Source organism: Rhinolophus sinicus, chromosome 18, assembly GCF_057876585.1.
Source record: "Rhinolophus sinicus isolate RSI-liver-muscle chromosome 18, RSI-T2T, whole genome shotgun sequence".
Taxonomy (NCBI): Eukaryota; Metazoa; Chordata; class Mammalia; order Chiroptera; family Rhinolophidae; genus Rhinolophus; species Rhinolophus sinicus.
In genome coordinates, this window is record NC_142518.1 from 116,673,382 (window position 1) to 116,744,431 (window position 71,050).

General features: G+C 45.0%; 3 protein-coding genes and 2 pseudogenes across 4 annotated transcripts; 2 read left to right on the forward strand and 3 right to left on the reverse strand.

Moving 5' to 3' along the window:
• Positions 1–1,503: 1,503 nt before the first annotated feature.
• On the reverse strand, positions 1,504–5,686 carry LOC148754707 (PC4 and SFRS1-interacting protein pseudogene; annotated as a pseudogene).
• Positions 5,687–11,256: 5,570 nt separating this feature from the next.
• On the forward strand, positions 11,257–16,778 carry DMRTC1B (DMRT like family C1B). Its single transcript, XM_088794772.1, has 6 exons — positions 11,257–11,435; positions 13,171–13,398; positions 13,482–13,639; positions 14,323–14,459; positions 15,564–15,711; positions 16,666–16,778. Exons 1-6 carry the CDS (start codon positions 11,257–11,259, stop codon positions 16,776–16,778), a joined length of 963 nt encoding a protein of 320 aa, XP_088650898.1.
• A 6,753-nt stretch (positions 16,779–23,531) lies between these two features.
• Positions 23,532–29,048, reverse strand: LOC148754709 (uncharacterized). The gene is made up of 7 exons (XM_088794773.1): positions 28,870–29,048; positions 26,907–27,134; positions 26,666–26,823; positions 25,846–25,982; positions 24,594–24,741; positions 24,318–24,421; positions 23,532–23,639 (listed from the first exon to the last, which is right to left on the reverse strand). Exons 1-7 carry the CDS (start codon positions 29,046–29,048, stop codon positions 23,532–23,534), a joined length of 1,062 nt encoding a protein of 353 aa, XP_088650899.1.
• A 5,570-nt stretch (positions 29,049–34,618) lies between these two features.
• On the forward strand, positions 34,619–38,801 carry LOC141569596 (PC4 and SFRS1-interacting protein pseudogene; annotated as a pseudogene).
• A 20,131-nt stretch (positions 38,802–58,932) lies between these two features.
• On the reverse strand, positions 58,933–62,000 carry LOC141569651 (polyadenylate-binding protein 1-like 2). Of its 2 annotated transcripts, XM_088794830.1 has the most exons (3): positions 60,665–62,000; positions 59,970–60,092; positions 58,933–59,779 (listed from the first exon to the last, which is right to left on the reverse strand). In XM_088794830.1, exon 1 carries the CDS (start codon positions 61,380–61,382, stop codon positions 60,780–60,782), a length of 603 nt encoding a protein of 200 aa, XP_088650956.1. In that variant the 5' UTR covers positions 61,383–62,000; the 3' UTR covers positions 58,933–59,779; positions 59,970–60,092; positions 60,665–60,779. The 2 variants fall into 2 exon arrangements, with proteins under 2 accessions (XP_088650956.1, XP_088650955.1); XM_088794829.1 differs by having other exon boundaries at positions 58,933–60,092.
• Positions 62,001–71,050: the final 9,050 nt, after the last annotated feature.

Genomic DNA, 71,050 nt, shown 5'->3' on the forward strand with positions numbered 1-71,050 from the left:
GCTACACTTTCCCCGAAAAGAAGACCTAGCCGGACAATCAGTTCTAGTGCATCTTCTGGAGCAAAAATTAATATAAGACCCGGTCTTATCTTATATTGCATTATATTGTATAAGACCCAGTGTTTATTATATTATATTATTATATATTATATTATTATATTATATTACATTATATTACAGACCCGGTCTCACATTATAGTAAAATAAGCCCGGGTCTTATGTTAAGTTTTGCTCGAAAAGACGCATTAGAGCTGGTTGTCCGGCTAGGTCTTATTTTCAGGGAAACACGGTTTTAAAACCACCAACTGAGCTGATCCAAATATCTTAGAGATGCTCTCTAAGTGGCTCTGTTAAGTGGCCCTTAAATTTTGTGTGCTGACCTTGGTTCACCCTGATTTAGTCCTATACATGGATATACAGACTGCCAAAAAGTACTCCTTTACGTTGTCTGCTGCCTCACAGCAACCAGTGTTCCCACGTTTTGCAACCCTGTCACGTGCGTGACACAGAAATAAAAACTCCCTTGTGATACAGCTGTGTTTTCGCATAGGCGAGCAGCTTCCTTACATAGCATTTACTTTTCTTTACTGCATGGGCATCATGGTTGTTCTCCAATGTATAAGACACTACTTTGTGACCTCCCTAGTGAGCGTGGCTTTTTAAAGCATTCAGAAGTGTCTCAAAAATAAACTGTCATTGTTTAGTTTTCAGTTTCAGCTACTAGTGCCTGTAAAGGTCTTAGATGCCTGAACCCTAAAGCCAGACTCATTCCTATGGGCACCCCTTCTGCTCTCTGCAGGAAAGTCATGTGACTTCACTGAATGCCCAGCCACAAAGTTAAATTACCTTCAAAAGTTCACATGAGTTTTGTACCTTGGAGAATTGTCGGTTCAATGTCGGTTGGGTTTCTAGTTGTCATACAAAATGGCTGGCAGACCACACAAAACCCACAAACAGTCCAAAGATGGTCTGGTAAATCCACGATTTGTGAAAACCTATGCACAAAACCCACGGTATTTGGGAAAAGAGGAAAGGTTTATACTCGAACGAGTAGCAGTGTTAGAAATGTAACTTGTTTCTTCTGTCGATTATGCATGAACACACACACACACACACACACACAAACACACACTAACTGAAAGTATACTACAACCAATGTCTGGAACAGCGGTTCAACGTTTCCTAAATGGAGTTTCCCTCACACTCACTGTGTAACGTAGCTGTTAATACTGCACAAGTACAATTAAGCAATGTTTAATTACTTTTAAACAAAGATAAAGGGACTTGCTCCCTCAAAACAAGTTTTAAACATCAAAACCTATGCTTGTAAAAATTTAAAACTTTCAGACGTCTAAATAGCTCAAATCAAAACCATTAGAAACTTCTCAAGCACTCTTTTTTTTTTTGATTGGGTTGACAATGGTTGGTAAAGTTACATAGGTTTCAGGTGTACAATTCTGTAATCCATCATCTATATCTCACATTGTGGGCTCACCACCCAGAGTCAGTTCTCCTTCCATCACCATATGTCTACATCCCAGGCATGTCAACCTAGTTATCTAGCGGAGAGCTCCTTCAGAGACACTTCAGTCTCTCTCCTCACGGCTGGCTTTTCCTTACTGCCGGCCTCGCCTTCCCTTTCTTCAGTGCTGTCTCATTACGTTGTGGCTGATTGCCCTCTTGAGCGTCCAAGCCCCCATTTAGAGTCTTTGAACCTGTTTGTTCCCTTTCCAGCTTCTTGTCTGGCCCTTTCCTCCCTTGATCTTTGGTTTTATTTGCTTCCCCGCGCTGCCTTTGTTCTGCAAGAGATTTATTCAGCACTTGTGTGGTTACAGAATCTCCTTCACCAACCCAAAACGCGTTCTTAGACCCGTTATACACACATCATTGCAGACTTTCCCATAATAATCAGAGTCACGTTGAGTCGCTGTCATTTTTTTCCAGTGTTGTAATCATTTCTGAGCTTGTTGCATTGTGACCTGAAGTGAAACAAGTTCATCCAAGGCCTCGATACATCTCTTCACATCAAGGTTGTCAATTTAGATTGAAGTCTTTATTTCGCCGTGTATCCTTGGAAGTCGAGAATCCATTGATGTTTCTTGTTTCTTCTTCCACTTCCTTAACTTCTGGCTTCTTTCCTGCATCTTGATTCTGCCGCTCAGTTTCCATTTGTTCCTCTTGTTTGCGTTTTCTATCTGCTGCTTGTTTCTCATGTTGGCCTTTCAGCATATTCCTTCTGGGAGCAGTCTGAAAGTTTCTTCCACCTTTTCTCTTCTTTCCGCCTTCTCAACCATCTCCTTTCTCTTGATAGTTACATCCGCTTCAGTGAAAATTTCCCTTTCTGACTCAACTTCTTTCTTCCCCTCTTTTTTGTCGGGCTCGTCTCTTGGCTTATTCTTCCTTTCCCTTACGTTCTTAAGGAAGCAGTTAGTTTTTTTGTTTTTTTTTTTAAATCATGAATGGATGTTTTATATTATCCAATGTCTTTTCTGTCATACATTGTGATGATTGTCATTGTTTTTCTTGCCTTCCCTTAATATGGCAAAATACATCGATGCATTTTTTTTTTAACGTTAAAACGGCCTTGCATTCCTAGGGTGAACTCTGCTTGGTTGCACATGATAATTTTCATGCATCATTGGATTCAGATTTCTAAAATTCCACTAGGGAGTTTTACATCTATAGTCACCAGGGATATTGGCCTGTAGGGCTTTTTTCCTCCTTGTAGTGCCTTTTTCTACTTTTTTGTGTAAACGTAATGTTGCCCTCATAAAATGATCGGCAAGAGTTCCTCCTGTATTTTCTGGAAAAGTTCTGTAGGACTGTTACTGTTTTTCGTTTTTGTTTTTCCTTTTAAATGTCTGATACCGTTCACCAGTGAAGCCAGTGAGGCCATTTAGGACTAAAGTTTTCTTTACGTGAAAAATTTGAATTACAAACTGAAGTTTTTAAAAATCGTATAGTACCCCCTTTTTAAACAAGATCTTTAGAGATGGCTAACAATTAACTATGTGTAGTTATTAGACCATTAGACAATTCTAAGCATACGCTATCATTGCTAAATCCCTAACTATACTCCTAATAAAAATTTTGCCTTTGATACATAGCAAATTTCTTGACAGGGTAAGGCAATTTTCCGTGGAACTGAGTCAGTCTTCCTTCCTTCCTAGAAGTAGAATTGTTGGATCCTACGGTAATTCCATTCCTAATTTGGGAGGGGAATCACCATACAGACCCAACTAGTTGGTCGAAGTTGTTTATATACCCCTTTTAATCCTTTTTATTTTTGTAAATTGGCAGTACTATCCGCCTCATTCCTTCTGATTTCGGGCTACCCCCATTCCCCCCCCCAACCCCAAGTAAATCTAGCTAAAAGTTTTGTCAATTCTGTAACTCTTTTCAAAGAAACAGCACTTGGTTTCATGGATTTTCTCTAACGCTTTTCTATTCTCTATTTTATTTATGTCTGCATGGTCATTATTTTTCATTCCTTATGAGAGCTTTAGGTCTGGTTTATTATTCTCATCCTAGTTCCTTGTGGCGTAAAATTAGGTTGTTGAATTCAGACCTATCTTCATTTGTAATGCAAGTGTTTATGGCTATAAATTTCCCTCTTAGGACTGCTTTCGCTGCATCCCTTAAGTTTTGGTAAGTTGTGTTCTAATTTTCATTTTTTTCAAGAAAGCTTCTAATTTCCCACGTGCTGTCTTCTTTGAGCCACCGCTTGTTTAGGTGTACGTTGCTTAATTTCCACATATCTGTGTATTTCCCAGCTTTCCTTCTGCTACCGATTTCAAGTTTCACTCCATCGTGATTGTAAAAGATACTTGGCATGATTTCCATCTCTTCAAATTTATTCATACTTGTTTTGTGGACTAACGTGTCATCTGGAGAACGACCCAGGTGAACTAGAGAAAGTGTGCATTATTTTGTTTTGGGGTGCAGTGCTCTGTATGTGTTTGTTAGGTTCAATTGTTCTGTAGGGTTGTTCAAGTCCTATATTTCCTCATTGGTCTTCTGTCTGGTTGTTCTACCCATTATTGGAAGTGGAGTATTGAAGTCTCCTATTATGGTAGAGCTGACTATGTCTTCCTTCAAGTCTGTCGATGTTTTCCTCATCTATTTTGGAGCTCTGATATTTGGTGCAGATATGTTCATAATTATTATATCTTTCTGGTTCATCGCCCCTTTTATCGTTATACAATGTACTTCTTTGTCTCTTTTAACAGTTTTTATTTAAATTCTATTTTGTGTGATATTAGTATAGCCATCCCTGCTCTCTTTTAGCTACTATTTGCACGAAAAATCTTTTTCCGTCCTTTCACTTTCACCCCGTGTGTACCCTTAGACCTCAAGTGAGGCTCCGGTAGAGAGCATATAGTAGGATCATTTCTTTTAACAATCCATTCTGCCAATCTGTGTCTGTTGACTGGGGAGTTTCATGCATTTACATTTAAAGTACTTACTGGTAGGGAAACACTTACTTATTCCATTTTATGACTTGTTTTCTGTATTTCTTATAGTTTGTTTGTCCCTCAGGTTCTCCATCACTGCCTTCCTTGTGTTTAGTGGTGTTTTTGTAGTTATGCATTTAGATTCTCTTCTTGTTTTTCTGTGTGTATACTCGATAGCTATTTTCTTTGTGCTCACCATGGGGATTGCATACAACATCTTAAAGTATGCCAGTCTATCTTAAATTGATAACAGCTTAACTGCAGCTGCGTAAAAAAAGAAAACATCTCTAGGCCTTTACACTTTTGCCTCCCTCTCTGTGTTAGTGATTTCACAAATTGTATATTTCCATATTGTGTACCCATTAACATAGGTTTATTATCAAATTTTATGCATTTGTCCTTTATATTCTGTAGAAAATAAAAATAGAGTTAGGAACAAAAATTACAATAACATAGGTTTTTATTTGTCCATATATTTACCTTTACTGGAGAACTTTATCTTATCATATGCCTTTGAATTACTGTCTAGAGTCCTTCAGTTTCAACTTGACAGGCTCCCTTTAGCCTACCTTGGACAACAGGGCTAGCGGTACTGAGCTCCGTCAGCTCTTGTCTTTCTCAGAGTGTTTTGACTTTCTCTGTCATTTTGAAGGACAGTATTGTTTGGTATAGCATTCTCAATTGACCGAATTTTTCTTCCAGCTCTTAAATGTATCATCTCACTACCTTCTGGGCTGCAAGGTTTCTGCTGAGAAATTTGCTAATAGTCTCCTTAGGGATCCCTTATACATGATGAATGACTTTTCTCTGTCTGTTTTCAAGAATCTCTCTGTGTGTTGGCTTTTCACAGGTTGATTCCAACGTGTCTTGGGGATGGGTCTCTTTGTGTTTATCTTACTTGGAGTGCTTCAGGTTTTTGGATTTGTATATTTATGTCTTTATTCAATTTGGAAGTTTTCAGCCATTATCTCTTCAAATAATCTCTCTGCATACCTTCCCCCTCTGTCTCACCCTCCCAGGATTCCTGTAATGGGTATGTCGTATCACTTGATGACGTCCTATAAGTCCCTCAGTCTCTCTTCACTTTTCTTCATTCTTTTCCCTTTTGCTCCTCAGAATATGATCATTTCGAATGATCTCTGTTCAAGTTCACTGACTGTTTCTTCGGCCTCTTCAAGTCCGCTGTTGAACACCTTTTGTGAATGTCTCATTTCAGTTATTGCATTTACCATCTCTGGAATTTTTTGTTTGGTACCTTAAAAAATTTTTTTTCTCCTTGTTCATATTCTGATTATGTTCATATATCATCTTCACAATGTCCTTTAGTTCTTTGTCTGTGTTTTCCGTTAGCTCTTTGAGCATCTTTAACAGAGTTCTTTGAAAGTCTTGATCTCGTAATTCTGATGCCTGTGTTTCTTCAGGGACAGTTTCTGGAGGTATATATTTTTTCCCCTTTGAATGCACCTTGCTTTCCTTGTATTTACCTTGCTCTTCTTCTTTATTATGTTTTTTAGCTTTTTAAAGTGGAACCTTACATCACTGACTTGAGGTCTTTCTTCGTGTGTAATATAAGCATTTAAAAGCAATAACTTTTCCTTTAAGCACTGCTTTAGCTGCATCCCTCAGATTTTGTTATGTTGTGCTTTCATCTTCATTCAATTAAAAACATTTTCTAATTTCTTTTGTGCTTTCCTCTTTGGGTTATGAAAATGCTTTCCTTTTCAATTTCCAAGTAATTTGGTTTCTTTCTGATATGTTGATGTTATTAGTTATTCACTTACTGTTGTCACGGTCATAAAACCTGCTCTGTATGATTTCAGTCCTCTTAAATTTCTTGAGACTAGTTTTAAGACCCAACACGGGGTCTGTGTTCATGAAATATCCACCTTTGCCTCTGGTTATACTCTGTGCTATGAAGTGTCTGATAATCTCATATCCACCCAGCTATCTGTCGCTTAGTATTTTCATGGTGTATCTTTTCCCACCTATTTATTTTTAACCTATGTGTCTCTGTACATAAAGTACGCTTATGCAAAGAGCATATAGCGTGGTCTGCAATTTCTTCCAGTCTGGCAACCTTTGTCTCTTTCTTTGCCTCTTTCTGCTCCCTCTGGCGGCTTCCAGGCCTCTGGTTTTCACCGTGATGCAGGCTGTTAGTGTTTCAGGCTACCCCGGAATTGGATAGAGGGGCAAGGGCATAGGGCTAGTTGAAATGCCACGTAGCTCATCCTTCCTCCTGAGATCCGGCTGTTTCTCTAGAATAGACATACCTGAGGTCATTGCAGACTTTTGTCGAAGCTCCAGAGTCCTGAAAACACTGGGTCTGAACATTTCTGCCAGTTTCCTTGTTGCTCTCAGGGATGAAAGAACTTTCAGAGGTCCTTCTTCTGCCATTTTGGATGACCTCAGTGTACAATCGTTCACTGTGCTTGTCTATCAGGGCATCTGTTGCTATGCAGCACACTGTGCTTGGTACTAGTGTACATGTCGCTCAAAACATACGTTTGCTGGTCACTGATCATGTGAAAGGTACCACAACAGGGGTTCTGGAAGCAAAACTGTATAAGAGTTGTGACTCTCAAATAGATTCAATTCAACTGGAACTTTTGAAGCATAATTATTACCAAGCCTGCATCTGGTCAGGAAACTCCATCTTAATTCAGTTCAGTGCGGGGTGGGGTGGGGTGGGGGGCTCTTTTTGGCCACCGTTTCTTAAACATAGGCAGGTTTTCACCTGGATATTTGGCAGCAAGCCTGACTGCTATCTCTGGTCACAAGAAATTTCACCCCTAATCACTTCAGGAAGCTGAGAGCCTCAAGTAAGTAGGAGTGCAGACGAAGGGCTGCAGAGTTCTCACACGTGAAGGGTTAGAAGCGCGGATTCATTCAAACGACCAGTCTCGGTTTCCATAATGCCATAGCACTAAGTTAGTATTTTCCACTGGAATGGCTTGTTTTTATATTGATGCAGCCCACCACCCTGCTGGTTATTGGTAGATTTTTTGGGTAAAAATGTAGAGGGGGCCCAAGAGACCACTCTCCTCACACCACGGTATGGAAATGTAGCCCCACCCTTCTCCTTTTGAACCAATCGCTGCTTATTCAACAAATGTCACTTGGTCATTGACCAAAGATCCCCAGTGGTAACCTAAAAGCTGACTTTACAGACAAAAATCTGTATCTGTGAGACCCTTTGAACTGCAGGAGATGCCTGCTAACTTACTCGCAATCGGTGTGTTTGGGGCTTGATTTCTCAAGGTATTCTGGTGCCTTGGATAAATATGTCGATAAAGTTGTCAAGAGCCTCCAAATGACAACATAATATATAGGAGGGAGAAATTTTAATTTGAAACTTGGCTCTACCACTTCTTAGCTGTGTGGCTTGGGCTTGGGGTAAATTTCTTAGTCTCTGTCACCTCAGATTCCCAATTTGCAAAACTGAGGATAATAACAAGGGCTTTTTAGGGATTAGATGGGACAATGTTTGCAAAGCATTTAGTTTACTGTCTGGGAAATAGCCGATGCCCCCAAAACATTAGCTCCAATCACTATTGATCAACCTCAGAAAAGCCATCAACACGAAACATCTATTAGAGTGACCCAAACGAAGAGAATCAGAAGCCACGTGCCTCATTTGGGCAACAATGAGCTCCCCCTCCGTGCACTTGCACGGAGGGACAGTGGCTAGGACAGAGAGAGCCCCTTTGTTCAGGATTCTCCCTGTTATGCTTTGTGATGCCGGATGACAACAAAATCAACTCTCCTAAAGTTAGTGCATTTACCAAATGACCAACTAGCCACATTTACCGACTCTCCCGATTGTCACTTTCACAGCTGTTACAGGAATACTCTTTCTTGGTTATTGAAGATGAAGTATACGCGTATATTTCTGAATGTCAACTTAGTGAAGTGGGCGTACCTTAGAAGTTGGGAAAAACACCCAAAATTAGGGACTGAAAAGATTTCCCCATGAAATTATTATTCCAACCTAAAATTTGGGTTTTACCTATGATGCAATTGTTTTAATTATTCTCGATTTCTATGGGAATCTTTTGAATATTATTTTCTATCTTTTCAAACCACATGCTCCTTTTTGCGTATTTTTCAAATGGTTTCTCAGATAGAATTGCTTATTTCTTGCGTTACAATTTCTAATCGAAGAAAAATGTAGTAAGTTCAAAAGCCATATTTAATTTTAATTTTAAATCCAATTATCTTAAGTTGGATTATAGTTGAACTTAAATTTAATTTTACATTGAAACACATGCTAAACATCAGACCTCGTAATTAAATTCATATGGAAACTTCTGCTTCTGGGAAGATAGACTGGATGGACCCTTCCCTGTGCTTCCCACTAAGCACAACTTCAAACCCTGGGCACAACATCTGAAATAAACAGGAGACTCTGCAAAGTGGAACGGAGAAGGCAGAGCAACTAAGGGTCTCAGAAGCGGAGGGAGGACACATGGTGAGTTCCCTGGGTTTCTTTCTGTGTCATATACCCCAGACTTGGAGCTGAAGAGGCTGGCTATGGGGACGTGCCATAGGACACAAGCAAAAAAAACCCCAACACCAACAATAGCAACAACAAGCAGCCACAACAAAAGCCTGCTCTCTCTAGCATAAGGAGCAGAAAAGGGGAGGCAGAGCAGGACAGAAAACCTTTGGACAATAACTGCTCTACTGCAGCCAAACAACACAGGAAAGGCCCAGTGGGGAGCCTAGCATTTCACAATTGACTGGCGGAAACGGGGGCCACCCTACTCCTCCCATGTCAGTGGAAATCAATCACATGGAGATTCTGCAATTATACCTCCACTGGGCAGTAAGGAGGCCACCTTCCGATCCCCACTGGGATGATTTCGGGGCTTTCACCACCACCCAGTGGTCAGCAGGCCACTCAGTCCACGGCCTAAAGAAAAACTTTTCCAGCACGTCAAGAAATGCGTTGAACTGAATGGAAATGATCGTAAAATGCATCAAAATTTGTGGGATGAAGCTACAGCACTGCTGAAAGGGAGATTTATATGATCGAGGACTTGCATTAAGTAAAAGGGAAAGTATCAAGTCAATAAGTTCTCACCTCAGGAGACTAGAAGGAGAAGAGCAAAATAAACTCAAAGCAAGCAGAAGGAATGGGGTACTAAAGATAAGCCTGGTGATCGATGGAATTGAAAAACAGGAAAACAAGAGAGAGAAAAAAATCAAGCAAACAAAAATCTGGTTCTTTGAAAAGACCCATAATAGTTACAAACCTCCGGCGAGACTGACAAAATAAACCTACAGTGATTCACTGCATTTGGATGTATTTACTGAATGACTTTAATAACTATAATCGTGATACATTTCACATACTCTACGTTACAAACCTAAGTACCTATGTTCTTAATGTGTATCATACAGTGGAAAGAAGAATAAGAGAAACATAGGACACTTGATTTAAAATAACAATGATATTTGATTTCTGATGTAATAGCTAGATCGCTGTCTTTCATGACAGAAGCTATTTGTTTTGTAATATTTCCACAATTCTCTCAAATTCTTGTCTAAAGTGATACAAATGATTCCACATCATCTGTGCCACAGTTCCGATATTTAGGCTACAACACTGTCTTTGCAAGTTGGAAAGTCCGTGGAGACAAAATGTACCCAAAGTATTACATTGGCCGGGGTCTCATGTCTCGTGACTCGTGTAACGGTAAAAATAAGGTATTTGAAATTTTTTCAAATTTTGAATCAATTACTCTTTCATATTGTTGGAAAGGTCTTGCATTATACAGAGTTTGTTGAAAGTCTGCTTTTTATCAAATGTTACAGATGGTCTCACAATTCTCTAACATACATTGTATTACTGAAATAACGATCTTTTTATTTTTATTTGTTTACCATGTCTCCATCTAAAATTGTGTGTGTGAGAGAGGAGAAAGAGAAAGAGAGAGAGAGAGAGAGAGAGAGAGAGAGAGAGAGAGAGAGAGAGAGAGAGAACAGAGAGAAAGAAAGAGAAAGTGAAGTACAGCAAACTCATTTTAATGTGGAAATGTTGGCAGCTTCTATTTAATATTACAAACAACTGAAAAATACCCACTTTTGCCATCTCTATTCCACCTGTGCTGGCTGCCCTAGCCAGCACAGGAAGGAACCTGTGAGTTGATTATTATGCTTCTGTTACTCACAGTTTCACAGGAAACCACCGAACACATGTAGACAAATCATTAGGTATCACCGAATTTAGCATGGTGGCTGACATTAAGATCAATTTACTTTTTAAAGAGTCAAACGGATTGCTACAAATTAGATACAAATAGAAAAACGTCATTTTAGACAGTTATCGTGTACAAGAGCAACAACACTGTAGAGTATGTTAGGATAAACTGAGTAAAAGATGTACGAGTTCTGCACGTACAGAGGCTATAAGTAGATACTAACCTGAAAGATTAAAAAGATAATAGACAAATGATTGCAAGAGAACGGCGAGCTCAGAAACAGAGACGCACAAATATGGGCCAAAATGGCTCGAGACACTGCCAGAAGTTCCCTGGGGGTGCACAATCGCCCCTGATTGAGAATCCCTGACATAGGAATAGGGGTCGATCTTAAAACCTTCACTGAATTTTGTGAAAGTAAACAACAGAATACCAAGGACAGGAGTTAAAAACGCATGCGCATCCAGAGAGAGAACAGTCTGGGAAACAAGGCTTGGGGAACACAAAGTTGCACTTCACTTCACGACTTCACGTGTTACTGGCCAGCCTAGTAAAGTGAGCCTGAGGAGAAGTGGGAGGGAAGGAGGGAAGTGGGAGGGATGAGCTCTGGTGGAACTCCACGCTCATTGGTCGCTGGCCACAGCGCCGAGAGCCGGAAACGGGAGGCAGCGCTGGAAGCTCATTGGCCTTTGCGGGAAGGGCGGGAAAGGGAGCGAGAACTACGTTCGTCTCAGATCCCTTGTCCCAGTCCACCGATTACGACTTGCTGCAGGCTGAGGTAACCACAGGCTGGTATCAGGAATACCACCCTCGATCGATCGATCGATCGTCATTCTCCAGGCCTCTCCCTCCCTCCCTCCTGCTCTGGGCCCCGACCCCTTCTTTTCTCTTCCACCTCAGCAGGGTACTTCCCGGGGGGAGAGGGGATTCACTGCTGATATCCCACTCTGCCCCTCACCCCTCCTCAGCGGGACCCCTGTGGGAGGATCCCTGGGGCAGGGCTCGTGCCCCTGCGTTTGATTCTGAGGTGGCGGCAGCGAATGACCGAATGATGGGGTGCCTGAGAGGAGGTGGGGCACTCCAGTGAGTGGGGGTGGGGGAAGGTGTGCTCGAGCATAATTGTCTGAGGCGTGGGGAGGAGCACCGAAGATTGTTGGCAGGCTGTGCAGGAAACACATGGGTGTGCTGAAAGCAGACACGGGTGTGTTGGTGCAAGGGGGCAATTGGTGCCATGAAGAGATAGCTGTCCACGAGATCAGGGTCTGGCATTTGATACGGGGCTCAACAAACATCTGTTCAATGAATAACTGGGGGGGGGGGTGAACGAAAATAATTATTGAAAGAGGGCCTTGCGATCCAGCAAAATAATGAGATTTCATGGGATGCCAAGGTGTGTCAGCTTAAAAGGTGACCAAGGAAATGATGAAGATTAAGGTGGGCTGCACGAGAAATGTCAGAATGGAGTGTGTGAGAGAAACTCAATGTGGGCCATACATGAGACTAGTAATAGAACTGAGTGTGGGCAGCATGCATTCATGAGTGGGGAGTGAATGACTGCAGAAGATTACGAAGACACCTGTGGAGTTGGACACCAGGAGTAATACTTGGGTAGAACAGAGTACAGGATGGATGACACATGAAAAGGACGAGTAGTAATTGCTGAAGGGCATGAGACTGCATGTGTGTGCCTGAAAATAGGGTCTACTGGGTCTGACAATTAAGTTCGTGAACTTGTCGCAACACTGTTGCTAACCTTTTTTTGATATCAGAGGGATTACTTATTATGAATTTATACCAACCGGACAAACAGTTAACCAAGTTTACTATTTGCAAGTGCTGAAAAGGCTACATGAGAAAGTTAGATGAAAATGACCTGAACTTTTCGCCCACAATTCAAGGCTCTTGCATCACGGCAAGGCACCAGCTCACACGGCACTGTCTGTGAGGGAGTTTTTAGCCAGCGAACAAATAACTGTATTGGAGCACCCTCCCTACTCACATGATCTGGCCCCCAATGACTTCTTTCTTTACCCAAAGGAAGGAAGACATTTGGAGGACATTCAGGACATCAAGGGTAATACGTCGCCAGCTCTGATGGCCATTCCAGAAAAAAAGAGTCCCAAAATTGCTTTGAAGGGTAGACTAGGCGCTGGCCTCAGCGCACAGCTTCCCAAGGGGCATCCTTCGAAGGTGACCATAGTGATATTCAGCAGTGAAGTATGTAGCACTTTTTCTAGGATGAGTTCGCAAACTTAATTGTCCGACCTGACCTCCTATGTGGCGTGAAGGTAGACAAGGAGCATAGTAACTGCAGTGAAAGTATACAGGACCCAAGCCAAGGCTTTCTTGGAACAAGGTGACGCGTGAGTGGGACTTCCTGGGAAGGAGGCTACATGAGCAAGAAGGGAGGGTGGGTGCAGTCTGACAAGAATGCAGGAGTTTACCAAGGTCAGAGGAAGTATGTTGGGGGCAGGGGATCATGCAGCCATGCTGACCTCTGCTCCTGGCCCTAGAACCATGGACCCCAAAGGGAAGAAGACCACTGTGGCCCGCTCTCGCTCCCGCTCCCGCTCCAGCCCTAGATATGACAGCAAAGTGCCATGGCGTATGGAACTTCGCCCCAGAAGAGCTGTAAGTCGCTGTGTCCGCTGCCACAACCACGGCTTCACTGACCAAATCAAGAACCACATGCACTTCTGTTTCTTCCAGACCTGCAAGTGTCACAAGTGCACCTTCTTCTCGTGAGTGGGGTATCTGACAAGGGGATGGGAAGGCGGGTCTCCTCTAAGTGTGACTGACTTTAGACCTGCACTCCCCACTTTAGGGAACACGGCAGAGTCTTGTCTGCTGAGACTGCCTTGCAGAGGGCGCAGGGGGCCCGCCTAGAGAGGCGCCTGACTCGAGCACTGGTAAGGAGTGGGGCCGCACCTCCCAAGGATCACAGCCCTGTCAAGAAGTTGGCTGTTCAAGCAGGAGTCTTCAGTGAGTGTCTCTGGCCAGGGAGGGAACCTGGGTTTGGGTGTAGGGAGCATGAGTAGTTCTGTCACCATTCCTACCACCCAACTTCAATGTGGCCTTGGGCAAGTTACCCCTTGGGCCTTAGCTTCCCCAACTGTAAAACACCATCAACATTATCTGCCACGTGTTGCTGGGAAGGAGAGATCTGGGGGTGGGGTGGGGTGGGTCAAAAAGGTCCACAGTGAGATGAGACCTCAGGTTGGGGGTGAGGTAGAGCGGGGTGGGGTAACGGGGAAAGGCTCGCCTAAGCTGTCCCCAGTCTCCCACAGCTGGGAAGGAGAGCATCATGCCCCCAGCTTAAGGCCCACCCCTGTGCAACCCCCAGGGAGGTAAGGAGAGTCTGGGGCCAGCGGGGGAGGCTCCCACCTCAGCCACTTCCCAGACCCATTCCTCTGTGTCTTGAGGACCTGGGTTGCATCCCTATCCCTACTGCAACTTGCCATATGACCTTGGGGGAAAAGATGCTTCTCCTCTCTGGGCCTCAATTTCCCCAGTTGCAAAATGAACAGTAGGACTGGCTGGCTGGTCTTCAAGGTCTTCTCAGCTCTGACATTCTGGGCTCCTATTCTCATCCCAAAACACGCCCACGTCTCCTCTGCATGGCCTGCCTGGTACCGGACTCCAACCTGTGCTCTCTGCTCCTGCAGGCGATCTCCCAACGGGTTCCGCTGATTGGTCAGGCCCCAGGATCTTTGTCTCTGTCCTGGACTCCAGCAGCCTTGATGAAGCAACGGACAATTTCTCTTTCCAGGGATTTGCACAGGACCCCTGCCCTGCCCAGCACGTGAGTAGAGTGAGAAGGACCACGGAGTTAGTTGTGTATTGAGATACTTGGTGCCTGTCCCTGTGCTTGATGCCATGGGAGGTGGAAGGAGGAGGTGGAGGCAGAGGAGGGGGACAAATAGGGGGAGGAGAAGGAGAAGCGGCATCTCAGGCTAGCGGGCAAGGACAGGGCCCTCCCAGCTTCGCCATTTCCTATTTGTGAGAGACTTTGGGCAAGTGAGTTTACGTTTCCGAGCCCCTCTTTCTTCGTCAGTGCACTGAGAGGGGACAATATTCTGGACCCATAGCACTGATAAGAGGACTAGCATAAGACCTGCCATATAGCAGGCCTTCACCAAACAGAGGCTGTTATTCCACATGAAACAGATTGATGGGATAGAAGGTCCTGCTGAAAATGGGGAGGGGCATGATGGTGAGGGCCACAGAGGCCCAGGCGAGAGTCTGGAGGCCATCAGAGAAACCTTCCTGGAAATGAGCCAAGCTGGTTCTTAAGTCCCATGGGGATTGGGGACTATGGAAGCAAGAACCAGTCCCTGGACAGGGACAGGAATCGCATCTCTCCAGGTGCTTTGCAGATTAAAACACAAGACACCTGTGATTTCCTGTAATCTTCACGGTTGCCCCGGCAAGTTTTGAAAAAGCTGGCAGGAATTAGTGTCTCGGGAAAGACATAGAGAAAAGAGATAGAAAAGAAAAGAGGCCAAGCAGGGGAAGGGACTTGCCCAAGCCACAGAGCCTAATGGTCAGCAGGCATTCAGACTCCCACATTCAGAGACTGCAAAATCTTACCCCTTTCTGATGACTGGCAGTAGGTGTCTTCCAGAGGGTTTAATCCCCCAGCCTCTCCTTTCCTTGTTTCTGGACAGTCAACTCCAATCCTCCAGCCCTACGCCACTCTTGACAATCTTCTACTGCAGCCACAGATCCTGGGAAAATGGTGGGGCCCAGAACCCTGGCAGGGGCCAAGCTTAGTGAATGGGGAGAGCAGAACGCTTCGGGGTGGGTGGAGCCTTCAGTGGAACTGGGGACTGAAAGGGCACTTGTCGCATGAGGCAGGGAGGTGTGAGTTCCCAGCTCCCATTCTTTCACACCCTTTCCTTTGCAGGCTCCCACAGCTTCTGGCCAGGCCTTGGTTTCTGCTGCCTCAGAGTGGCAGCAGATGCTGGAGGCGGCCGAGGCTCTGCTGATTCTGAAACAATCTTCCCAGGCTCCTTCAGGCTCCATCTCCCCGCTCCAACTCTGCGTTGCACCAGGTAGCCTGGTCCTAGAAAGGAGAACATGGGATGGGGCTAGTTGGGAAATGGGAGGACCTTGAGGTAAGCGGGGAGTAACTGGAAACTCGGGGTTGGTGGGTTGAACCTCCTTGGGCCCAGGTACCTGAGCTCCTCAGTCTGACGCCTGAGATGGCAGTTGATGGTTGTTCAGCAAAGCATCAGTTTAACGAGCTTTGTATTCAACAGCAAATGTCCAGTGCCATGATGTCAAGAAACACGGAAACGGGCCCTGAGAGTGGCAGGGGCTTGCCTAGGGTATGCAGCATATTAAGTGGAAGATCCAGGTCTCCTGACTCTCAGCCCAGAGCGTTCTACCCAGACGCTTGCCACCTGCTGTGGTCTGGGGAGGACATACATAGGTGATGTGAGCCTAGTCTGGAAGCAGATCTGGTCCCTGCCTTGAGGGACCTTCCAGTCTGGATGTGGAGCCTGGATGCCTTCACAAGTTGTGTTTTGCCACTAAATCTCAATGATGAGCCTGGAGTGGAGTGACTGGAGGAGGTCTGCAGAGGGATGGACACCTGGGGAGGCCTAGAGGGAAGGCTGGGCACTCCCAGGCCCAAATGGTGGATGGGGTATATGGTGTGTGAGTGAAGCAGGAACCCTGGAGGAACATAAGGGGATGAGGCTGCAGAGGCTACCAATCACAGATGTCTGGCATGCCAGGCTTAGGAGGCGATACCAGCGACTGGGTGGTGAGGAGCCAGGAACTGTGTGAGCTAAGGGGGAGCATGCTCAAAGACCCTGGGCTTGGCAAAAATAAATGTGATGGAGGGACTGGAGGAGGCAAGAGTTGACATGGGCAACTCAGCGAGGAAGAGTTCTGTGCAAGGGTCCACGTGGCAAATCCTCAATTGGGTGGAACACAAAAGGGGCGAGCTGGGAAGGGAAATGGGTGTGAGCTGGCCCTAACCCCTTCCTTTCTGTCTACAGCTCCTGCTGGAGATAGAGGGCTCCAGCCTCCTACCCCCTGTCTCCCACCCAGGCTGGCCAGCTCTGTTTCTCAGCCTCTTGGACATCCAGCGTGCATCTCACTCTTGAGCTAGAAGTTCAGAGGAGGAGGCCTCACTAGAGTACTGCCTACTTATGCATTTGCAAAATGTTTAATGTTCAAGACGTTCAACGTTTACATATATATATATAAAGCCTCCAGAGGGGGAGGCCTCACTAGAGTACTGCCTACTTATGCATTTGCAAAATGTTTAATGTTCAAGACGTTATATATATATATATATATGAAGCCTCCAGAGGGGGAGGACTCACTAGAGTACTGCCTACTTATGCATTTGCAAAATGTTTAATGCTCAAGACGTTCAACGTTTATAAAAAAAGCCTTCAGAGGAGGAGGCCTCACTAGTACTGCCTACTTATGCATTTGCAAAATGTTTAAAACTCAAGATGCTTAACATTTTTAAAAAAGCCTTCAGGTACTTCTATAAGCTTTCAGACCCTTTTTATTGTACAGGGCAATTCCTTGGCTGAGGGCAGAATTCTTGTACCTCCATCCTTTACTCCCTTGGATCCTGGGGCCTTTTTATGTCTCTTATTACTAAAAGACGGTTGTGTAATCTAAGCTGATCAGTCTCGAAATAGGGTTCTGTGTGAGTTCATATGTTTATATGCCAGAGTTTTTGTTTGACTCATGATTGCAAACATACCAGTGTGTTCATGTACATATCCATGTATGTGAAAATATGAAGATAGTTTTTCAGTTTTTGCCTAGGTGTGTGTGTGTGTGAACAAATAATAAACCCTTATTGTTGTAAGGCACTGAGATATAGGTGTTGTTTCTTGCCACAGTCTAACCTAGACTCTCCTGACTCTAATAGACTTGTTCAAATCACCTGTCAAAGTGAATATCGCCCCAATCAATAACCAGGATTTCTTAGTATGGCCAGATAAGAAAATGGTAGAGGGATTTCCGGTCAAGATGGTGGAGTAGGGCGGGTGGCTGGATGGCTCAGTTGGTTAGAGCGCAAGCTCTTAACAACAAGATTGCCGGTTCGATTCCCACATGGGATGGTGAGCTGTGCCCTCCACAACTAGATTGAAAACAACGACTTGACATGGAGCTGATGGGTCCTGGGAAAACACACTTTTCCCCAATAAAAAAACAAAACAAAACAAAAACAATTCCTTTAAAGAAAAAGAAAAAGTGGAGGTAAACGCTGTGATGGCCTCCTCTCACAACCACATCAAAATTACAATCAAACTGCAGAACAACCATCATTGAGAACCATCTGAAGTCTAGCTGAACAGAAGTCCTATAACTAAGGACATACAGAAGATGCCACCGTGAGACTGTTAAGAGGGGTGGAGATGTGGTAACGCACTGGTCCCACACCCGCATGTGACCATTAAAAATTGGGATGGATATCTTGGCTGTGGAGGTTCCCCCCTGGAGGAGCAAGGGGTCCCAGCCCCACACCAGGCTCCCCAGCCCAGGGTTCCAGTGCCGGAGAGAGAAGTCCCCATAATTGCAGCCTGTGAAAACCAGCAGAGATGGTGGCTGGGTGAGATGGAGGATGGCTGCATTCCCAGACCCTCCTCTTAAAGGACCCACGCATGGTCTTATTTGATGACGGACTCGATCGCTTTGAGCTCCAGCACTGGGGCAGCAGCTCAAAAGGCACCAGGGAGATACAGGGAGGAAATGAGTTGTCTGGCCTCAGGATGAGGGTTGGAGGGGCAGCTTTCTCCCGGGCAGAGGAGCTGGCAAAAGCCATTGATTCTTTGTTGAGCCCTTCCCCTCCCTGCGTGCAGATGCAGGCGGCCGCCATATCTGAATCTCCATCAACCTGGCTAACACAATTCGCCGCACCCTGGTGGTTCCTTAAGACGCTGCCCTACCCAAGTTTCGGGCCCACCCAAGCCACTTCCAGTGGCTTTCCCATACAAACGGCCTGTCTTGGCTCAGGCTGCAGACTTTCCTGAAATCCCTCAAAGGTCCACAAAACTCAAACAAGCAAGCAGCATCTGGCTTTGGCATGTCCCGTACCTCTGGCTGAGCAGCCCTAAGCCCAGCACTAACAGCAGCCAGACTCGGTTCGCAGATTGGCCTCTCGAGGCACCTCTAAACCCACTGTGGGCAGTGGCCATCTGTTGATTGCTTTGTGGCTCACGAGCCAGGTGGCCCTGGGCAGGGCACAGGCTGTGGCTGAACTTGGCCTGTGGCAGGGCCCCTCCCAGGAGGCCCCGGGGCTGGCATGCCTAGATGCCAGCTTCAGACCACACCAGAGCACCACCCAATCACCTCCACAGACGATACACCCAAAGGGGGGACGGGGCAGGCACCAGAGCCCTGCTAAAGCGAATCCTGCTCTGTACACAATAGCTCCTCCACTGTAGTCACGGCCAGTCCTCACAACCAATCAGCCCGAGGGTGAATCCATCCCACTGACACAAACAGCCACCAAGGCTCAACTACAACAGGAGGGCACACACAATCCACACAAGGGACACACCTGCAGGACCCAGCTCAGGTGACCAGAGAGACTGTGTCACTGGGACCCACAGGACACCTACTACATAAGGCCACTCTACTAAGACCAGGAGGCATAGCAGCCTTACTTAACACATAGAAACAAACACAGGGAGGCAGACAAGATGGGGAGACAAAGAAGCACTTCCCAAATGAAAGAACAGAACAAAGCTCCAGAAGAAGAACTAAACAAAAGGTTGGGGGAAATGCCCCGTGTTGTAGTATTTGCCAATTTCAAGCTACCAAAGTGATGTCAATTAATGCAGAATTGGGAAGAGACACATTTCCATTATTCAGATACAATAAATGTACATAACCTCAAGAGCATAGATAATAGGAAAATAACTAGGGATTGATGAGATGTGAGTATGTGTTATGTTTGTTTTCAATATAAGGCATGTAATGGGATTGTTACTTTACATCTAGTTTTTAATAACAACTGTTTTTAACAAGTGGCTTGTGAAGTTTCTGAAAATTTAACAGTCGGTGCTTATGTTCCAGCAAGAGTCCCCTCCAGCACTCCACTCTTTTCAACCGTTGCCCAGAAAGGTACCTCTTCTAAAGTAGGTCACACTGCAGGACCGTAAAGGGCTGCTACCACTGGTTTCTGACCAAAAATAGCCTAAAGTGTGGGGAAAGTACTAATTATTAATTTAAAAAATGGAATGATATGGAACAAATTTTGAACAGAATTAATTGTCAAAAGTGTTTATGGGTGAACGTGCATTCTCAGAGACAGCGAACATTGGGTGAAGGTGAGAGGTGGGGACACCACAATAAGAACAAGTCGTGCAGAAGTGTATTCAACAGATTTCTTAAAGGCTAAAGGAAGGGGGCAACTGGTGTTACCTGGCCATCGGATCTGTATCTCTCATCAGAGAGACAGACATTCATCACAATCCCTTTTCCTTCTTAGAAAAATGCTGCATAATCTACATAAACTTCTCCACCTTGCCTTTTGAAACTTAAAAATACATACTTCATTGTTAAGTAGAGGCACTATGTTATACAGCAGATCTCTAGAACATACTCATCTTGTATAACTAGGACTTTATATTCATTAAACAAAAACTCTACATATCCCTCTTCCCTTATCCCCTGGCAACCACCATTCTATTATCTGCTCTATAAGTTTGACCAGTTTAGATGCTTAGTGTAAGAGGAACTGTGCACTTAAAAGTGCGTTAAGGGGCTGGCCGGTGGCTCAGGCATTCAAAATTTTTAAATTAATAATTAGTACTTTCCCCACACTTTAGGCTATTTTTGGTCAGAAACCAGTGGTAGCAGCCCTTTACGGTCCTGCAGTGTGACCTACTTTAGAAGAGGTACCTTTCTGGGCAACGGTTGAAAAGAGTGGAGTGCTGGAGGGGACTCTTGCTGGAACATAAGCACCGACTGTTAAATTTTCAGAAACTTCACAAGCCACTTGTTAAAAACAGTTGTTATTAAAAACTAGATGTAAAGTAACAATCCCATTACATGCCTTATATTGAAAACAAACATAACACATACTCACATCTCATCAATCCCTAGTTATTTTCCTATTATCTATGCTCTTGAGGTTATGTACATTTATTGTATCTGAATAATGGAAATGTGTCTCTTCCCAATTCTGCATTAATTGACATCACTTTGGTAGCTTGAAATTGGCAAATACTACAACACGGGGCATTTCCCCCAACCTTTTGTTTAGTTCTTCTTCTGGAGCTTTGTTCTGTTCTTTCATTTGGGAAGTGCTTCTTTGTCTCCCCATCTTGTCTGCCTCCCTGTGTTTGTTTCTATGTGTTAAGTAAGGCTGCTATGCCTCCTGGTCTTAGTAGAGTGGCCTTATGTAGTAGGTGTCCTGTGGGTCCCAGTGACACAGTCTCTCTGGTCACCTGAGCTGGGTCCTGCAGGTGTGTCCCTTGTGTGGATTGTGTGTGCCCTCCTGTTGTAGTTGAGCCTTGGTGGCTGTTTGTGTCAGTGGGATGGATTCACCCTCGGGCTGATTGGTTGTGAGGACTGGCCGTGACTACAGTGGAGGAGCTATTGTGTACAGAGCAGGATTCGCTTTAGCAGGGCTCTGGTGCCTGCCCCGTCCCCCCTTTGGGTGTATCGTCTGTGGAGGTGATTGGGTGGTGCTCTGGTGTGGTCTGAAGCTGGCATCTAGGCATGCCAGCCCCGGGGCCTCCTGGGAGGGGCCCTGCCACAGGCCAAGTTCAGCCACAGCCTGTGCCCTGCCCAGGGCCACCTGGCTCGTGAGCCACAAAGCAATCAACAGATGGCCACTGCCCACAGTGGGTTTAGAGGTGCCTCGAGAGGCCAATCTGCGAACCGAGTCTGGCTGCTGTTAGTGCTGGGCTTAGGGCTGCTCAGCCAGAGGTACGGGACATGCCAAAGCCAGATGCTGCTTGCTTGTTTGAGTTTTGTGGACCTTTGAGGGATTTCAGGAAAGTCTGCAGCCTGAGCCAAGACAGGCCGTTTGTATGGGAAAGCCACTGGAAGTGGCTTGGGTGGGCCCGAAACTTGGGTAGGGCAGCGTCTTAAGGAACCACCAGGGTGCGGCGAATTGTGTTAGCCAGGTTGATGGAGATTCAGATATGGCGGCCGCCTGCATCTGCACGCAGGGAGGGGAAGGGCTCAACAAAGAATCAATGGCTTTTGCCAGCTCCTCTGCCCGGGAGAAAGCTGCCCCTCCAACCCTCATCCTGAGGCCAGACAACTCATTTCCTCCCTGTATCTCCCTGGTGCCTTTTGAGCTGCTGCCCCAGTGCTGGAGCTCAAAGCGATCGAGTCCGTCATCAAATAAGACCATGCGTGGGTCCTTTAAGAGGAGGGTCTGGGAATGCAGCCATCCTCCATCTCACCCAGCCACCATCTCTGCTGGTTTTCACAGGCTGCAATTATGGGGACTTCTCTCTCCGGCACTGGAACCCTGGGCTGGGGAGCCTGGTGTGGGGCTGGGACCCCTTGCTCCTCCAGGGGGGAACCTCCACAGCCAAGATATCCATCCCAATTTTTAATGGTCACATGCGGGTGTGGGACCAGTGCGTTACCACATCTCCACCCCTCTTAACAGTCTCACGGTGGCATCTTCTGTATGTCCTTAGTTATAGGACTTCTGTTCAGCTAGACTTCAGATGGTTCTCAATGATGGTTGTTCTGCAGTTTGATTGTAATTTTGATGTGGTTGTGAGAGGAGGCCATCACAGCGTTTACCTCCACTTTTTCTTTTTCTTTAAAGGAATTGTTTTTGTTTTGTTTTGTTTTTTTATTGGGGAAAAGTGTGTTTTCCCAGGACCCATCAGCTCCATGTCAAGTCGTTGTTTTCAATCTAGTTGTGGAGGGCACAGCTCACCATCCCATGTGGGAATCGAACCGGCAATCTTGTTGTTAAGAGCTTGCGCTCTAACCAACTGAGCCATCCAGCCACCCGCCCTACTCCACCATCTTGACCGGAAATCCCTCTACCATTTTCTTATCTGGCCATACTAAGAAATCCTGGTTATTGATTGGGGCGATATTCACTTTGACAGGTGATTTGAACAAGTCTATTAGAGTCAGGAGAGTCTAGGTTAGACTGTGGCAAGAAACAACACCTATATCTCAGTGCCTTACAACAATAAGGGTTTATTATTTGTTCACACACACACACACCTAGGCAAAAACTGAAAAACTATCTTCATATTTTCACATACATGGATATGTACATGAACACACTGGTATGTTTGCAATCATGAGTCAAACAAAAACTCTGGCATATAAACATATGAACTCACACAGAACCCTATTTCGAGACTGATCAGCTTAGATTACACAACCGTCTTTTAGTAATAAGAGACATAAAAAGGCCCCAGGATCCAAGGGAGTAAAGGATGGAGGTACAAGAATTCTGCCCTCAGCCAAGGAATTGCCCTGTACAATAAAAAGGGTCTGAAAGCTTATAGAAGTACCTGAAGGCTTTTTTAAAAATGTTAAGCATCTTGAGTTTTAAACATTTTGCAAATGCATAAGTAGGCAGTACTAGTGAGGCCTCCTCCTCTGAAGGCTTTTTTTATAAACGTTGAACGTCTTGAGCATTAAACATTTTGCAAATGCATAAGTAGGCAGTACTCTAGTGAGTCCTCCCCCTCTGGAGGCTTCATATATATATATATATATAACGTCTTGAACATTAAACATTTTGCAAATGCATAAGTAGGCAGTACTCTAGTGAGGCCTCCCCCTCTGGAGGCTTTATATATATATATGTAAACGTTGAACGTCTTGAACATTAAACATTTTGCAAATGCATAAGTAGGCAGTACTCTAGTGAGGCCTCCTCCTCTGAACTTCTAGCTCAAGAGTGAGATGCACGCTGGATGTCCAAGAGGCTGAGAAACAGAGCTGGCCAGCCTGGGTGGGAGACAGGGGGTAGGAGGCTGGAGCCCTCTATCTCCAGCAGGAGCTGTAGACAGAAAGGAAGGGGTTAGGGCCAGCTCACACCCATTTCCCTTCCCAGCTCGCCCCTTTTGTGTTCCACCCAATTGAGGATTTGCCACGTGGACCCTTGCACAGAACTCTTCCTCGCTGAGTTGCCCATGTCAACTCTTGCCTCCTCCAGTCCCTCCATCACATTTATTTTTGCCAAGCCCAGGGTCTTTGAGCATGCTCCCCCTTAGCTCACACAGTTCCTGGCTCCTCACCACCCAGTCGCTGGTATCGCCTCCTAAGCCTGGCATGCCAGACATCTGTGATTGGTAGCCTCTGCAGCCTCATCCCCTTATGTTCCTCCAGGGTTCCTGCTTCACTCACACACCATATACCCCATCCACCATTTGGGCCTGGGAGTGCCCAGCCTTCCCTCTAGGCCTCCCCAGGTGTCCATCCCTCTGCAGACCTCCTCCAGTCACTCCACTCCAGGCTCATCATTGAGATTTAGTGGCAAAACACAACTTGTGAAGGCATCCAGGCTCCACATCCAGACTGGAAGGTCCCTCAAGGCAGGGACCAGATCTGCTTCCAGACTAGGCTCACATCACCTATGTATGTCCTCCCCAGACCACAGCAGGTGGCAAGCGTCTGGGTAGAACGCTCTGGGCTGAGAGTCAGGAGACCTGGATCTTCCACTTAATATGCTGCATACCCTAGGCAAGCCCCTGCCACTCTCAGGGCCCGTTTCCGTGTTTCTTGACATCATGGCACTGGACATTTGCTGTTGAATACAAAGCTCGTTAAACTGATGCTTTGCTGAACAACCATCAACTGCCATCTCAGGCGTCAGACTGAGGAGCTCAGGTACCTGGGCCCAAGGAGGTTCAACCCACCAACCCCGAGTTTCCAGTTACTCCCCGCTTACCTCAAGGTCCTCCCATTTCCCAACTAGCCCCATCCCATGTTCTCCTTTCTAGGACCAGGCTACCTGGTGCAACGCAGAGTTGGAGCGGGGAGATGGAGCCTGAAGGAGCCTGGGAAGATTGTTTCAGAATCAGCAGAGCCTCGGCCGCCTCCAGCATCTGCTGCCACTCTGAGGCAGCAGAAACCAAGGCCTGGCCAGAAGCTGTGGGAGCCTGCAAAGGAAAGGGTGTGAAAGAATGGGAGCTGGGAACTCACACCTCCCTGCCTCATGCGACAAGTGCCCTTTCAGTCCCCAGTTCCACTGAAGGCTCCACCCACCCCGAAGCGTTCTGCTCTCCCCATTCACTAAGCTTGGCCCCTGCCAGGGTTCTGGGCCCCACCATTTTCCCAGGATCTGTGGCTGCAGTAGAAGATTGTCAAGAGTGGCGTAGGGCTGGAGGATTGGAGTTGACTGTCCAGAAACAAGGAAAGGAGAGGCTGGGGGATTAAACCCTCTGGAAGACACCTACTGCCAGTCATCAGAAAGGGGTAAGATTTTGCAGTCTCTGAATGTGGGAGTCTGAATGCCTGCTGACCATTAGGCTCTGTGGCTTGGGCAAGTCCCTTCCCCTGCTTGGCCTCTTTTCTTTTCTATCTCTTTTCTCTATGTCTTTCCCGAGACACTAATTCCTGCCAGCTTTTTCAAAACTTGCCGGGGCAACCGTGAAGATTACAGGAAATCACAGGTGTCTTGTGTTTTAATCTGCAAAGCACCTGGAGAGATGCGATTCCTGTCCCTGTCCAGGGACTGGTTCTTGCTTCCATAGTCCCCAATCCCCATGGGACTTAAGAACCAGCTTGGCTCATTTCCAGGAAGGTTTCTCTGATGGCCTCCAGACTCTCGCCTGGGCCTCTGTGGCCCTCACCATCATGCCCCTCCCCATTTTCAGCAGGACCTTCTATCCCATCAATCTGTTTCATGTGGAATAACAGCCTCTGTTTGGTGAAGGCCTGCTATATGGCAGGTCTTATGCTAGTCCTCTTATCAGTGCTATGGGTCCAGAATATTGTCCCCTCTCAGTGCACTGACGAAGAAAGAGGGGCTCGGAAACGTAAACTCACTTGCCCAAAGTCTCTCACAAATAGGAAATGGCGAAGCTGGGAGGGCCCTGTCCTTGCCCGCTAGCCTGAGATGCCGCTTCTCCTTCTCCTCCCCCTATTTGTCCCCCTCCTCTGCCTCCACCTCCTCCTTCCACCTCCCATGGCATCAAGCACAGGGACAGGCACCAAGTATCTCAATACACAACTAACTCCGTGGTCCTTCTCACTCTACTCACGTGCTGGGCAGGGCAGGGGTCCTGTGCAAATCCCTGGAAAGAGAAATTGTCCGTTGCTTCATCAAGGCTGCTGGAGTCCAGGACAGAGACAAAGATCCTGGGGCCTGACCAATCAGCGGAACCCGTTGGGAGATCGCCTGCAGGAGCAGAGAGCACAGGTTGGAGTCCGGTACCAGGCAGGCCATGCAGAGGAGACGTGGGCGTGTTTTGGGATGAGAATAGGAGCCCAGAATGTCAGAGCTGAGAAGACCTTGAAGACCAGCCAGCCAGTCCTACTGTTCATTTTGCAACTGGGGAAATTGAGGCCCAGAGAGGAGAAGCATCTTTTCCCCCAAGGTCATATGGCAAGTTGCAGTAGGGATAGGGATGCAACCCAGGTCCTCAAGACACAGAGGAATGGGTCTGGGAAGTGGCTGAGGTGGGAGCCTCCCCCGCTGGCCCCAGACTCTCCTTACCTCCCTGGGGGTTGCACAGGGGTGGGCCTTAAGCTGGGGGCATGATGCTCTCCTTCCCAGCTGTGGGAGACTGGGGACAGCTTAGGCGAGCCTTTCCCCGTTACCCCACCCCGCTCTACCTCACCCCCAACCTGAGGTCTCATCTCACTGTGGACCTTTTTGACCCACCCCACCCCACCCCCAGATCTCTCCTTCCCAGCAACACGTGGCAGATAATGTTGATGGTGTTTTACAGTTGGGGAAGCTAAGGCCCAAGGGGTAACTTGCCCAAGGCCACATTGAAGTTGGGTGGTAGGAATGGTGACAGAACTACTCATGCTCCCTACACCCAAACCCAGGTTCCCTCCCTGGCCAGAGACACTCACTGAAGACTCCTGCTTGAACAGCCAACTTCTTGACAGGGCTGTGATCCTTGGGAGGTGCGGCCCCACTCCTTACCAGTGCTCGAGTCAGGCGCCTCTCTAGGCGGGCCCCCTGCGCCCTCTGCAAGGCAGTCTCAGCAGACAAGACTCTGCCGTGTTCCCTAAAGTGGGGAGTGCAGGTCTAAAGTCAGTCACACTTAGAGGAGACCCGCCTTCCCATCCCCTTGTCAGATACCCCACTCACGAGAAGAAGGTGCACTTGTGACACTTGCAGGTCTGGAAGAAACAGAAGTGCATGTGGTTCTTGATTTGGTCAGTGAAGCCGTGGTTGTGGCAGCGGACACAGCGACTTACAGCTCTTCTGGGGCGAAGTTCCATACGCCATGGCACTTTGCTGTCATATCTAGGGCTGGAGCGGGAGCGGGAGCGAGAGCGGGCCACAGTGGTCTTCTTCCCTTTGGGGTCCATGGTTCTAGGGCCAGGAGCAGAGGTCAGCATGGCTGCATGATCCCCTGCCCCCAACATACTTCCTCTGACCTTGGTAAACTCCTGCATTCTTGTCAGACTGCACCCACCCTCCCTTCTTGCTCATGTAGCCTCCTTCCCAGGAAGTCCCACTCACGCGTCACCTTGTTCCAAGAAAGCCTTGGCTTGGGTCCTGTATACTTTCACTGCAGTTACTATGCTCCTTGTCTACCTTCACGCCACATAGGAGGTCAGGTCGGACAATTAAGTTTGCGAACTCATCCTAGAAAAAGTGCTACATACTTCACTGCTGAATATCACTATGGTCACCTTCGAAGGATGCCCCTTGGGAAGCTGTGCGCTGAGGCCAGCGCCTAGTCTACCCTTCAAAGCAATTTTGGGACTCTTTTTTTCTGGAATGGCCATCAGAGCTGGCGACGTATTACCCTTGATGTCCTGAATGTCCTCCAAATGTCTTCCTTCCTTTGGGTAAAGAAAGAAGTCATTGGGGGCCAGATCATGTGAGTAGGGAGGGTGCTCCAATACAGTTATTTGTTCGCTGGCTAAAAACTCCCTCACAGACAGTGCCGTGTGAGCTGGTGCCTTGCCGTGATGCAAGAGCCTTGAATTGTGGGCGAAAAGTTCAGGTCATTTTCATCTAACTTTCTCATGTAGCCTTTTCAGCACTTGCAAATAGTAAACTTGGTTAACTGTTTGTCCGGTTGGTATAAATTCATAATAAGTAATCCCTCTGATATCAAAAAAAGGTTAGCAACAGTGTTGCGACAAGTTCACGAACTTAATTGTCAGACCCAGTAGACCCTATTTTCAGGCACACACATGCAGTCTCATGCCCTTCAGCAATTACTACTCGTCCTTTTCATGTGTCATCCATCCTGTACTCTGTTCTACCCAAGTATTACTCCTGGTGTCCAACTCCACAGGTGTCTTCGTAATCTTCTGCAGTCATTCACTCCCCACTCATGAATGCATGCTGCCCACACTCAGTTCTATTACTAGTCTCATGTATGGCCCACATTGAGTTTCTCTCACACACTCCATTCTGACATTTCTCGTGCAGCCCACCTTAATCTTCATCATTTCCTTGGTCACCTTTTAAGCTGACACACCTTGGCATCCCATGAAATCTCATTATTTTGCTGGATCGCAAGGCCCTCTTTCAATAATTATTTTCGTTCACCCCCCCCCCCAGTTATTCATTGAACAGATGTTTGTTGAGCCCCGTATCAAATGCCAGACCCTGATCTCGTGGACAGCTATCTCTTCATGGCACCAATTGCCCCCTTGCACCAACACACCCGTGTCTGCTTTCAGCACACCCATGTGTTTCCTGCACAGCCTGCCAACAATCTTCGGTGCTCCTCCCCACGCCTCAGACAATTATGCTCGAGCACACCTTCCCCCACCCCCACTCACTGGAGTGCCCCACCTCCTCTCAGGCACCCCATCATTCGGTCATTCGCTGCCGCCACCTCAGAATCAAACGCAGGGGCACGAGCCCTGCCCCAGGGATCCTCCCACAGGGGTCCCGCTGAGGAGGGGTGAGGGGCAGAGTGGGATATCAGCAGTGAATCCCCTCTCCCCCCGGGAAGTACCCTGCTGAGGTGGAAGAGAAAAGAAGGGGTCGGGGCCCAGAGCAGGAGGGAGGGAGGGAGAGGCCTGGAGAATGACGATCGATCGATCGATCGAGGGTGGTATTCCTGATACCAGCCTGTGGTTACCTCAGCCTGCAGCAAGTCGTAATCGGTGGACTGGGACAAGGGATCTGAGACGAACGTAGTTCTCGCTCCCTTTCCCGCCCTTCCCGCAAAGGCCAATGAGCTTCCAGCGCTGCCTCCCGTTTCCGGCTCTCGGCGCTGTGGCCAGCGACCAATGAGCGTGGAGTTCCACCAGAGCTCATCCCTCCCACTTCCCTCCTTCCCTCCCACTTCTCCTCAGGCTCACTTTACTAGGCTGGCCAGTAACACGTGAAGTCGTGAAGTGAAGTGCAACTTTGTGTTCCCCAAGCCTTGTTTCCCAGACTGTTCTCTCTCTGGATGCGCATGCGTTTTTAACTCCTGTCCTTGGTATTCTGTTGTTTACTTTCACAAAATTCAGTGAAGGTTTTAAGATCGACCCCTATTCCTATGTCAGGGATTCTCAATCAGGGGCGATTGTGCACCCCCAGGGAACTTCTGGCAGTGTCTCGAGCCATTTTGGCCCATATTTGTGCGTCTCTGTTTCTGAGCTCGCCGTTCTCTTGCAATCATTTGTCTATTATCTTTTTAATCTTTCAGGTTAGTATCTACTTATAGCCTCTGTACGTGCAGAACTCGTACATCTTTTACTCAGTTTATCCTAACATACTCTACAGTGTTGTTGCTCTTGTACACGATAACTGTCTAAAATGACGTTTTTCTATTTGTATCTAATTTGTAGCAATCCGTTTGACTCTTTAAAAAGTAAATTGATCTTAATGTCAGCCACCATGCTAAATTCGGTGATACCTAATGATTTGTCTACATGTGTTCGGTGGTTTCCTGTGAAACTGTGAGTAACAGAAGCATAATAATCAACTCACAGGTTCCTTCCTGTGCTGGCTAGGGCAGCCAGCACAGGTGGAATAGAGATGGCAAAAGTGGGTATTTTTCAGTTGTTTGTAATATTAAATAGAAGCTGCCAACATTTCCACATTAAAATGAGTTTGCTGTACTTCACTTTCTCTTTCTTTCTCTCTGTTCTCTCTCTCTCTCTCTCTCTCTCTCTCTCTCTCTCTCTCTCTCTCTCTCTCTTTCTCTTTCTCCTCTCTCACACACACAATTTTAGATGGAGACATGGTAAACAAATAAAAATAAAAAGATCGTTATTTCAGTAATACAATGTATGTTAGAGAATTGTGAGACCATCTGTAACATTTGATAAAAAGCAGACTTTCAACAAACTCTGTATAATGCAAGACCTTTCCAACAATATGAAAGAGTAATTGATTCAAAATTTGAAAAAATTTCAAATACCTTATTTTTACCGTTACACGAGTCACGAGACATGAGACCCCGGCCAATGTAATACTTTGGGTACATTTTGTCTCCACGGACTTTCCAACTTGCAAAGACAGTGTTGTAGCCTAAATATCGGAACTGTGGCACAGATGATGTGGAATCATTTGTATCACTTTAGACAAGAATTTGAGAGAATTGTGGAAATATTACAAAACAAATAGCTTCTGTCATGAAAGACAGCGATCTAGCTATTACATCAGAAATCAAATATCATTGTTATTTTAAATCAAGTGTCCTATGTTTCTCTTATTCTTCTTTCCACTGTATGATACACATTAAGAACATAGGTACTTAGGTTTGTAACGTAGAGTATGTGAAATGTATCACGATTATAGTTATTAAAGTCATTCAGTAAATACATCCAAATGCAGTGAATCACTGTAGGTTTATTTTGTCAGTCTCGCCGGAGGTTTGTAACTATTATGGGTCTTTTCAAAGAACCAGATTTTTGTTTGCTTGATTTTTTTCTCTCTCTTGTTTTCCTGTTTTTCAATTCCATCGATCACCAGGCTTATCTTTAGTACCCCATTCCTTCTGCTTGCTTTGAGTTTATTTTGCTCTTCTCCTTCTAGTCTCCTGAGGTGAGAACTTATTGACTTGATACTTTCCCTTTTACTTAATGCAAGTCCTCGATCATATAAATCTCCCTTTCAGCAGTGCTGTAGCTTCATCCCACAAATTTTGATGCATTTTACGATCATTTCCATTCAGTTCAACGCATTTCTTGACGTGCTGGAAAAGTTTTTCTTTAGGCCGTGGACTGAGTGGCCTGCTGACCACTGGGTGGTGGTGAAAGCCCCGAAATCATCCCAGTGGGGATCGGAAGGTGGCCTCCTTACTGCCCAGTGGAGGTATAATTGCAGAATCTCCATGTGATTGATTTCCACTGACATGGGAGGAGTAGGGTGGCCCCCGTTTCCGCCAGTCAATTGTGAAATGCTAGGCTCCCCACTGGGCCTTTCCTGTGTTGTTTGGCTGCAGTAGAGCAGTTATTGTCCAAAGGTTTTCTGTCCTGCTCTGCCTCCCCTTTTCTGCTCCTTATGCTAGAGAGAGCAGGCTTTTGTTGTGGCTGCTTGTTGTTGCTATTGTTGGTGTTGGGGTTTTTTTTGCTTGTGTCCTATGGCACGTCCCCATAGCCAGCCTCTTCAGCTCCAAGTCTGGGGTATATGACACAGAAAGAAACCCAGGGAACTCACCATGTGTCCTCCCTCCGCTTCTGAGACCCTTAGTTGCTCTGCCTTCTCCGTTCCACTTTGCAGAGTCTCCTGTTTATTTCAGATGTTGTGCCCAGGGTTTGAAGTTGTGCTTAGTGGGAAGCACAGGGAAGGGTCCATCCAGTCTATCTTCCCAGAAGCAGAAGTTTCCATATGAATTTAATTACGAGGTCTGATGTTTAGCATGTGTTTCAATGTAAAATTAAATTTAAGTTCAACTATAATCCAACTTAAGATAATTGGATTTAAAATTAAAATTAAATATGGCTTTTGAACTTACTACATTTTTCTTCGATTAGAAATTGTAACGCAAGAAATAAGCAATTCTATCTGAGAAACCATTTGAAAAATACGCAAAAAGGAGCATGTGGTTTGAAAAGATAGAAAATAATATTCAAAAGATTCCCATAGAAATCGAGAATAATTAAAACAATTGCATCATAGGTAAAACCCAAATTTTAGGTTGGAATAATAATTTCATGGGGAAATCTTTTCAGTCCCTAATTTTGGGTGTTTTTCCCAACTTCTAAGGTACGCCCACTTCACTAAGTTGACATTCAGAAATATACGCGTATACTTCATCTTCAATAACCAAGAAAGAGTATTCCTGTAACAGCTGTGAAAGTGACAATCGGGAGAGTCGGTAAATGTGGCTAGTTGGTCATTTGGTAAATGCACTAACTTTAGGAGAGTTGATTTTGTTGTCATCCGGCATCACAAAGCATAACAGGGAGAATCCTGAACAAAGGGGCTCTCTCTGTCCTAGCCACTGTCCCTCCGTGCAAGTGCACGGAGGGGGAGCTCATTGTTGCCCAAATGAGGCACGTGGCTTCTGATTCTCTTCGTTTGGGTCACTCTAATAGATGTTTCGTGTTGATGGCTTTTCTGAGGTTGATCAATAGTGATTGGAGCTAATGTTTTGGGGGCATCGGCTATTTCCCAGACAGTAAACTAAATGCTTTGCAAACATTGTCCCATCTAATCCCTAAAAAGCCCTTGTTATTATCCTCAGTTTTGCAAATTGGGAATCTGAGGTGACAGAGACTAAGAAATTTACCCCAAGCCCAAGCCACACAGCTAAGAAGTGGTAGAGCCAAGTTTCAAATTAAAATTTCTCCCTCCTATATATTATGTTGTCATTTGGAGGCTCTTGACAACTTTATCGACATATTTATCCAAGGCACCAGAATACCTTGAGAAATCAAGCCCCAAACACACCGATTGCGAGTAAGTTAGCAGGCATCTCCTGCAGTTCAAAGGGTCTCACAGATACAGATTTTTGTCTGTAAAGTCAGCTTTTAGGTTACCACTGGGGATCTTTGGTCAATGACCAAGTGACATTTGTTGAATAAGCAGCGATTGGTTCAAAAGGAGAAGGGTGGGGCTACATTTCCATACCGTGGTGTGAGGAGAGTGGTCTCTTGGGCCCCCTCTACATTTTTACCCAAAAAATCTACCAATAACCAGCAGGGTGGTGGGCTGCATCAATATAAAAACAAGCCATTCCAGTGGAAAATACTAACTTAGTGCTATGGCATTATGGAAACCGAGACTGGTCGTTTGAATGAATCCGCGCTTCTAACCCTTCACGTGTGAGAACTCTGCAGCCCTTCGTCTGCACTCCTACTTACTTGAGGCTCTCAGCTTCCTGAAGTGATTAGGGGTGAAATTTCTTGTGACCAGAGATAGCAGTCAGGCTTGCTGCCAAATATCCAGGTGAAAACCTGCCTATGTTTAAGAAACGGTGGCCAAAAAGAGCCCCCCACCCCACCCCACCCCGCACTGAACTGAATTAAGATGGAGTTTCCTGACCAGATGCAGGCTTGGTAATAATTATGCTTCAAAAGTTCCAGTTGAATTGAATCTATTTGAGAGTCACAACTCTTATACAGTTTTGCTTCCAGAACCCCTGTTGTGGTACCTTTCACATGATCAGTGACCAGCAAACGTATGTTTTGAGCGACATGTACACTAGTACCAAGCACAGTGTGCTGCATAGCAACAGATGCCCTGATAGACAAGCACAGTGAACGATTGTACACTGAGGTCATCCAAAATGGCAGAAGAAGGACCTCTGAAAGTTCTTTCATCCCTGAGAGCAACAAGGAAACTGGCAGAAATGTTCAGACCCAGTGTTTTCAGGACTCTGGAGCTTCGACAAAAGTCTGCAATGACCTCAGGTATGTCTATTCTAGAGAAACAGCCGGATCTCAGGAGGAAGGATGAGCTACGTGGCATTTCAACTAGCCCTATGCCCTTGCCCCTCTATCCAATTCCGGGGTAGCCTGAAACACTAACAGCCTGCATCACGGTGAAAACCAGAGGCCTGGAAGCCGCCAGAGGGAGCAGAAAGAGGCAAAGAAAGAGACAAAGGTTGCCAGACTGGAAGAAATTGCAGACCACGCTATATGCTCTTTGCATAAGCGTACTTTATGTACAGAGACACATAGGTTAAAAATAAATAGGTGGGAAAAGATACACCATGAAAATACTAAGCGACAGATAGCTGGGTGGATATGAGATTATCAGACACTTCATAGCACAGAGTATAACCAGAGGCAAAGGTGGATATTTCATGAACACAGACCCCGTGTTGGGTCTTAAAACTAGTCTCAAGAAATTTAAGAGGACTGAAATCATACAGAGCAGGTTTTATGACCGTGACAACAGTAAGTGAATAACTAATAACATCAACATATCAGAAAGAAACCAAATTACTTGGAAATTGAAAAGGAAAGCATTTTCATAACCCAAAGAGGAAAGCACAAAAGAAATTAGAAAATGTTTTTAATTGAATGAAGATGAAAGCACAACATAACAAAATCTGAGGGATGCAGCTAAAGCAGTGCTTAAAGGAAAAGTTATTGCTTTTAAATGCTTATATTACACACGAAGAAAGACCTCAAGTCAGTGATGTAAGGTTCCACTTTAAAAAGCTAAAAAACATAATAAAGAAGAAGAGCAAGGTAAATACAAGGAAAGCAAGGTGCATTCAAAGGGGAAAAAATATATACCTCCAGAAACTGTCCCTGAAGAAACACAGGCATCAGAATTACGAGATCAAGACTTTCAAAGAACTCTGTTAAAGATGCTCAAAGAGCTAACGGAAAACACAGACAAAGAACTAAAGGACATTGTGAAGATGATATATGAACATAATCAGAATATGAACAAGGAGAAAAAAAATTTTTTAAGGTACCAAACAAAAAATTCCAGAGATGGTAAATGCAATAACTGAAATGAGACATTCACAAAAGGTGTTCAACAGCGGACTTGAAGAGGCCGAAGAAACAGTCAGTGAACTTGAACAGAGATCATTCGAAATGATCATATTCTGAGGAGCAAAAGGGAAAAGAATGAAGAAAAGTGAAGAGAGACTGAGGGACTTATAGGACGTCATCAAGTGATACGACATACCCATTACAGGAATCCTGGGAGGGTGAGACAGAGGGGGAAGGTATGCAGAGAGATTATTTGAAGAGATAATGGCTGAAAACTTCCAAATTGAATAAAGACATAAATATACAAATCCAAAAACCTGAAGCACTCCAAGTAAGATAAACACAAAGAGACCCATCCCCAAGACACGTTGGAATCAACCTGTGAAAAGCCAACACACAGAGAGATTCTTGAAAACAGACAGAGAAAAGTCATTCATCATGTATAAGGGATCCCTAAGGAGACTATTAGCAAATTTCTCAGCAGAAACCTTGCAGCCCAGAAGGTAGTGAGATGATACATTTAAGAGCTGGAAGAAAAATTCGGTCAATTGAGAATGCTATACCAAACAATACTGTCCTTCAAAATGACAGAGAAAGTCAAAACACTCTGAGAAAGACAAGAGCTGACGGAGCTCAGTACCGCTAGCCCTGTTGTCCAAGGTAGGCTAAAGGGAGCCTGTCAAGTTGAAACTGAAGGACTCTAGACAGTAATTCAAAGGCATATGATAAGATAAAGTTCTCCAGTAAAGGTAAATATATGGACAAATAAAAACCTATGTTATTGTAATTTTTGTTCCTAACTCTATTTTTATTTTCTACAGAATATAAAGGACAAATGCATAAAATTTGATAATAAACCTATGTTAATGGGTACACAATATGGAAATATACAATTTGTGAAATCACTAACACAGAGAGGGAGGCAAAAGTGTAAAGGCCTAGAGATGTTTTCTTTTTTTACGCAGCTGCAGTTAAGCTGTTATCAATTTAAGATAGACTGGCATACTTTAAGATGTTGTATGCAATCCCCATGGTGAGCACAAAGAAAATAGCTATCGAGTATACACACAGAAAAACAAGAAGAGAATCTAAATGCATAACTACAAAAACACCACTAAACACAAGGAAGGCAGTGATGGAGAACCTGAGGGACAAACAAACTATAAGAAATACAGAAAACAAGTCATAAAATGGAATAAGTAAGTGTTTCCCTACCAGTAAGTACTTTAAATGTAAATGCATGAAACTCCCCAGTCAACAGACACAGATTGGCAGAATGGATTGTTAAAAGAAATGATCCTACTATATGCTCTCTACCGGAGCCTCACTTGAGGTCTAAGGGTACACACGGGGTGAAAGTGAAAGGACGGAAAAAGATTTTTCGTGCAAATAGTAGCTAAAAGAGAGCAGGGATGGCTATACTAATATCACACAAAATAGAATTTAAATAAAAACTGTTAAAAGAGACAAAGAAGTACATTGTATAACGATAAAAGGGGCGATGAACCAGAAAGATATAATAATTATGAACATATCTGCACCAAATATCAGAGCTCCAAAATAGATGAGGAAAACATCGACAGACTTGAAGGAAGACATAGTCAGCTCTACCATAATAGGAGACTTCAATACTCCACTTCCAATAATGGGTAGAACAACCAGACAGAAGACCAATGAGGAAATATAGGACTTGAACAACCCTACAGAACAATTGAACCTAACAAACACATACAGAGCACTGCACCCCAAAACAAAATAATGCACACTTTCTCTAGTTCACCTGGGTCGTTCTCCAGATGACACGTTAGTCCACAAAACAAGTATGAATAAATTTGAAGAGATGGAAATCATGCCAAGTATCTTTTACAATCACGATGGAGTGAAACTTGAAATCGGTAGCAGAAGGAAAGCTGGGAAATACACAGATATGTGGAAATTAAGCAACGTACACCTAAACAAGCGGTGGCTCAAAGAAGACAGCACGTGGGAAATTAGAAGCTTTCTTGAAAAAAATGAAAATTAGAACACAACTTACCAAAACTTAAGGGATGCAGCGAAAGCAGTCCTAAGAGGGAAATTTATAGCCATAAACACTTGCATTACAAATGAAGATAGGTCTGAATTCAACAACCTAATTTTACGCCACAAGGAACTAGGATGAGAATAATAAACCAGACCTAAAGCTCTCATAAGGAATGAAAAATAATGACCATGCAGACATAAATAAAATAGAGAATAGAAAAGCGTTAGAGAAAATCCATGAAACCAAGTGCTGTTTCTTTGAAAAGAGTTACAGAATTGACAAAACTTTTAGCTAGATTTACTTGGGGTTGGGGGGGGGAATGGGGGTAGCCCGAAATCAGAAGGAATGAGGCGGATAGTACTGCCAATTTACAAAAATAAAAAGGATTAAAAGGGGTATATAAACAACTTCGACCAACTAGTTGGGTCTGTATGGTGATTCCCCTCCCAAATTAGGAATGGAATTACCGTAGGATCCAACAATTCTACTTCTAGGAAGGAAGGAAGACTGACTCAGTTCCACGGAAAATTGCCTTACCCTGTCAAGAAATTTGCTATGTATCAAAGGCAAAATTTTTATTAGGAGTATAGTTAGGGATTTAGCAATGATAGCGTATGCTTAGAATTGTCTAATGGTCTAATAACTACACATAGTTAATTGTTAGCCATCTCTAAAGATCTTGTTTAAAAAGGGGGTACTATACGATTTTTAAAAACTTCAGTTTGTAATTCAAATTTTTCACGTAAAGAAAACTTTAGTCCTAAATGGCCTCACTGGCTTCACTGGTGAACGGTATCAGACATTTAAAAGGAAAAACAAAAACGAAAAACAGTAACAGTCCTACAGAACTTTTCCAGAAAATACAGGAGGAACTCTTGCCGATCATTTTATGAGGGCAACATTACGTTTACACAAAAAAGTAGAAAAAGGCACTACAAGGAGGAAAAAAGCCCTACAGGCCAATATCCCTGGTGACTATAGATGTAAAACTCCCTAGTGGAATTTTAGAAATCTGAATCCAATGATGCATGAAAATTATCATGTGCAACCAAGCAGAGTTCACCCTAGGAATGCAAGGCCGTTTTAACGTTAAAAAAAAAATGCATCGATGTATTTTGCCATATTAAGGGAAGGCAAGAAAAACAATGACAATCATCACAATGTATGACAGAAAAGACATTGGATAATATAAAACATCCATTCATGATTTAAAAAAAAAAACAAAAAAACTAACTGCTTCCTTAAGAACGTAAGGGAAAGGAAGAATAAGCCAAGAGACGAGCCCGACAAAAAAGAGGGGAAGAAAGAAGTTGAGTCAGAAAGGGAAATTTTCACTGAAGCGGATGTAACTATCAAGAGAAAGGAGATGGTTGAGAAGGCGGAAAGAAGAGAAAAGGTGGAAGAAACTTTCAGACTGCTCCCAGAAGGAATATGCTGAAAGGCCAACATGAGAAACAAGCAGCAGATAGAAAACGCAAACAAGAGGAACAAATGGAAACTGAGCGGCAGAATCAAGATGCAGGAAAGAAGCCAGAAGTTAAGGAAGTGGAAGAAGAAACAAGAAACATCAATGGATTCTCGACTTCCAAGGATACACGGCGAAATAAAGACTTCAATCTAAATTGACAACCTTGATGTGAAGAGATGTATCGAGGCCTTGGATGAACTTGTTTCACTTCAGGTCACAATGCAACAAGCTCAGAAATGATTACAACACTGGAAAAAAATGACAGCGACTCAACGTGACTCTGATTATTATGGGAAAGTCTGCAATGATGTGTGTATAACGGGTCTAAGAACGCGTTTTGGGTTGGTGAAGGAGATTCTGTAACCACACAAGTGCTGAATAAATCTCTTGCAGAACAAAGGCAGCGCGGGGAAGCAAATAAAACCAAAGATCAAGGGAGGAAAGGGCCAGACAAGAAGCTGGAAAGGGAACAAACAGGTTCAAAGACTCTAAATGGGGGCTTGGACGCTCAAGAGGGCAATCAGCCACAACGTAATGAGACAGCACTGAAGAAAGGGAAGGCGAGGCCGGCAGTAAGGAAAAGCCAGCCGTGAGGAGAGAGACTGAAGTGTCTCTGAAGGAGCTCTCCGCTAGATAACTAGGTTGACATGCCTGGGATGTAGACATATGGTGATGGAAGGAGAACTGACTCTGGGTGGTGAGCCCACAATGTGAGATATAGATGATGGATTACAGAATTGTACACCTGAAACCTATGTAACTTTACCAACCATTGTCAACCCAATCAAAAAAAAAAAGAGTGCTTGAGAAGTTTCTAATGGTTTTGATTTGAGCTATTTAGACGTCTGAAAGTTTTAAATTTTTACAAGCATAGGTTTTGATGTTTAAAACTTGTTTTGAGGGAGCAAGTCCCTTTATCTTTGTTTAAAAGTAATTAAACATTGCTTAATTGTACTTGTGCAGTATTAACAGCTACGTTACACAGTGAGTGTGAGGGAAACTCCATTTAGGAAACGTTGAACCGCTGTTCCAGACATTGGTTGTAGTATACTTTCAGTTAGTGTGTGTTTGTGTGTGTGTGTGTGTGTGTGTGTTCATGCATAATCGACAGAAGAAACAAGTTACATTTCTAACACTGCTACTCGTTCGAGTATAAACCTTTCCTCTTTTCCCAAATACCGTGGGTTTTGTGCATAGGTTTTCACAAATCGTGGATTTACCAGACCATCTTTGGACTGTTTGTGGGTTTTGTGTGGTCTGCCAGCCATTTTGTATGACAACTAGAAACCCAACCGACATTGAACCGACAATTCTCCAAGGTACAAAACTCATGTGAACTTTTGAAGGTAATTTAACTTTGTGGCTGGGCATTCAGTGAAGTCACATGACTTTCCTGCAGAGAGCAGAAGGGGTGCCCATAGGAATGAGTCTGGCTTTAGGGTTCAGGCATCTAAGACCTTTACAGGCACTAGTAGCTGAAACTGAAAACTAAACAATGACAGTTTATTTTTGAGACACTTCTGAATGCTTTAAAAAGCCACGCTCACTAGGGAGGTCACAAAGTAGTGTCTTATACATTGGAGAACAACCATGATGCCCATGCAGTAAAGAAAAGTAAATGCTATGTAAGGAAGCTGCTCGCCTATGCGAAAACACAGCTGTATCACAAGGGAGTTTTTATTTCTGTGTCACGCACGTGACAGGGTTGCAAAACGTGGGAACACTGGTTGCTGTGAGGCAGCAGACAACGTAAAGGAGTACTTTTTGGCAGTCTGTATATCCATGTATAGGACTAAATCAGGGTGAACCAAGGTCAGCACACAAAATTTAAGGGCCACTTAACAGAGCCACTTAGAGAGCATCTCTAAGATATTTGGATCAGCTCAGTTGGTGGTTTTAAAACCGTGTTTCCCTGAAAATAAGACCTAGCCGGACAACCAGCTCTAATGCGTCTTTTCGAGCAAAACTTAACATAAGACCCGGGCTTATTTTACTATAATGTGAGACCGGGTCTGTAATATAATGTAATATAATATAATAATATAATATATAATAATATAATATAATAAACACTGGGTCTTATACAATATAATGCAATATAAGATAAGACCGGGTCTTATATTAATTTTTGCTCCAGAAGATGCACTAGAACTGATTGTCCGGCTAGGTCTTCTTTTCGGGGAAAGTGTAGCTAAAAGACACTCCTCATGTTTTGAATCTATGAAGATGGGAAAAAGGCTTCTAATGCTTCACTGTTTGCACATGGCATGCACTGTATGTTTTGACCTCTGGGATAATTGTTCTCATCCGCAGATGAAAAGTTTTAATCATTTCAACAACTGGAGTTTTGCTTTTGAGAGGTCTTACAGTGGAACCTAGGACCCACTGTTTAGAGGGAACTCTTGCTCTTATGTTTGGTCGTTAGCACAATTAAAATCTGGACAGATTTATTCTAGGTAAGCCATAAGTGTCAACATGTAAACTTGTTCCGATTAAAGAATTTCGGTTGGAAAAGAAGGAAAAGGACACAACTGAACATCCTCAGCCTCATAATGTGCTTCTACCAAAAACCTGCTGCTGGCATCATACTTCATGATGAAAGACTGAATGCTTCTCCCATAAGATTAGGAATATGGCAGTATCTCCACTCCCACCATATCTGGTCAACTTTATACTCGGGGTCCTAGTTGACAAGGCAAGAAAAAGAAAAAGGCATGCAGAAGGAAAAGTAAGAAGTCAAAATCTGCCTTTATTTTCAAAAGGCATAATAGTCCACCCAGAAAAAATTTAGTAGTGTAGGGAAAAAAATAATCTCCCAGATCTAATAAGCAATTAAACAAGGTCACAGGAGAGAAAGCCAATATAGAAAAGTTCTTTTTTTTTTTCCTGATTTTTTTGGGGGAGGTGAGAGGAGGTTTGTGTTTCTTTAATCTTTTTTTTTTTAAAGATCTTCATTAAAATATAGCTAACATAATATTGTATTAGTTTCAGGGGTACACCATAGTTATTCCACATTTATGTACCCAAAGAAGTGATCTCCATGGTAAGTCCAGCAACCACCTGACACCATACTATGCTATCACAATATTATTGACTATATTCCCCATGCTGTACATTACATCCCCATGACTTATTTGTTTTAGTTTAAGTTTTGTATTAGTTTCAGGTGTACAGCGCAGTGGTTAGGCATTTACATAATCTATGAACTGATCCCCCAATAGGCCCAGTACCCATCTGACACCCTACATGGTCTGTACAACATTATTCATTCTATTCCCCATACGGTATTTCACATCCCCGTGATTATTTTGTGACTACCAGTTTGTACTTTGTAATCCCTCCACCTTTTTCACCCTGCCCCCAACTCCCTGCCATCTAGCAACCATCAGTTTGTTCTCTGTATCTATGAGTCTATTAGAAAAGTTGTTTCTATTTCAATACACTGGGAACAAATAATTGGAGCTGGAGCTTTTTTTCAATGTCGCATACGATAGAAGTAAAGTAAATGAAATGGCTATGGAGAATTAACGTTGTATGTTCAAGACTTACACGCAGATAACTATAAAATACTGCTGAGAGAAATTAAAGAAGACTGAAACAAATGGAGATATACTTATTATGCTCATGGATCAGAAGAGTCCAAAAGGTTTAAGATGTCAATTCTCTAGTAATTTGTCTATAGGTTTACCGTAACCACGATTCAGATGAAAAGCTGCCACTCAAACTTATATGGAAATGCAAAGGACACAGAATAGCCAAAGCCGTTTGGAAAAGAACAAAGAAGGAGGACTCACGCTACCAAATTCCCTGCCTTCACAGAAAGGTATGGGAGCCAGGGCAGTGTGCTGTTACCATAATAATAGTCATACGGATCAATGGATGAAATAGAAAGCCCAGAAATAGACCTACACGTATATGGTAAGTTGGTTTGTGACAAAGGTGCTAAGATAATGGAATTAACTAATCATTAACTAATGGTGCTGGAAACAAATGGATCCCCATACGGAACAGGAAACCACAAACAAACTTCAATACCTCACACTACATGCAAAAGTTAACTGAAATCATAGATCTAAGTGTACATTGCAAATCTGCGAGAGAACTTTTTTCATTCAAGCAGTATAAATGACAAAGGGAAAATGATCGATGATGGACCGTTATCAAAAAACAAAAGGAACAACAGACTAACACAAAGGTTTGCCTCTCTGAGACCTGGCTTCAGTATCTCTGTGCAGCAGGCAGTTTTCTCCACCCCTGTACTGGAACCTCATGACTGCCTTCGACTTCGACTTCACTCCTTGGACAGAAAGCTGGGTCCACTTATTTTCAATTGCAAAAACTCACCTTATTGTCTTGCATTTCTGCTTGCGAAGCTCTCCCCTTTCTCCATTTCCTGGCAAACTTGTCTCTTTACTCAGTCCAGCCATGCCTCCTTTGGAAAATCAAGACGCTATTGCAACTCCCAAGGCTGGGTGGCCGCACCTCCTCAGGTCCTCTCATGGCCATGTAAAATTCCTTCCGTCTCTCTCTATTGTAATCATCCTTTTCTTGGCTTCTCTCCCACACAATGGCTTGAAGCAGCAACAGAGTCTCTTTCATTTCTCTAATCCCAGGCCATGGCCCAAGATAGGCTCCCAGAGAAGATCAGCTCTGTTTTATCACAGTTCTAGAAAAGACGCTTTCCTAAACGACACTATTATTTCAAAAGCCAAATAAAAGACGCTGAGGCGACCTACTTCCTCTTTCCTTTCCAGTACTGTTTGCAGGGAGCTCCCTTGGAGTCAGTGGGGCGGACCCTCCTAGTCCTGGGTGGTAAGCAGGGGGCATAAGTAGGCAGCTTCACTGGAAACCCGAGTGTCAAAGACGGAATTACAAATAGAAGGACTAAGCAGCAACAGGCTCTCGCTTCAGTTGTTCTGCTTCCGACTTAGCCCAGCACAGGCCTGTCCACTTTGTCCCTCACCTTTCCCAAGCCCTGTAGGCCCCAAACCACCTGTCCACTGTCTACCTGACTCTCACAGGTGTGGCATCACACATAACCCTCTGCCGTTGATGTGCACCATGGGTACCGTCACCCGGCTCACCCTTCTTGCTTTGATAACCCCTCTGGACCCATCCCTGTCTATGGCATACCCCCCAAATGACAACTCATCATCTGCCTGAATACCTCTGCTCTCTTGCTGTTCAGCAAGCAGACCCCTAGCTTGAGCCTGCTGGGAGGCTCAGAGGAAAGAAGGTAAAAAAAGAAAGAAAAAAGACAGAATGAAAACCACAGGAGAGGTGGGAGTAAGAGACACAGGAACAGAGAGGATGTCCCATACCAGAAATGTATCCACTGCTTGAACACAGTGCTCTCCGCCTTCAGCCTGCCAGATCAGATGTAGGAGGGAGGAAAGACAGGGGGGGACGCACGGGGGACGGGGGTGGGGGGGCTGAAGGGGCGTGGGTGGGACAGGCCCTCAGCCCCTTTGCATCCAGCAGAGTCAGAAGCATAGCTGGTGCCTTCAAGGAAGACTGTGGTCACTATGGGCACATGGCCCTCTCCCAGAAGCATGATTTTCAGCCCTTCTCTTCCACTTCCTGTGCTTTCTGCTTTGCCTGTTTTGGTGGGGGCGTTGGGGGGAGGGGGAGGCGAGGGTGTTACCACACCACTGAGCCGGATGAGTCCGTAGGCCTGTGCCTTGGGGCAGGCAGTGCTGCTTTTGTCTCATTCCTGTTGGGCTACAACTATGTTTGACGGAGAGCAACCGGTCTACTGGTTTCAAACGTTTCAAAAAGGGTGGCTGTTGGGCAGTGACTGAGCGACAGCCCTCGGGGCGGGGGAGGACAGTAGCAGCGAGGAGAGGGATGGGGAGGTTGGGTCAGAAGGAGAGAAGATGTTGCAAGGCCCGAGGCTTTCAGAGGCATTAGAGCCACTCACTGAGTTATAATCTGACCTCGGCGACCCCCACCCCACCCTTGGAAAAAAGAGTCGCTGCAGCACCTGACCTCGGCCACCACCTCAGGCCGCTTGCCTCACATTATGGCACCATGTCCCTTTGTAAGCTGCTCTGGCTGCTTATTGCAGTGAAATGACAGCAGGCAAGAGCTGAGCCTGGCGAGTGCTTCTCAGAGCTGGGCACAGCCTGGGCTTTTGTGGGACTGCTCTGACACTGGCCAAGGCTGGGCCAGGGGTTTCAGCCCCTGCAGTCCACACCCCCACGGCCTAATGGCGCCGTGTGCTTCCTCAGACTCTCCCGAGCCCACCAGGCCCCTGTACTTGCTGCGTTTGGCTCTGGGGAAACGTGGGGTGCAGGGGCTCTGAGAGACCCCCCCTTCTATTCTATTCCCCACTTTTCGAGCACTGTAACATTTCAAACCTTCAGAACAGCTGACAGCAGAGCACAGCGGCCACCACCCCTACTTAGCCACACTTTGCCATAAGCACTTCAGATCTCGCTGGACTTTTGAGTGAAACATCGTGGACGTATGTACAGCACCCCGAGCCCATACTCACTCGGCTCTTCCCTAAAGTGGTCCCCCTCCCTGCTGCCTGAACAATCCTAGGTCTCTGTGCAGCTTCAGAGCCGTCCTCCGCCCCTGCATGGGTGACCCCATGTCACCTTAGCAATGGTCCCCTGGTGCGTCCTGGTGAACACGAGGGATTCGACAACACTGAATCCCAACCCAGAAGGCAAAAGCAAGACCACCTCAGCAGCTTTTCCCGATATACCAGGACCTAGCCCTCTCTCGCTTACACACTTCTACACACTTGTTCTCTCCAGGTCTCCTTGGAGGCGCTGAGCTCTGCATCTGTTTTCCCAAGAGAGGCCAGGAGCACTCTGCTGGGTCCCAGTCCTGCTCAAGTGAAAGGACTGTTCCATTCACACAGGGGGCTGCTCCCTTGCTAGCTGCTCTCACAGCCCATGGGCTCGGTGACCAGGTTGGCTGGTGGGGATGGGGAAGAGGGCAGGGCCACGCAGACCCGACTGCTGGTGAGACGCATCCACTGGGCCTACTGCAAGCTGGCTGGGACCATCAGACCACACCGCACGGTCCACAGCAACCCATTAACCATTAGCTCCATCAAGTCAGCTGATACTGGCAGGGACTCACCACACTGAGGTGGGCACAGAGAGCAAGCGTGGTAGGCAGCCTTCCAAAATGGCTTCCACAGATGCCTGCGTCCTGGCACTCATTCCCCTGTATAATCCCTTCCCCCTGAGTGTGGGCCGCTTTGTAACTCGCTTCTAACCAGTAGCGTTTGGCAAGAGTGATGGCATGTCATTTCTGAAGTTAGGCTATGCCAAGACTGTGACTTCCACCTCGCTGGCATTCATTCTCTCTCTCTGGCTCTTCTTGCATTCTTGCTCTAATGGAGAGGGCGCTGGCAAGGAGCGGATGGCAGTGTCTGGCCAACAGCCACAGAGGACCTGAGGCCCTCAGTCCAATAACCCACGAGGACCTGGGTCCTGCCACTAGGCCTGTGAGCGAGCTTGCAAGTGGGTCCTCTCTCTGTCGAGCCTTCCCGTCAGACCGCAGTCCCTCAGCTGACACCTTGGTTGCAGCCTTGTGAGAAATGGGGAGCAGAGGATCCAGTTAGGTCATGCCCAGGGAAGTTGCTGACCCACCAGACCCTGAGATAATCGCTGGGTATCGTTTGAAGCCACCGTGTTTCGGGGGTCATTTGTCGTGCAGCGGTCAATAATAATGCAGACAGCAGGAATCTCTGGAGGCGGGGGGCGGTGGAGGGGGGACAGCGGCTGACTCGGGCTGGGAGGGCTTGTCAGGGACCAGGGTGTGCCCACCTGTTCGTCTGACCTGGGGTCTAGTCCCAGCTTTGTCACTGATCATCTGTGTCACCTCGGACTAATCACTCGACGTCTGTGGCTCAGTTTACTCTTCTGTCACCTTTGACTGATACTCAACTTGGAGGGCTGTTGGGAAGATAACTGTCAATTTATTGTAACTCACACGACAGAATGTCTGATATACATGAGGGCCCTCAGTACATGGCAGCCATGAGTTTTCACATGGTTTGTCTGGGACCCTGCATCCGCCTCGCAGGAGCTCCCCAGCGATCCAGGAGGGTTCCAGAAAAAAAGGAAAGAAAACCAGGCCATAGGATCTTCCTACCATTGTAGCACAAAAGCGTGTGTTCTCCAGGAAGGGAATCATATCAGAGCGGATACTTTTGTAGAACATTCTGGGGTGAGGGAGGCAGTCCCAGCTGGATGCAGTTCGGAAGCCCTATCTCTTACACAGAAGAACAAATACTCCCATTTTCCCCTCTCGCCCTCTCCCCTTCCCTTCCTCTCTTTTGGTTGCCTGTTTCCAAGATCCCAGCCCCACACTTCTGCATCTTGTCACTCACTTCACGCCTGCTAAATACCCAGCACTTCCTTGTGTGGTCCTTGTTTTATTCTAGGTACACTCGTATCACTGTTCTCATTTTGCACTGGTCTCTGGCTCCCCCTCCGCCTGCCCCCCTACACACGGCATCACACATTTTACCCTTACAGGAACACCACTGCTGCTCATTTGGATCCTGGCTATCCTGACCCACCTCCTTGCCATGATGACCCATTTGGACTCGTCCACCTCGCTCTTTGCCCAGGCCCTTTGTTTCTGGACCTTCTGAGCTCCAGCAGCAGGCATGTTTCATCTGTGAGTCCTAGCGACACTGTCATCACTCAGCATCTGACCACAAATAGCCCTGTTCCCATTCCCTCAGCCTGGGCGAACCGTTAATTCTGTTCAAACTCAAACAAGTCCCTCCCTTCTTCTTTGCAGGCCTCAGCATCTCCATGTATAGTGTAATGTCTGAACAGTTTAGCTCTCATCACCTTTGATGATGTGCCCTTTAGGGGATTGGTATACTCACAGCTGCCTGCTGTGCCAGCCAGAAAGATGATATAGGGACACTGTGGGCATTGTTACACTGGGAGCTATTTTCCATGTGGCTTCCCATTGGCTTTTTCCCCCAAGACACTGACTGACACCGCAGGTTTGTCATTGTACCTAAAGCTTTCAACTTCATAGCCCAGAGGTGTGTATTGGCCATTGAAATATTGTCTTGGAGAAATATCTATTCATGTCATTGCTCACATATTTTCTTTTTGCAATTTTTTCTATCTTTATTTGTTTCCAAGTTAGGCATAATAGACATTGAATCACAAATTAAAACAAGAGAGATCGAGACAGAAAAATATCTATTAATGGTTACTTTTGTCATGCCTACATGTCAAAATTTGTGTATTCATAGACACACATTCAATGCTTGGGTGCCAAGTTAGCTAATATTTTTATGTGTTTTTAATTTTTAATTTTATAACTGATATATAACATTGTGTAAGTTTAAGGTGTACAATATGTTGACTTGATACTCTTATACACTTAGAAATGATCACTGCTGTAGCATTAGCTTACACCTCCATCACCTCACTATTACCATTTCCTTTTTGTGTTGAGAACACTTAAGATCTACTCTCTTAGCAACTTTTAAGTTTATAATACAGTATTGTTAACTGTAATCACCATGCTGTACATTAGGTCCCCAAAACTTATTCAAGTTATAACTGAAAGTTTGTATCCTTTAATCAATATCTCCTTATATCCCCCAGTCCCAGCCCCCGGTAAACACCATTCTGCTCAGTATTTCTGTGAGTTTGGCTTTTTTAGTTTCCACATATAAGTGATATCATACAGTTTTTATCTTTCTCTGTGTGAGTTACTTCACCTAGCATAACGTCCTCAAAGTCCATCGATGTCACAAACAGCAGGATTTCTTTCTTTCTCATGGCTGAGTAATATGTCATTATTTATATATATCACATCTCCTTTAGCCATTCATCTCTTCACAGACACTTAGGTTATTTCCATATCTTGCCTATTGTGAATAATACGGAAATGAACATGGGGGTGCATACATCTCTTTGATGTTGTGATTTAATTTCCTTTGACTACAAACCAAGAAGTGGGATTGCTGGATCACATGATAGTTTTTTTAATTAATTTTTGGGAAAACCTCCATACTGTTTTCCACAGCGGCTGCACCAATTTGCATTCTCACCATCAGTCTATAAGTGTCCATGTGGGTATGCTTAGAGCTTTTGAAGTTCCAAAGCTCATCCTGCACCAGATTCAGAGCCCACATGTTTCAGCAGTTCTGTTTTCTCCTGCAGGGATCCGCCCAGATAGGTGGGGCCAGGGGCAAGGTGAGCTGTGAGAGGTGGCCCAGAGCAATGGCGGCGACCACCACCACAGGCGGTCCTGCTTCCACAGCTCCCTCCCCTTTGCCAGAACTAGCTGGGCTGCGAATCTGTGTCTGCGGTCCACAGATCTCAGAACAGCAAATATTCTGTTCTTTTGATCTGACACTGCTACTGTTCCATTTCTAGCACTGGGTAGGTGGGGGCGGGGCGGCTCTGGGAGGGGAGGGACGGGGCGCTAGTCTCAGTGCCTAAGGCTTCCGTTCTCTGCTTGGCAGTGAGGGCTTAAACCACCGTTTTCAGCCTTCTTCCCTCAGTCTTTTCTCTGAGGTCTCTGCCATGAGCGTTGGGTTCAGCCGTGTTATATGCTGCCCCCTCAGCCCTGTGGGCCATAAGCGGAGCCCTAGCAGTCCGAGTTCTTCCCTCTCCCACAGCTGCGGTAGTTCCGGGATGCAGCGAGCTCGGAGCACTGAGCTAGGTCTGTGTGCTGCACCCTCCCAGTCAGCTCCGTCTCCGCGTACTTCTCCTTTCCCTCCTCCCCCGCTCACGCGATTCGCCCACATGTAGGTGAATTCAGTAGTGGGCCTCGTCGTCTTGCCTGTCTGCTGTGCAGGGAGTCCTTTGTGAAGTTATTGTTGTTCGATTAGTTGTAAATTCCAGGGGAGCTTTACAGAGGCTCACCTCACGCCGCCATTTTGATGACTGACGTCCGAAAAACACACTTAAAATAAATAAAAGTTTAAAAAAGAAACTTATTTTCCTGTTCTATAAGATTTATTTAAATTACACAAATATAAGCTTATTTTAAAAGGTCAAAATTCAAAAGACAAATTAATCTCCCTATTCCAATCCAACCTGTTTATGATTTTTTTTAATCTTTAAGCATTTTATTTACTTTTTTAAATAATGTTTTTATTTTTCAATTACAGTTGACTTATTATATTAGTTTCAGGTGTACAACATAATGATTAAACATTTATATAACTTACAAAGTGATCACAATAAATCTAGTACCCATCTGACACCATACATATTATTACAATGTGTCGTGTGGGGCGTCTGGCGGGGTCTCAGCTACCGCTCCCCACACAAGAACGCAGGACATGGTGAGGACAAAAAGGAATACCCACGGAGCCATAGATAGGGGAGTCACACCACTATACTCTCGCTGGCAGCTGAGTTGGAGACATGGAAGCAGGAGCCACACTGTTCGCAACCCTCACTGCACCGCTTGCAGGCTCAGCCACCCTCTTCTGTGCTAGCCCCCATTTTCGCTGCTAGTGCAGCCACAGCAGTTATATTAGTGGCCAATGGCTCACTGGTTACAGCTGACAGCCAACTAGCCACAGCTGATGGCCATCCAATCACAGTTGATGGCCATTTACCACCTGAGCAAGCACCTTTCCATGTGAGACCCAGAGCCTGGAAACTGCACTCCTGGCTCTGTCCCCACACCAGGTTAATGTAGACTCTGGTTTGGTGCCACTGCTGAGCCTGTAGCAACTCAGCAAAATTCTCAGAGCACACCAAGGCCAGCTGCCGCCCACCTGGGGCCTACCCACTCTGATAGTTTTCCAAGAAAGAGTGCAATGAGGGTGGGTCTGGCTGCTCAAGTAGAAAGTGCCTCAGGTGTTGGGGGAATTGGGTGGGGCAGGGTCTCTGTGAGTCAGGAGGGTGGAGTACAGGAGCTCACCAGGCCAATCAGATTCAGACTTGGCTGTGAGGGGGTGGGCTCAACACAGGAAAGATGTCACCCGCCTGCCAGCTGCACAGAAGAAAGACCCCTCACAGGGAAAATAGGACAGTTCTTCAGTCCTTGTCCTGAAGACAAACACCTCAGTCTGCTCCCTGTATGCCACCAACACCCCCAGAGTCACCGTCCCTCTGCCAGAGCCCAATGTGAGTGCCTGCGAGTGAGTGAGTCTGTGTGCGGGTCCTTTAAGAGGACGTCTGGGTTTCTGGCAGCCTTCCATACCATGCAGTCAGTCGGAATCCCTACTGTTTTTCACAGCTCCTCTTCCTGCACCAGTACTCTAGGCTAGGAAGCCTGGAATGGGGCTGGGGTTCCTTGCTCCTCTGGGGGGAACATCTTGTCACGCAGGGCGGTCTGCGGAGTCTCAGCTCCCGCTCCCCACACAAGAACACAGGATATGGTGAGGCCAAAAAGGAACACCCACAGAGTCATAGGTAGCGGAGTCATACCACTATAGTCTCACGGGAGGCTGGAATCACACGACATGCGACCTGCTGTTTGCTTTTCTGCCAATCGACCGACTTGACTCTCCTAGACTCAACTCCCCAGCGCAGCCACAGCAGTTATACTAGTGGCCAACGGCACAATGGTAACAGCTGATGGCCAACTAGTCACAGCTGATAACCATCCACTACCCGAGCCAGCACCTTTCCATGTGAGGCCGAGAGCCTGGAAACTGCTCTCTGGGGCTCTGTCCCCACACTCTGCAGCAGAGATATCCCTCCTGATTCTCAAACACCACATGGAGGTTTGGGGCCAGCTCATTCCATGTCTCCACCTCTCTACTAGTCTCGACGTGGCTTTTTATATCCTTAGTTATAAAACTTCTGTTCAGCTAGACTTCAGATGGTTTGCCAGATTGATTATAATTTAGTTGTAATTTTAATGTGTTCATGAAAGGAAGCAGGCACAGTGTTTATCTATACTGCCATCTTGGACCTTTCTACCCTCTAATGTATTCTTAATTTCAATTATCGTATTCCTCATTTCTGACTGGTTCCTTTTTATGTTTTCTATCTCCATATTTATGTTTCCTATCGCTGCTTTTTTTGAAGTTCTCACTAAGTTCCTTGAGCATCCTTATAACCAGTGTTTTGAACTCTGTGTCTGGAAGATTGCTTATCTCCATTTTGTTTAGTTCTTTTTCTGAAGTTTTGTTCTGTTCTTTCATTTGGGACATGTTTCTTTGTCTCCCCGTTTTGGCTGCTTCCCTTTGTTTGTTTCTGTGTATTAAGTAGAGCTGCTACGTCTCCCCGTCTTGGTGGGGTGTCCTTATGTAATAGGTGTTCTGTAAAGCCCAGTGTCGCAATCTCCCTGGTTACCTGAGCTGGGTGCTCCAGGTGTATCCCTTGTGTTGGGTTGTGTGTGTCTTCCTGTTGTAGTTGAGACCTGATTGCTGTTTGCACATCAATGGGAGGGATCCACCCTCAGGCTGATTGGTTGTGAGGACTGGCCATGACTACAAAGGAGGAGCTGTGGTGCAGGGACTGACTCTCTGGAGCAGGATTTGCTTTAGCAGGGCTCTGGTGCCTGCCAGGTCTACCCTTTGGGTGTGTCTCTGTGGAGGTGGTTGGGTGGTGCTCTGGTGTGGTCTGAAGTTGGCCACCAGGTGTGTTGGTTCTGGGGCCTCTTGGGACGAGCTCTGGTGCAGGCTGATTGTGCCCTGTGGGAGGCCACTTGGTATGAGCCACAAAGTGATCTGCAGATGGTTGCCACCTGAGCTGTGCTTGGAGGCCTGGAAGACCGTAAGTTACAAGCCAAGGCCAGCTGCCACTAGTGCCGAGCTTGGGACTGCTTAGCAAGAGGTGCAGGGCATGACAAGGCCAGCTGCTGCTTGATTTGGGGTTTTCCAACTTTTGAGAGGTTTTAGGAAATTCCACAGCATGAGCCAAGATAGGCTGTTTGTATGGAAAAGTCATTGAGGGTTGCTTATGTGGGCCTGCAAGTTGGGTGGGGCAGGGTCTCAGGGAATAATTGTGTTATCCAGGTTAATGGAGATTCAGATATGACACCTACCTGCATGTGCAGGCTATTTGGGAAGGAGGGCTCAAGAAAGAAATAATGGATTCTGCCAGTACTTCTGTCTGGGAGAAAGCTGCCCCCTTTAGCCCTTGCTCTGAAACCAGACAATTCCATTCCTCCCTGTATATCCCTGGCGCCCTTCAAGTGGCTGCCCCAGCTCTGAAGCTCAGAGTGAGTGAGTCTGTCAGCGAGTAAGTCCATGTGCGGGCCCTTTAAGAGGAGAGCCTGGGATTCCAGACACTGCCTCACTCAGCCACAATCTCTGCTGGTTTTCACAGCCAGAAGTTGTGAGGACTTCTCTTCCTGGCACTGAAACCCTTGGCTGGGGAGCCTGGTGTGGGGTTGAGACTCTTCATTCTTCAGTGAGGGACCTCTGCAGCTGAGATATCCTCCCTATTTTTAACCACCATACACATGGGTTTGGGACCAGCTGCTCTGCGTCTCCACCCTTCCTACTGGTCTTGATGTGGCTTCTTCTGTATGTCCTTAGTTATAAGACTTCTGTTCAGCTAGATTTCAGATGATTCTCAATGATGGCTGTTCTGTAGTTAAGTTGTAATTTTTATGTGGTCATGAGAGGAGGCAAGCACAGCATTTACCTATTCTGACTTCTTGACTGGAAGCCACCACTCATTTCTTAATTGAGATGTTTATTTTCTTATTGTTGAGTTTTAAGTGTTATTTGAGTATTTTAGATACAGGTCTTTTACCAGGTAAGTGTTTTGCAAACATTTTCTCCTGGGTTGTGACTTGCCTTTCCATTCCTTTAACAGTGACTTTCACAGACCAGAAGTTTTAAATTTTTACTTTGTTTTTACTTATTTTTCCAGCATTATTGAGATATATTAGACAAATAAAATTGTATGTATACATGTGTACAACATAACGATTTGATATACATAGACATTGTGAAATCATTGCCACAATCAACTTAATTAACATATCTATTACCTCACATAGTTATTTTTGTGGTGTCAATGGTTAAGATTTATTCTCAGCAAATTTCAAGTGTATATAATATAATATTAACTATATTCACTGTGATGTATATTAGGTCCCCAGAACTTATTCATAACAGAAATTTTGAGCCCTTTGGCCAACATCTCTCCATTTCCCCCACATGCCCCAGTCCTTGACCACCACCATTCTACTCTCTGTTTCAATGGGTTTATCCTTTTTTATTATTATTTTAGATTCCACATACAAGTGAGATCACGCAGTATTTGCCATCTTCTGCCTGGCTTATTTCACTTAGCATAATGTCCTCCAGATTCATCCATGTTGTTGCGAATGACAGGATTTCCTTTTAATGGCTCAATAATATTCCATTGTGTGTATGTGCGTGTGTGTGTGTGTGTGTGTGTGTGTGTATGATATATACTTGTGTATACTGGGGGTGCGAAAAAATGTATACAAGTGGCCACTGTGGTCAACATTGCTCAAGCAGTAGTTTGCCATAATCAGAAGTGTCTGGACGCTGATGGGAACCACTTTGAGCACCTCTTGTCATTGCAGAAGTCAAACATGACTTGTATTCATCTTTTGTTATTGGTATGTATTGAGTATTACAACTTTAATACAGTTTTCCTTTCTTAAAATGTGCATACTTTTTTTGGCACCGTGTGTGTGTGTGTGTGTGTGTGTGTGTGTGTGTGTGTATCACATTTTCTTAATCTATATATCCGTTGATAGACATGGAAGTTGTTTCCATATCTTGGCTATTGTGAATAATGCTGCAATGAGCCTGGTAGTTTAGGAATCTCTTTGAGATATTGATCTTATCTTCAGATATATAGCCAGAAGTGGGATTGGTGGATCACATAGTAGTTCTATTTTAATTATTTTTGGAGGACCATCCATACCGTTTTCCATGACTGTCATTTTACATTCCCACCAACAGTGTACAGTGATTTCCTTTTCTCCAAATCCTTGCCAACACTTACTCTTTTTTTGATACCAGTAATCCTAACAGGTATGAGGTGATATCTCACTGTGGCTTTGATTTTCATTTCCCTGATGATTAGTGCTGTTTAGCACATTTTTGTGTACCATTTGAATATCTCCTTTGGAAAAACATCTATTCATGTCCTTTGTCCATTAAAATTTCTTTTCATGTTGAAATGTGTGAGTTTCTTGTATATTTCTGAAATTAACCCATTATAATATATATAGTTTGCAAATATTTTCTCCCATTGTGTAAGTTTTCTTTTCACTCTATTGATTGTTTTCTTTGCTGTGCCAAAACTTTTTAGTTTAATATAGTCCCACTTATCTATATTTGCTTTGGTTGTCTGTGCTTTTAGTGTTATATCCAAAAAATAGGTGCCAAGACCGATGTCAAGGATCTTTTCCCTGTGATTTCTTCTAGGAATTTTATGGTTTCCAATCTTACATTTAACTCTTTAAGTAATTTCAAGTTAATTTTTATACAGTGTAAGGTAGAAGTTGAGTTTCATTCTTTTGCATGTAGATATCTAGGTTCTCAACACTATTTATTGAAAAGAATATCCTTTCCCCATTGTGTTTTTGGTTGCTTTGTCAAAGATTAGTTGACTATTTTATCTGTGGGATCTCTATTCTTTCTCTTTGATTTTTCCTTCTGCACCGTCCAGTGTGCTTTTGCAGTTCTCTATTGAATTTTCAGTCCAATCATTGTATTCTTCAGCTCTAGTATTTCTGTTCGTTTGGTTTAGTTTTTTGGTGGTGTCTATTTCTTTATTGAACTTATCATTTTGTGCATGCATTGTTTTCCTAGTTTTGTGTAGTTGTCTGTCTGTGTGCTCTTGTAGTTCACTGAACTTCTTTAAAAGGATTATTTTAAATTCCTTGTTAGACAGCTCATACATAGATCTCCCTTTCTTTAAGGTCCATTATTGGAGCTTTATTTGTTTCCTTTGGTGATGCATCATTACTTAATTCTTTGTGATCCTTGATTCTTTGCATTAGTATCTCTCTTTTGAGTAAACGTTCTCTTCAATACTTTACAGATTTGCTTTAGCAGGAAAAGACCTTCATAAGTCAGCTCAGCTCGGGGTACTGGATGGATCATCTCGTAACATCTGTGGGCAGGTGGGGATTGCTTTTGTTGTTTCTAGTTGGGTGAGGCCACTGCCCATGCTATACGATCAGGCAGGGCCACTAGCTGGGATCTGGAATCACCTCTGGTCAGGTGAGTTTGCAGGCTGTGCTCACAGAAAGGGCAGTGCCTGGTTGAACTCCACAACTGGCCTGTTGACTGGGGACCCGCATCAGGCATAACTGACAATTAGTCTCCCTAGCCAGACTGGGCCACTGCCTCAGGTGTGCAAATGGGGAAGAACCACTGGGTAGAATCTCTGCTCTGGTGCCAATGGAAGCAGGAATACAGTCTGCCAAGGTTGAGCCCTGGTTGATATAAGCCCCACTTTTCTTCTCTGTTTCTATCTGATCCCCAGTGGTTGAGACCCAGAGATTCTGCCAGTGATCCCTGTGAGACGAGACTTGAATGAGCCTCCTAGGCAGCGTCCCACAATACTGGGAAAGCTGATTGTCCACCTTGGGTTTTCTTTTTCTCACTAGAGAAACCACAGGCCTAGGGAACCCTCTGAGTGTGGCTCTGTGACAGCATGTGACAGCATGCTGTCAGAGTGTAGCCCTTCCATTTACCCATCTAATGTGGTCTTTCTTGGTCTCTGTGGTCCATGGGGGTGCTTCAGCCTCACTCTCAGGTCCTGGGGTTTTCTTAATTATGTCTTATCTATGGATAGTTGCTTGTTAGTCTTCTTGTGAGTAGAACTAAAGATGGGAACAACCTATGTCACCATCTTGATGTCATCCCCTCATTTTTTAAGACATGTTTTACTAAATTAAACCTTTAAAGAAAATATATTTGACTATATTTTCTGTTAAAATATGCTTACCTATGAATAAGAAAAAGGCAAAGCCTATAGAGGCATAAAAACATAGAATGTCATTATGCCTTTTTTTCTTCCTAGTTAAGCAGTTGAGAGCACAGACTATATGGCTTTAAATCATAGCTTTGTCTATTACTAGCTGTGTGACTTTGGACTGTTACTTAACCTCTCTATGTCTCAGTTATGGCATCTGTAAAATGGGGAAAACAATATATCACATAGAATTTGTTGTGAGGATTAAATGAGTTATTACATGAGAAGCATTTATAACAATGCCAGACACAAATTAAACATTATATAAAATCATTATATTCTGACTCAAACAATTTCAAATCATTTTTTTAAGAAATAGAAAATGATTTTACTTTTAAAGCATCTTATCCCCATAGTTTAAAAAGAATTACAAGTGAAGACAACAATGCAAAACAATTGGACACAATTGTAAACTGGGAGTGGATTATGGGGGGTTAATATGGTAATGATCTTAATTTTTGTGACAGTGTGATTTATTTTGTAATTAGACTTCTAATAAGTATATGACAAATACTCCTAAATCTGTGTGAAGATATAACTTCAAGAATCGTCTTCCCACACATTTAATTCTAATATGAAAAAACTGGAAACAAAAATCTACTACTTAAGTCAGATGGTTTACAGAAATGCTGGACGTATCCCACTCCCTGACTTTAGCTTGTACAGGGCAATAATAATCAAAACAGCATGGTATTGGCAGAAAAACAGACACACACATGACTGGAATAGAACTGAAAACCCAGAAATAAACCCACATAAATATGGACAGACAATTTTCAACAAAAAAGCCAAAAACATACAATGGAGAAAAGACAGCCTCTTCAATAAATGGTGCTGGGAGAATTGGAAAGCCACATGCAAAAGAATGAAACTAGACTGATATCTGTCACCATGTACCAAAATTAACTCAAAATGGATCAAAGACTTAAGCATAAGACCTGACACAATAAACTGCATAGAAGAAAACATAGGTACTAAACTTATGGACCTTGGGTTCAAAGAGCATTTTATGAATTTGACCTCAAAGGCCAGGGAAGTACAAGCTTAAATAAATAAATGTCACTATACCAAACTAAAAATCTTCTGCACAGCAAAAGAAACCATGGACAAAATAAAGAGGCAACCAATCAAATGGGAGAAGATTTTTGCAAACTGTGCCTCCAATAAGGAGCTAATATCCAAAATATACAAGGAACTCATGAAACTCAATCACAACAAAAAACCAAACAATCCAATTAAAAAATGGGCAGAGGACCTAAAGAGACATTTCTCCAAAGAAGACATACAAATAAGAGTGGGTCTTATATAATACCGGGTATGATATAATACCGGGTATAAATATAATAAATATAACATAAGACCGGGTCTTATATTAATTTTTGCTCCAAAAGATGCACTAGAGCTGATTGTCCAGCTAGGTCTTATTTTCGGGGAAACACGGTAGTGCAGGCATATGGCCATTCTTCCAAACTATCAGTGGAAATGTAAATTGGTATATCCAGGTCACTTGATGGTACAGTTAAAAATTTTTAAAAGACTTCTACTTTACAATTCTACTTCTATGTATTTATGTAAGTTCCATAATTCTGTGGCAAAATTATTCACCACGGATTGGGTTTAATGGGGAAATTTTAGAAACTACTTTAAAGTGCTAAGTAAGGAAACACATTTAAACAAATTCTGATACACCTATACAATGATAGTGACTTGTGGGAGAAAACTGATTAACCAGAGTTTTTTTAGAGGTATTTATATATGTTATAAATAAAATTTTGACAGAATGCATTATGATCCTATATTTGTTTTAAATTTGGTGGATAAATAGGCAAAGCCTGTAGAGGCAAAAATTAATCTCTTTAACGTGGTTGTTGTGTATATTTAACATGTATGTTCTCTTTTTCAAGCAATGCACTTCTAAAATGAAATTATAAAGAAAAATCCACAAGTTTAACAAATTCCTCATAACAAAAAATATTAACATAAGAAGATAAGCAGTGAAATATACTCCCTTACACTGTTGAGGGGTGTAACATTATGGAGGAAGCATTCAATAACAAACTGGCAAGGTATATTAGCCAATTAAACATTTCTACATGTCAGCAAACATTCAGCTACAAATGTGGTCATCATAGAGTTAATCTTACTGGGGAAAATATAGAACAATTTAAACATACATCAAGGAGCTGAGTTTTAGAAACTAGCTCATCCATAAGATGGAATATGAAGTAAAAACAAATAAGAAGTGAATATTTAATAATTTGGAAAAATGATAAGGCCAATTACAGTGAATTTATCCCATACTGAAACAATACATATTACATTTTGAAGGTATTATTTATTTATTTCAGTTTTATGTGTTTTAAACTTTTTTGTCAAGTGGTAGAATTTAGAATGATTTTTACTTTCTTATCAATTAAAAAAATTTCTATTCTAATGTATCATTCATATAGAAATAAATGTTGAAAATAAAAACAAAAAAGGTACAGTCCTCTAATAAAATATTGGGAGAGTACAGAAAAGATTGAAACTGCTGAGGTTCTCTCCCAGTATTTGTGTGCTTGATGAGGGTAAATTGATACTATCTTTTGAATAGTCTTTTAAAAAGGAACACCTGAAGAAAAAAACATTTTAAACCTTCCATATCCTTGGATTGCTCAATTCTTCTGTTAGCAATGTCTGTTCAGGAAAGAATGCTGAATGTCAGCAAGGTTCGTGCACTATGATATTATGAGCAGTTTGGGTTTGGATAAGAACAGAAAGAAAAAAGAAAAAGAAAAACCAGAAACCACCCACGTGTTCAACCATGAGGAAGCAGTGAAAAGAAACAGCCCCGTAGGCCTACCGAGCTGAATGCGCATAGGGACACACACATACACCTGTCTGGTCCTCTGTCAGGCCATCCCCTGGAACACTAAACAGCCATGGAAACTATTTTAGAAGAATATTTAATGACATGAAAGGAAGTTCAAGAATATCTAACTATACATCTGTATCTATCTATGTTATATATTTATGTGTGAAAAAGCAGATATTGAAACAGTATATACATCAGAATTCACATATATGTTACATGAAAAACTGGGCAGGTGCAGACGGAAATGAATTCAGGAAGGTATGAGTGGTCATTAGGATCGATGACTGGTGACATTAATTTTCTTCTGTTAACTTGTCTGCTTTGTGATTTTATTTTTTATTTTTTTTCTGCAACGAAGCTGTAATTTTTCTGAGGGGGTGGGGGGGAAGGGCAGGAAGTGTGCACAGGGGAGGGAGGTGATAAAGAGTATTTCAATCCAGCAAAACAACCAGGGACAGCAAAATGCCCTTTGCAGCCCATCAGGCTGGCCAACACACACACACACACACACACACACACACACACACACAGCACACAGCACACAGCACACAGCACACCAAATTACAGGGGCCAGGAGACTATGCAGGGGGAATGGGCATACTGTCTTTTAGGAGCTGTGCTGGCTGGCATGAATGCAAACTGGTACAATAGTTATGAAGGGGCCACTCAGCAACACACAGGGAAAGTCTTTAAGGTGTCCATATGTGGACCCTGCAAGTCCACAGTCTGGATGACCATCTGCTATGCTAGCGAAGATTTGGCTGGACAAGGAAGGGTTCACTCATCAGAGCACGCGGTGGTGGGCTGAGACAGAGGGAAAGACCTAGGCACCACCTGAATGTCCCACAAGGCGGGAATGGTTACAGAAATGTTAAGGTCCATGGAGACACTCTGCAGGCACTGAAGATGACGTTTGGGGAGCCTGTTGAATAACACGGAAAGAAGTTCAGTGGATTGGTTTTTGTTTGGTTTTAGTTTCTGAAAAAGCAGGTTAAGAAACGCCACGTACATGAACCATTCTGTTAAAAGGGGAGGTGGGGCTGGGGCCGGGGTGGGGGCTGAGGAAGGGAGGGAGACGGAGGGAGAGAAGAGAGCCTGGAAAAACAGCACACCAAAAGGTAAAAGTGGTTCTCTCTCTGGGTAGCAGGATCATGGGGAGCAATTACTCTCTTGGTTGTTTCCCCTCATCTGATTTCCTTCTCCTTTCTGCTGTGTCTACCATGAAATTGTATCACCTGTGCAGTAAACAAAGAGAGAAAGAAAGTGCTTTTTTAAACCAAACCGCAAGGAGAAGAGGCAGCGTCTAATTGATCAAGTGGTACAGATGAGCAAGATTATTCACAACGCCCTTGGTGGGTGTGGGGGGGGGGAGAAAGGGGGGAGGGGAGAGGGACAGGGAGAGGGGAGAGGGGGGAGGGCGGGGAGGGGGCAGGGCAGAAGGAAGGGGCGAGGGGAGAGAGACGGGGGAGGGAGGGGAGAAGGGCAGGGGGGAGGGAGGGGAGAAGGGCAGGGGAGAGGGAGAGGGAGGAGAGAGGAGACAGAGGGGGGAGGGAGGGGAGAAGGGCAGGGGAGAGGGAGGGGGAGAGAGCAGACAGAGGGGGGAGGGCGGAGAGGGGGCAGGGGGGAGGGGGGAGAGGGGAAACAGAGGGGGGAGGGAGGGCAGAAGGGCAGGGGAGAGGGAGGGGGAGAGAGCAGACAGAGCGGGGAGGGCGGAGAGGGGGCAGGGGAGGGGGGAGAGGGGAGACAGAGGGGGGAGGTTAGGGGAACAGAGGGCAAGAGAGAGACAGAGACAGAGACAGAGAGAGACCTGCACTCCCAGTACAATACACTGCTGGTTGGGTTCGGGGGGCCTAAGGAGGGGCTTGTAAACCGGGTGGGAGCCGAGGTTTGGCTCTGCTGGCTGGCTCGCTCCTGGGCCGTCTTCATCGCAAGGTGGCCCCGTCGTCGGTGTCTTCCTGGAAATTCTTGACGTCAGCACTGGTGGACTGCCTGGCCCAGGCCCCCCTCTCGGCCTCCCGTTCTTTGTGCGACTTGAACCTGCCGACGAAAATTTTGCGGTAGTTCAGGAACATGCCGTTCATGGCATCGATGGCGCGCTCGGCGGACTCCTGTTTCTGGAAGTGCACGAAACCGTAGCCCTTGGGGCCCTTTTCGTCGCAGGCCACTTTGCAGGAGAGAATGTTGCCGAACGCCGAGAAGATGTTGTACAGCGCCTTGTTGTCGATGGTCTTGCCCAGGTTCTTGATGAAGACATTGCCCACCCCGCTCTTGCGCAGCGACGGGTCCCGCTGGGACCACATGATGCGCACCGGCCTGCCCTTGATGACATCGAAGTTCAGGGTCTCCAGGGCCCGCTTGGCGTCCAGCGGCTGCTGGTAGTTGACGTACGCGTAGCCCAAGGAGCGGCGGGTGATCTTGTCCCTGCAGATGCGGATGGACAGAATGGGCCCCGCCGGGCTGAACTTCTCGTACAGCATCGCCTCTGTCACCTCCGGGTGCAGGTCCCCCACGTACAGCGAGGCCATGGGAAAGTCTGGGCTCCCGTCGGAACCGCCGCCCGTGTCCGCGTCGGCGTCCGCGTCCGCGTCCGCACCCGCGTCCGCGTCCGCGTCCGCATCCGCACCCGCACCCGCATCCGCGGTGGCCGCCGCCACAGCCGCTGCCACCTCCGCGTCCGCGTCCGCACCGTCGTCCTCCTCCGAGGGGGGCGCCGCAGCCTCTGCCGCTCCGGCCGCGGCGGGCTGGGCCGCGCTGGCCTCTGCCCCCGCCACGGCCGCTGCCGCCAGGGTGGCCTCCGCCTCCCCCAGGGTGGCCTCCGCCACTGCGTCGTCTACCGCGGCCTCGGCCTCCACCTCAGTCTCCACCTCCGCTTCCGCCTCCGCCACGGAGGCCTCCGCCACCGCCTCGGCCACGGTCGCCGCCGCAGCCTCCGCCGCAGCCGCCGCCGCCGCCGCCGCCGCTGTCGCCGCTGTCGCCACGGTCGCCGGTGCCGCCGGGCCGCTGCCGCGACCTCCCTTCCTGCAAGCTGAGGGGCCGACAGGCGGGAGAGGGCAGCAGGCCGGGTGGGCGCCGGAACCCGGGCCGGGGGCGCGAGCGGGCGCTGGGGCGGGGGGCCCGGGGCCAGGCGATCTGGCGAGTCCCAGTCACCTGGGATGACGAGCGAGGCCAGGAGCGCGCCTGTGCGAGTCGCCGCAGCCCGCCGCCGCCGCAGCCCGCCGCCGCCGCCGCCGCCGCCGCCGCTCAGTCGTGGGCTAGCGTGCGGGGCGCGGGCGGCGTGTGGTGGGGGGCAGGGGGTGTTGGCGTCTGTGGTCCGGGCAGCTGGGAAGGCTTCTGTCTCTTTGGTTCCCCCTGTGGCTGCTGCGGGGCTGCGGGGCCGTGGGCGGTGGGAGGGGGCGGGAGCGGGAGGCTGGGGTGGGCGCGGGCGGGGCGGGGGCGGGGGTGCTGGGCACGGGAGTGAGTCCTCAGCGGCTCAGGTCGCCTAGACATTTGTGAGGACGAAGCGGGGAAAGGGCTCCACTGTGCACGCAGTAGGGACGGTTCCAGTGGAGGGAGTTGCGTTTCCTCGCTCCTCTACCCATAGGACGCGTACGTGATCAAATCTTAACGACCGATGCCAGACACGGTGGGTGGCGGGCGTGGACAAGGCGCTCGCCCCGGCCGAAGCGAAGCAGAGCCAAAGGCTTTGCGCACAGCCGCGGGCTCTCCCCACCTCAACGCGCACACCCTCCTACATCACGACCACCAAACGGAACAACTCGTGTTCTGAGCCACAGCTGGGGCAAACTCCTCCTGCAGCCTCCTGACCCATTTTCACAGAGATCCCTCCCCCTTTTCCAGCTTTTTTCCTCCTCCGCAACACTTGCAAAACAGGGAATGTGAACACAAGATCACGTATTCACTTATTCATCATGCCATGCCACAAGTATTTATGGAGCTGCTGCCAATCCCTACAAAAATGGGTCGGGGAGGCAACAGAACACAAACTGGTTCTGACCCTCGCGTTGGGAAGACCCAGTCTGGGCTGCAAACCCTGTCCCTACTCCAAACTATGGACCTGGGGTTCTCTCTCGAGCCTGCCAGTTCTTCCCACTCACCTCAACATATGCAGCCTGGAAGTAGAGGAATTAACAGTACCCCATCTCTACTTCCATCCTCAAGGATACCATCAGGAAAACAGAACCAAGGGCTGGGGACATGGCCTGGCTGTACCTTCAAGGTGCTGAGGTTCCCAACGTCAACCAAGAAATGCACATCCATATTCAAAACAAAAACAAAACCTGAAATCTCTCTACAATGAAGTCCCTGGTCCCAGTTCACCAGCTAATACTTATGTAAGCTTTATCAAGTACTTGACACTGGGTCCTAAGGGATAGGCAATGTGCTAAGTGAGCAATGAGTGTTGCTGCCTTGGACCTGTGCAGTGGACTAAGTACAGGTGAACAGTGTGCATTCTGGGAGCATAGAGGCTGCACAGGGCCAAGTGATGAGCAACCATTGGAATACAATGTAACAGACACTAGACTCCCACTGCCTCCAGAAAGGAGGAATCAGGCACTAACTCTTCCAGGTAGGAATCAACTGAGACTGCATATAACATGAAACCCCAAGGTGAGCTCTGAACAATGAGTCCACCATGTTGAGGCAAAAGGGAAGGCATTCCAGAGAGAGGGATGAGTCTGTGTCCAAGACCCTGTGGCATGCTTGCACACATGGTCACTTCTGGTCATGCCTAATAACCTGGAGTGAACAGAGCTCATGGTCTCCAAGAGCACATGGCAGGACAAGGCACAGAAAGGTGTGGGGCCCTGAAAAGCAAGGTAAGGTGCTTGGATTCTCTACCCAAACCAACTGGCACCACTCAACACGGTCAAAGAGAGAATCGGTATGATCAGATCTTTAGAAAGAGTACAAATTGAACATCAACACAGAAAGCAGCTAAGAGAGTAGATCTTTTTTTTTAAATTAAATTTATTGGGGTGACAATTGTTAGTAAAGGTACATAGATTTCAGGTGTACAATTCTGTATTACATCATCTATAAATCACATTGTGTGCTCACCACCCAGAGTCAGTTCTCCTTCCATCACCATATATTTGATCCCCTTACCCTCATCTACCACCCCCCTCCCCCCTTACCCTCTGGTAACCACTAAACTGTTGTCTGTGTCTATGAGTTTTTTGTTTCTTTGTCTCACTCCTTTGTTGCTTTCAGTTTTATATCCCACATATGAGTGAAATCACATGGTTCTCAACTTTTTCTAACTTATTTCACTTACCATAATAATCTCAAGGTCCATCTATATTGTCACAAATGGCAGTATTTCAACTTTTCTTATGGCAGAATAGTATTCCATTGTGTATATATGCCACAACTTCTTAACCCAATCATTTATCGAAGGACACTTTGATTGTTTCCATGTCTTGGCCACCGTAAATAAAGCTGCAATGAACATTGGTGCACATATATCTTTATGGATAAATGCTTTTAGATTTTTTTGGTAGATATCCAGCAGAGGGATTGCTGGGTCATATGGTAATTCTATTCGTAATTTTTTGAGGAACCTCCACACTGCCTTCCATAGCGGCTGCACCAGTCTGCATTCCCACCAACAGTGTATGAGGGTTCCTTTTTCTCCACAGCCTCTCCCACACTTGTTACTATTTGTCTTGTTGATGATAGCCATTCTAACTGGAGTGAGGTGATATCTCATTGTGGTTTTTATTTGAATTTCCCTAATAGCTAGTGAAGTTGGGCATTTTTTCACATATCTGTTGGCTGTTTGTATGTCTTCTTGGGAAAAGTTTCTGTCATGTCCTCTGCCATTTTTTAATTGGACTGTTTCTTTTTGTTGTTGAGTTGCATGAGTTCCTTGTATATTCTGGATACTAGCCCCTTATCTGAGGCACTGTTTGCAAACACCTTCTCCCATTCAGTTGGTTGCCTCTTTGTTTTGCTGATGACTTCTTTTGCTGTGCAAAAGATTTTTAGTTTGGTATAGTGACATTTATTCATTTTAGCTTTTACTTTCCTTGCCTTTGAGGCCAAATTCATAAAATCCTCTTTGAACCCAAGGTCCATAAGTTTAGTACCTATGTTTTCTTCTATGCAGTTTATTGTCTTATGTTTAGGTCTTTGATCCATTTTGAGTTAATTTAGGTACATGGTGACAGAGCAGTCCAGTTTCATTCTTTTGCACGTAGCTTTCCAGTTCTCCCAACACCATTTATTGAAGAGGCTGTCTTTTCTCCATGGTATGTTTTTAGCTTCTTTGTCAAAAATTATCTGTTCATATTTATGTGGTTTTATTTCTGGGTTCTCAATTCTACTCCATTGGTCTATGTGTCTGTTTTTCTGCCAATACCATGCTGTTTTGATTATTGTAGCCCTGTAGTACAAGCTGAAGTCAGGGAGTGTGATACCTCCAGCATTGTTGTTTTTGCTTAGGATTGCTTTGGCTATTCAGGGTCTTTTGTGGTTCCATACAAATCTGATGATTTTTTCTTCTATTTCTTTAAAATATGCCATTGGGATTTTGATGGGGATTGCATTTAATCTGTATATTGCTTTGGGTAATATGGCCATTTTAACTGTGTTGATTCTTCCAATCCATGAACACGGAATGTCTTCCCATTTCTTTTATCTTCCTCAATTTCTTTTAAACATGTCTTATAGTTTTCAGCATATAGGTCCTTCACATCCTTGGTTAAGTTTATTCCTAGGTATTTTATTCTTTTTGCTGCAGTTGCAAAAGGAATTGTTTTTTGTATTTCTTTTTCTGAGATTTCATTGTTAGTATATAGGAAGGCAATGGACTTTTGTGCGTTGATTTTGTAGCCGGCAACTTTACTGTATTCGTTGATTGTTTCTAATAGCTTTTTGGTGGAGTCTTTAGGGTTTTCTATATAAGAATCATGTCATCTGCAAAAAAGGATTATGAGAGTAGATCTTGAAAGTTCTCATCATAGGGGCTAAATGTATAACTATGTGAGGTGATGAATGTTAACTAAACTGATTCTGGTAGTCATTTCACAATATATACATGTATCAAATCATTATGTTGTACACCTTAACATTATATAATGTTATATGTCAATTATATCTCAACAAAACTGGGGGGAATCTCATCAATACACATATAAATGCATGTGTGCCCCCCCATCTGCAACTGAGAGTTGATAGAACATAAAGAAGGCAGTCCAATGTGACCAGTTCCTGTGAAGACTCAGAACAACCCTTCCCTCTGATCTTCCTTTCCTTCCACAAGTAGGGGTTTCACATTTACCATGAGCCAGGCATTGAACTGTGGGCTGTGGGGTCAGATATACAAAACGATCAAAGCATAGTGCCCCCCTTCAGAATGTCTCCCTCTACGAAAGCTCAGAGTACCCATACAAATAACAGAAATGTTGGCGGAGGGCTTTAGGTGGTATGGAATTCTATCTGCCTAGCACTTATTCTCTCTTCCTCCTCGCTCCAGAAAGGACAGGTCCCTTTCTTATGGGAGGAAGTATTATTCATTTTATTCACTCAATGATTCCAGGCATTCTTCTAGGCTCCTTGAGTCACTGCACTCAAGGAGCATATTTTCAGGTAGAGAAGATAGACACTAAACAAGTCAGAAAATATGGAAGCACTTAAAGGTTTCTACAAATGTCCTCAAAGAAATAAATAAGATGATTTGGTACATATTACCTATAACTCAAGAGAAGTGGTGAACTTCAGGGATGGCCTTTCTGAGGACAATGATAAGTGGCCAGTTCTGCTAGGAACCAGGGGAAAACCTGCCCAGAAGAGAGCAGTGTAATTCCCCTGGCATTGTGGCAGAAAAGAGGGGCACCAGACAGACAGAAAGGATGCCAGTGTGGCTGGAACCCAGTGAGAGAGGGGAAGGTGCTGGTGGAAAGGAGCTGTGATAAAGAGTTTGGTTTTTACTCTTTTTTTTTTTTTTTTACTGGGGAGCCCGAGGAAGTATGGAATCAAGGGAGTGTCATGATCTAATTATATTCAAGAATTTCTCTCTGGCTGCTCTTTGTGGAACATACTGTAAGTGGGCAGGACACAAAGGAAAGTACGGACACCAGTTTGGACCCTCTTGCAGTTGAGAGATGGCAGTATGAATTTGGAGAATAGTGCCTGGGTCCACGTGACACTTCAGGAAGAGAAAACGTATCACTTGCTGATGGATTGAAGGCAGTCAGTGAACAAAATTAATAAGTGAATGGTTACTTGTGAGTATTTTCGTGCAAGTCTTGATCATGGGGGTGTTATGTATGGTCACAGACAGTACGGGCAGTGGGTGTGGGGAAAGAAGACAGTTGGGGGTGAGTGTCAAGAGCTCCTATTTGCACATATTAAGTGTCTGAAGTCTGTATGTCATTCATGTAGGCTGGAGAAAGAATTATCAAGCCAACAGGATGCAGATAGTATTTAAAGCCATGAGAAAAGGCAGTATCTCCTAGCAAGAGTATAGTCAGAAGTTGCAGGGCTAGTCCCTGAGATATGATGGCAGAAGAGACTGAGAAGGACCAGCCCCAAACCATGGTCCAGCCCCAATGTCCTGACTCTGTCCTCCCCTCAGTGCTCCTGGCTGCACGTTCATGGGTATTGGTTTAAAATGGGACAATAAAGACTTTGTAACTTTGGACTTATCTTTCTGTTCATTTCTCAGTGGAGCTTTAAAAAGAGATAGGTTCAGATACGGAGACATTCAAAGAGTGTTTGGAGCAGGTATTTCTCTTCCATTCCAATATGGCCCACGCTCTTCTTCATATCAAAAGGAAGAAATAGAAAGGAGTGGGGATAGTGTTCAGAGAGCAGGTGAAAAGAGTAGAAAACAATGGAAGAAGATAGGGGGTGGGAGGTATGAATGGGGAGAGAGACAGATCGACTCTCTATGCAAAAATGAATCAAAATGCTGAAAAAGGGAATCTACATAAAGAAGTCTCTTTCCATGAATTTCTCATTGACATAATTATAGGAAGGATGCTCAGGGAAATAGAGAATGAACACATAACTGTATCTTGGAGTAGGGAAATTGTCAATTCACACTGTTCCCTCAAATTCCCCCAAAAGAAAATAATTATGGCATGAAGGCCAACAAAAGAGCAGCCTTAGGCTTTTATTCAGGGAGGATTGTAAAGTGTTTGGAGGTGCCTCTGTTACTTTATATTAACAGTGATAATGACATTGTCTTGAATAAATACTACACATTTAGAGAATGGTCCTTTGGGGACAGATATGTGGGGCAAAGAAGGAGTGGGAATTCGGCCTATAGACATGAGAACCCAGGATATCAGTACATATGCACCAGCATGTTTATCACAGGAGGATTCGTATCACACAAACTAGGGCACAAAGCAAGCGCTCATCAGTTGGAAAACGACTGGAGACATTGTGGTGCAGCCATTCCATGGATTATCATGCAACCATTAACAAGCAAGAGTTCTGTCCATGTGGCTGATTTAGGGGAATCTCCAAAATGTGCTATTATTAAATGAAAAAAAGCAGATTGCATACAAGGGAACAGTATATGGTCCCACTTTTGTGGGTGGAAAAAAAATATGAGGTTGTGATCGCACACTTATTTGTCTGCTTGTTTGACATCTCCACCTGGATGTCTCAGGCATTCGTCCTTAAATGGCAAAATTAAAACTCAGCTTCTTTCACTTCCTGCCCTCTACTCTCCCTAACTTTGCTCCTCCCACAGAAGTCTTCCCCTTCTCGATGAATAGCATCACCATCCATCCAGGTATTCAAGTGAAATAAAAATGGAGAAGTACCCTTATTTCTTTCCTCTCCCACTCCATCTTCCTCTGGCCACTATGTCATCCTTCAGCAATTCCTGTCCCCTCAACCTCCCAAACACCACTTGAATCTCTCTAACTCCACTGGAGTCCACTACTATGTCTCTCATGGGTTCCTGCCATAGCCTCCTAAGTGGTCACCTGCTTCCACCAAACTCCCTTCTACAGTCAGTAGCCAGAGTGATCTTTCTGAAAAATAGGTGGTGCCTTTTGCTTCCCCTACACAAAACCCCAGAAGGAAGGGCTCCCCATTCACTTTGAGTAAAGTGCAAGCTCCTTACATATAATGAGCTGCATGACGTGGCCCTTGCCAACTTCACCATTGTCACCTTTCTATATCCTCCTGGTCATTGTGGGCCTTCTTAGAATACTCTGACTACTCCAGGATCCAAGCTTAACCTTTCCTGATGTCTTCCACCTATCTGAAACTGTCTTTCTCCATCCTTTAAAAATCACGAACAGGTTTTTAAACATACAGAAAATTACAGCAAATCACAGAACACGTACCCAAGTACACATCCCTCAGAATTAACAACAACAAAAATAATATTTGTCCTATTTTTACTTCAGATGTTCGGATATTTATGGTGATAAAACAACACAAAATATAGCTACCACCCCCAATCCCATCCTCTTCTTTCCCCCCACTCCAGAGGGCACACACCTAGGTCACTCTGGGTGTGATTAAAGGCAGGAGACAAGCAAGTCCTTGATTTGCCACTGATTTCTTTTTCTCTGTCTTGTTCCCTGAGATTGAAAATTTCTTTCACCTTTTGCTCCTCGAGTCTCAGAAGAAGACATGGTCCACAAAAGGAACCTAATTGGTGATATTAGCGCTTAGAATAGTTGTGAAAAACGAAGAAGTCTATACTCTCAGCAGTTCTTGCATATTCCTAAATTCCTGGGCCTAAATGCCTCAAAGATGGGCCTTGGAGTCAAACGGATATGTGGACAGAATTCCAGAGCAGAACACGTAACGACCCTAAGCCTCAGTATGTGCTTTGAGTTTGAATTTCAGAAATTCTATTAAGGTCCTTAGGAATTATCTTTATAACAAGTACTTTTACCCCAACCCTGCTTAGGAAACAAGAACAAAGGGCTGCCTCCACTGATGGTTTTTGCATAGCATTGCAGACATTTTTCTCTCTGGGAACCAATTCTTATGCTTCAAGTTTTAATTAACACCTTTCTTTGTCATAGTCTTAGGCAAATTACAGACATGGTCTTATAAAAATATCCCTATAGATATGCCCCAGGCCATAACTTACTGGCTGTGCTTACCTTGGTCAAGTTGCTTTAGTTTATTTGTTTGTTTCTTTAGCTTTGGAGTCCTCATCTGTACACAGAGACATTCGTTTAAGGATGAAAAGAATTGAGAATGTATGGTAAATGTTTTTCACAGTGCGTGGGAGGCCTTCAGTGACTCCTTATCAATGTCATTTCCCTGTGTCCTGAGGAATCCTTGTTCAGCTGGGTTTTCAAGGCCCAGTGTCTTTCCTTTCTGGTGCCCAAGGAAGCCTGGCATTTTCTCTCTAACCAGGAGCAAAGTGCCAGTTCACTTTTGGGATGATCAGGAAGTCTGATCCTCTAGGTTACATCCCAGGTTATGGCTGGATTTTACTCTGAGCAACTGCCTGATTCTCCAGCCCGAACTCGCTTAGTTTACACCCTCATTCAGCTTTTCTTTAGTTCTCCTGACCTTAGAACCTTTTCATGATCCATTTATTTATGCTCCCTGAGGTCCAAGGATCTTGCAAGTCAACACATGAAAGTATACCATTTTCTATACTCAAGAAAACCACCCAGCAGATTTGATAATAGTACTATCTCAACAAAATGGAGGATTGAGCCAGGAGTGAATTTTCCTTCAACTGCTATTCATCCCTTCAAGCACCCTTTTGGGGTCATTTTGGAGATAAATTTCTGTGAGGCAAAGCACTTCTTCAACTTCTTTTCTGTAGGATACTGAATGCATTTTGACGTCTCCATAATGTCTCTGGAACACTACTATCAACATTCATGATAGTATTGTGACACATTCGTGGGTATTGAGGTGTGAGTGGCTTATCTTCAGTACTGTCAGTTGCTGAGCAATTGAAGTTTTCACTCTGCATACTAAATGAAATCGCCTTCCATGTGGTAAAGTCCTGGTGATTAACCTTGGCACCTCCTCCCATACACATCATCTTTTAAAAACCATTCTCCAAAAGAACTGTTCTTACTGAAAGTGAAAGGAACTCATGCACGTGTAAATAAAATAGTGCTCACCAGAAAGATCCAAGGAGTTTATGATAAAAGCAAAGGTCCAGACCCCATTACTTCCCACTCCTCAGTTGTGCTTCACAGGGTAGACCATTTTAATAATTCCTGTTTGCATTGTTCTGCCAGTT

Coding starts and splice junctions, on each gene's coding strand:
- LOC148754709 (XM_088794773.1), bottom strand. CDS start 29,048: ATGAGCTCTGGTGGAACTCCACGCTCATTGGTCGCTGGCCACAGCGCC. Junction 26,824..26,906: donor CACAAGTGCACCTTCTTCTC/GTGAGTGGGGTA, acceptor TCCCCACTTTAG/GGAACACGGCAGAGTCTTGT. Junction 25,983..26,665: donor TGTTCAAGCAGGAGTCTTCA/GTGAGTGTCTCT, acceptor CTGCTCCTGCAG/GCGATCTCCCAACGGGTTCC.
- DMRTC1B (XM_088794772.1), top strand. CDS start 11,257: ATGAGCTCTGGTGGAACTCCACGCTCATTGGTCGCTGGCCACAGCGCC. Junction 11,436..13,170: donor ACGACTTGCTGCAGGCTGAG/GTAACCACAGGC, acceptor TCCTGGCCCTAG/AACCATGGACCCCAAAGGGA. Junction 14,460..15,563: donor ACCCCTGCCCTGCCCAGCAC/GTGAGTAGAGTG, acceptor TTTCCTTTGCAG/GCTCCCACAGCTTCTGGCCA.
- LOC141569651 (XM_088794830.1), bottom strand. CDS start 61,382: ATGGCCTCGCTGTACGTGGGGGACCTGCACCCGGAGGTGACAGAGGCG.